Genomic DNA, 60,948 nt, shown 5'->3' with positions numbered 1-60,948 from the left:
TGGACCAACCAAACTGAATGGGCTGTTTTCTTAAAATAAGTTTTCAAAAACAGAGAGAAGAAAAGAAATTAAAACTATCCGCAACACCAGACTTTCCACACTTTCACTTCATTCGATTATGATTTGACGCGAAAGGTACTCATCATTGGGTTTGGTTTTGGGGAGACACTAATGGGTGTCTACAGAAGGAGATGCCTGTGAAGGGTTTAGGCAGTGGTGGGTCTTCTCGGGGAAAGAAGTGGGCTAGATCTGTCTGGAAGGAGGACTACAGCGATTGAGATCCTTGCTACTTGGCCTATCTAAGGGACAAATACCCTCATAACTTCCCCCTAGATCTCTAATCTTGCAGTGTAACTATTACTAAACCCAATTTGCATGATTATTGCTTAGATTTGAGTCCCCTTTAATGAGTTATGCTTGTGTTTCTATTAATGAGTATGATTATGTTGGCTAAAGTTGTTGCTGTTGGTTGTTCTGATTATGGTTGTTCTATGTTTTTACTTAATTATGGTTGTTCTGAGTCCCTTTTGCTGGTTGTTATGAATTGTTGTTGATGGGTTGGATCACTTGGATGTGTGTTGGCTGCTTGTTGATTTGAGTCTATAATCATGCAACTTGGAGGTGTTGTGATGTATGGATGATGACCATAACACTTGTGTTATAGGCCTTGTAATATTCTGGTTTGATGTGTGTTTGTGTTTATGACATCCCAAATGTAACACCCCAATAATTCTCTCTTTAAACCTGTGAGGACCCTGAACAATATTCAAGAGAATTACTAACGTGCTACCGCCACGTGTTCAAACGTTAAGGCTTTATCAGAAAATAGCTGCGGAAAAACTAACTCAGTTATAAATAAGTTTCAAAACCAATAACCAAAACCTAATTAAATCATACAACTTGGAAATCATTAAGACCCTTATTCAAAACCCAACAAAATTAGTAAATAAATAAAATCAGAGTTTAAATAAATTCAAACTTATGAAAAGAAATAAACTGCGAACAATAATCAATTCTCCACTCAAAATCCCATAACCCTGATGCAAATGCTGCATGTGTAAGAACCTGTGGTTAATCTGCTCCCCAATATTACAAGCGTAAAGATTGGATCGTTACAACGTCATTGAAAGGCGAAGGCCATGACCAAAAAAAGACGAGACACATAAAGCACGCAATCAGAAAAGTTGAGTACATCAAGCTGCAATAAAAGAAATCCCTGACATGCTACTAATAGTCAATCATCACGCATCATTAGTTTATAGACTCGACACATGACTCAACTATTTATATTACTAAGACTCCATTAATTAATAATAGGTAAATCATTATTTTTATTCATTGGATTACGTAATAGACAAGGTTGTCCAACCCATGCTCTATTTGGAACATCAATAAAAGAAAAACTCCATGCCTCCTTTCGGAAACATCAATAAACATCCAACGACCACAGGCGCGACTCCGTGACCGTAGTTAGTATGAGATCTCATCTAACTCCTAGTTTTTTAAAAAAATATTTGAAATAGGAGACTCGTAGATCAGACGGCCTCGAGAAAAGTGCACGGCTAATATCTTGTGTACCCCAACCCCTGATTGTCATTACTCCAGATGTGCACCAATCCATAGTTTTATTGCTCATCCATCTTGCACTTTACGTGATTTACAGGTTTAGACTTGGTGATGACTCATATGCATAACAATACAAACATTCTAAACACAATTCAATCAAACAAGGCAAATTTCCAATTTAAATTCTTGATTTATTAGTGACAAACAACATTTATTATTTAATCTTTTAACTACCTCGATGTATAAACACCTTGAGTGCATAAGACACCCCATAAACTTAACCTCGTCATATAAGACTTAAATTCTTACTTATCCTGTTTGCATAATCATGAATGAGTAATAAATTAATCATTACACCAATCACATACCTTTGCCTCTAAGCGCACCTTGCATAATTAGAGCATAAACAATACTTGCAATATAGAATAGTGCACGTCATACGAAAATTCACAATGTATAACCAAACAATTTAACCCAGTCATCCCTATACATGATACTAAGTTCTCGATCCGTCCTTAAACATGCACCTAAAAGTAAGGTTTCGTAACTCGTATGTACCTTGAATAAACGAATTGGTATGCCACTTAACTATCTAGAAATCACCTTCAATGAACTCCTCTTTTAAACCAAACAATAACATCTCAATCAATACCCAATCAATCAAATTTACAGCAATACTAACTTACTTTTAAAACCTTCAAAATCCAAATCAAATAACACTTTAAAACCTTCCCTTTAGTTAAAATTAAAGGTTTATATATAGTTCTTTAAATTTTCTTCATAAAAACCTTAAAATACACTCTTATACATTAAATTACAACAAGTTTAAAGTTTAATAAAAATCTTAAAAATATTTAAAAACCCCTAATAATCTCCCTTTTAATGGGTGATTAAACCCTCTTTATAAAACATCAAAAGTAGTACTTAGAAACTATTTTCAGCACTTAAAACTTCAATAAAAAAAACATATATTTATGCTTAATTAACTTTAAACATAATTAATTTAATTAATCAAACTCAAGGATAATATTTTACATATAAAAAAACTTCGTTAAAATCAAAAACTGCCCGAAAATCATATTTAGAGGCTGAATTTGGCCACGAGAGGGTGGTGCTCACTACCAAGAGTAGTGAATCTTTCTTAAAATGTTGTTTCTACATGGAAAACTGTACTTTTTTTTTATCAAAATCGGATGAGTTCAGAACCTGACCGGGATTAAAACGGGATTAATATTAACAAACGAAAATCTAAAAATTAAAACACGAATTTACATGTTCAAAATAATCTGGAATTAAGTTAAAATAATCAGTAGTTATAATCACCAAAATTTCAAAACATCATTACTATAAAAGCCCTAAATCAATTGCTCATAAAAATCCTAAAATCATGATTTTCAATAATTAAAAACCCTAGGTTATAAAATTTACAAAATCTAAAAATTATGAAATTTATAAAATCTGAAATTATCAAATTTAATCATCAAAATACAATTTGATACTTATTAAATTAATTTCAAACAATAAAATCAAAACCCATAAATCAATAATTATAATTATACAAATTTATAAAACAAAGGAGAAAATAAGACTAACTTTTTTGTGTGGGAAAATTTTGGGGATTAATAGGGTATTATAAGGGAGAATGTTGTAGGGTAAATAGAAAGATTGGGCCTCATAAAATTAATGGGCCAAATGATTGAATTGACTAAGCTTTAGTTGTATTGAAATAAATTATAGAATGCAGGTTTATAAAATGATTTGTACCAAAATAATTTTTGACCCTAATTAATAATTTGAATATTTTAAAATTAAATTACGGAAAAATACAAAACAATATTATAAATAAAATTAAATTTCATTTATAACATATTTAAAAATACGGGGATTACACCAAACTCCTCTAAACATATCAATTATTCATAGTTATTGTACAACAGCTTCAGAGAGTGCAAAATTTGCCTCCTCCAGAAGTCAAAAATCTTCAGAGAACAAAGAGGATTCGAAACAACCTGTATCTAGGAGGTTTGAAGAGCAAGTTTTGTCACTAATTTTATGTTGATGAGAGTTTTTTCATGAGTGCAAAATTTTTGGTTTTATGCTTGGTTCTATCCTTATCCCTCTGTTTTGTTATTTTGTTTGAAGCAAACTTGCTATCAAAAACACAATATTGTAAACCATTACTGAAATAAATAATGTCAATTACCAACCTTTTTATTTGCAAGATATTCTGAGTTGCATCATATATTTGCAATTTGTGATTTGTGTATATTAAAAGCTCATCAATAAATTTTTTCATTTGACTATTTTTTCATGGCAGGTTGTGTTGGAGAAATAGAAACAAACAGTAAACAGAGAGGTGGAGGTTGGGTTAGATTTACCAACCTTTATAATGTGTGCATCTCATCCTTATTATTTTTTTTTTTAAAATGTTAGTTGCATATCATGATTTTTATGCGAGCCTATTGTTTTTATACAAAATTAAAGCTAGACAACCAACTTTTTGCTATAATGTAAAATACTGATTACTTAATTGCATGTTATAATGAATATAATCTTTGTTTGCAGGTCCTCTTCAGTCTTCATTGAAAGATCTAGTGCAGTTTCTCAATAAAAAGCAACTTTGGGTTCTCAATTTGTTAGGGTATGAGCAATGTAAAATAGAACGAGAAATTAAAGGTAAAATATTAGATAAGCAATAAAAGGAGACACGATATTTAACGTGGGAAAAACCCTCTAAATAGAGGTAAAAAACCCACGACGACGAGCACCAAAAATTCCACTATAATAAAATGAGAGTACAAAGTTATCCTAATAATAGGGTATTGAGATACAACTCTTACAATTAAACTCTCAAAATAAAAGAAAAGAAAATAGTGGAATAAATTACAAGGAGGAGATTAAATAGGGAGATTAGTGTAAATGGAGGAGTAATTTTTTGAGTGGGTAAATTTGTATGGAGGTTGAATGTATATTGGTTGAATGCCTCAATATGAGCCAAACTCCAACTATTTATAGTTGGTTAGGTCGGTGAAAATGGATGCCCCAAGATGTATGAAAAATTCTCTAGATTTGCTTGCATGATAATATTGCTTCTAGAAAGTTGACCATTTTCTAGAATAATCAACATAATTGTAGAATATTTGACATACTCTAGAAGCAAGAAAATTTGTATTAGGCTTCTTCAAAACTTGGTCCATATGAAATTTTGGGCCACATCTAACATGATTGATGATTGTCAATGGGTGTATATAATCAAAACATCAGTTTGTTTGTTTAGCTGAGTAGAAAATGTTTGTAGTAGGCTGAGAAAAGAATTGTGTGGACAATTAGCTGACTATTGTTTGAGGTTAATCCGCTAAGGCTAGAGTTTGTAAATTGGATGCAAGATTACCTCACATATGTAAATTGGATTCAGTTCAATACAAATAGAAATAGTTCACTTTTGAAGTAGTTTAACAAGTATAGATTGGCTTGATTATTGCTTATACTCCTATTTTCATCTAACCCATTTCTTGAAATTTCACTTCAGAATCAAATTGGTAGTAAACAAACAATAACAAAATATTACTTGTTACTTAGTACTGTCCTCTTTTTCATTTTACAGTTTTGTCTAAATATCTAACTCAAGATTAATGTTCTCTATCATGTAGATTTTATGAAGAAGAATATGATTTTGATTAGGATTTATTAGCATCAAAGTATTTTGGGTTAATCACTAAACTCTTAATTCACTATTGTAGGCTTACCCGATATTTACATTTGGGATTAGATTTGGAATAACTTTCAGCCAAAATTAGTTGACTGCCAAGAGTATCTTAAATCTTTCTTTTTTAGTTGCACAAGACTCTGTATTACTAACCATGGTAATTTTGGCTAATTAAATATATAGTCTAAATGTGTTCATGAATCACAATCTTGGTGATGGTATCCGAATCCTATAGTGTACAAATGTGCCGATGAAATTAATATTGGGTTTTGCTTGGTTCCCTATCAATACTTAGGAAATACTTCCTCTGTTTTTATTTACTTGATCTGTTTCTTTTATCAAGTTTGCCAATGCAAAACTTTAATGATCAATAACTTTAATTCTCCATGGTTAAAAAATATAAAAGTTATATATTATGATAGTACTTATTGAGACGAATTCAAAATGATTCAACATAAATATGTTTTTCTTTACATATTATTCACAAAATAAGGTCAAAGGAGGGGTGGTGAATAGTGTAAAAGTCAAAGCGGATCAAGTAAAAAAGAACGGAGGAAGTATACACTTTAATAATCCTAATTTCAGCGATTTATGTATAATAATCCTAACTTGTTATAATTTTGGGGTGGATTTCTATCCTGCCAAATTCCTGGTGATTTTGTTTTAAGCCACATAATTGATCAAAAAATTAAACCAGCATGTCAAGTAGAGGAAACTTTGAACGAGGTTATGTAAACTGTTGGGGTAGGCATTGTTAGATTAGAAGGTCATTGGAGATAAGCATGAAGACTTATATGGTAGCTGTGAATCGTTAATGCGCGCATGGATTGTGAGTGATAACGAAGGGCAAGTAAGGGCACTGCTAAAACAGGAAGATGCAGAAGAAATACAGGAGAGCTAAACAGAAGGTGTCAAAGATGTGAAAATTAACAAGATTTATAAACAACCAAACTGCCATTGTAGCATAAATACCTTACACCAGATAATAATTAGGAAGCTTTAACATTGTCATAAATAAATAAGAAGCAACTGAGGAAGTAAAAAACAGGAATAATCTTTAACATTGACAGATGCAAATAGTACATTGAATTTGATAATCCTGATAGTTTCACAAAGTTGAAAATTCTTATACTAAAAATTACACAATTGGTAGCACTAAAAATTAGAGCTCTTAAATATCCTAACTTAAGAGAGCACACAAGACTAACAATTTGAAGAGCCTTCTCGGGTAGACAGTGTCTAATGTGCATATTTCTTTATAATCAAATCACAAAGTCTTCCCAATGAAAGTTTCCCTGTATAAGTCAACACTACCCTTTTATCTTCAATCTACATAATGGACATGTTCGTTTTCCTTGGAAAGCCCAACGAATCATGCATTTTTCGTGATACATATGAAAGCAAGGAAGTGTCGCCACATTGTTTGACATCCCAAACTTCTCTAAACATATCGAACAATTATTCATAGTTCTTGAATGGCCGTTATCAAACCTGACTCCACTATCCTGGAGAATAGATTTTATGTCACGAGAGCTGGTACGAATGCCATCAGAATACATGAGCAGGTAATCCACTTCCTCTTGGTGATCATGATCCTCATCTTTTAGGAAAACCTCAACTTTGAATTCCAGAGACTTGCGGGCAGATTGAGCAACAAGCCTGAGCAAAATCTCACAACTTTTCACCACAACATTCATGGTACAATCCCAAGCATCCATATCAACATCAAGCTCAGCAAACCAATTCATGATATCAAAATGCCAATCACTACTTTCTCTCTTCAACTTTAATGTCCCAGTAGTGCTCGTGCTCCCATAATAATTTAAGTAGATGGTGAAGAAATCATCGACTGGCCTCTGGCTATCACCAGGATCTTCATTGAATGCCCACGATTTAACTTTGATGCCTGGTTCCATTGCTGAACTTAAACGAGGATAATCCATTATATCAAATTCTGCACCAACAAAGTCTGAAATTACTCTCTAATTTAAAAATGATTTCTACAACTCTCACTTTCTTCTCATTCAGATCATACCATAATCGTGATATATACTACCTCCGTTACAGATTATGTGCAACGATTTGACATAAAGTAGAGAGGAAAAATGTGTACTGCAACCTCTAACGGAGGTAGTAGTATACAAGTATAAAACTATAGAGAAACAATTAAAGGGTTCTGCGATACATTAGCAACGTTCAATTATCAATCAAGGCTTAAAATATCACAAATTTTTTGGGAAATTTGATGCAATTATCAGCCAAGGCTCGAAAAATCACATGTATTTAGGGATGCTTCATTCAATTATCAATTATAGCTCGAAAAATCGTATATTATTTGGTTATTTGATTCAATGATCAATTAAGGATCGAAAAATCACATAAATATTAGGGGTAGACGACTCAATCATCAAATTAGGCTCATTGATTCAATTATCAAATTATGCTCGAAATTATGTGATTGAATTATCACATACGATTCAATTAAGGATATTTGATTAACTCGTGATATAAAGCTCGAAAAATCAAATAATTTTAGGGATATACGATTCAATTATAAAAATAAACTCATAATTTAAGTAAATTAAACCAAAAGTTAAGATTTTTAAACCCTAAACTAACAAATAATAAAATGAGACGAAGAATAAACCCTAAATTGTGAGTTGAAATTAGGATGAGAAAAGGAAACAACAACTAACCTCAGAACACAGAAGCTGCTTCGATGAGTGCCTCAATGGAGAACGTTGAGTGCGCCTCAACGGAGAACTTAAAACCCGATTTTTTTTTATTAATTTTTTTTCACGAGTCTTTTATGAGATAAATGTTTAAGGTGCCAATATTTTAATTAATATAATAACTCACACAAACTAAAACCTCTAAGTAAAACTTTTCTAATCCTGTAAAATATCAAATTACCATAATTAAATCAAATATAATAAAATCTTATCTTGCTTAAAAAAAAAAAGTAATAAAATCTTATCTTTCAAAAAAAAAATCTAATAAATCTTTCCATAATTTAAATCAAATTATCCACAAGTTATATTTTTTTTATAGTAGTTGATTTTTTCCCAAAAAAAATTGCTATAACATTGCTTTAAAGTTTTTATACTAGAAGATTCTACTATACAATTCGACAATTCGTATAAGAAAATTTGTCAAAAATAATACGGAGTACAACTATGACCTTTTAACTATTTGTTTAACGGTTTTTCTAATGTGTGCCCTTTAGTGCAACAAATTCACCAATAAATATTTTTATATACAATTTTTTACTTGACCACAAAAGATGTTAACGGTTTGCATAAAAAAAAAACAAATAAATAAAGATGTTAACTGTATTATTCTCTCTTACCATATATTTTTGTCCAAATTTTTAGAATAAAACCATTGACTTTTCACTAATCAATTATGATTTGATCTACATAATCTTAATTAAACTATTAGAACAAAGAAGGAAAAAAAAAAGAGAGAGAGAGAGAATCTTAACTACTTTTATTATGGAAGATATGCCAACAAATGACTCAGTACAAGTAGGGGTGTCCATTATTCGGACTCTAGTCCGAAATCCAATTCAATCCAGTCCAAATAAGCTATTCGAATTAAACTTTTTTTTATTTGGACTCAAAAATTTTGAAATTCGGATTTTCGGATTGGATTTAGACTCTAATTTTTTAAGTCTAAAAAGTCCAATTCAGTCCAAATAATTTGAATTTATAAATAAATATATAAAATAAATAGTAATAGTAATACTATAAACCTCAACCCATATAGCATTAGAAAGTCCAAACCCAATAGCCCAAATCCGCCAAATCCCCTAATTACAATTTAAAGTTTGTTTTGTTTATCGAAGTTAGGACTCTTTTGAATTTCTTAGGAAATTTTTTTTATTATTAATTCGGATTGGATTGGACTGGATTCGGAGAATGAGATTTTAATTTGGATTAAATTGGATTGGATTTTTGAAAACTTTGGATTTGGATTTGGATTATAAAATGAGAGTCTAAATATATTTCGGATTGGATTGGACTAGGCTTCAGTTCAATCTAAAGTCCGAACGGACACCCCTAAGTACAAGCGCTAATACATGAAAAGCTAAATGGCATTTCACAAGCACGGTGTTGTGCATACCATTGAAAAGCTAAATACTACTTCCGTTACATATTATTTGCAACGATTTGACATAAAGTAGAGAAGGAAAATGTCTAATCGTTGCACATAATATGTAACGGAGGTAGTATATTTCTTAAGACTTGTTTTTTTTTTTTTGGAAAAACAGGTGTTTATGTTAAAAAGGAAAGCAGCAAAAGCTAGTATTTGGTAGTTTGACTTCCTAGTTTGTAGCCTAGGATAATGCTATTAACCCTTTGTATATATATTCTGTGAAAAGCAATAACAAAGCTTAAGGAAAATATTCCATACATCTTTCAAGAACAATTCACAAAGACAAGTCTCTTTTTATGTTAAAATGGAAAGCAGCAAAAGTTAGTATTAATTTTGTTATAGTAGCCTCTAAGAGAACAATTCACAAAGACAGGTCTATGAAAGAGTGAGGGATAACTCAAGTGGTTAAAGCTTCCCTCCCGATTTTCAGAGATTCTGGGATCGATTCTCACCCCCGCCCTTGTGGCTCTCTAAACAACAAAGACAGGTCTCTTTTATGTTAAAAAGGTAAGCAACGGAAGTTAGTATTAAATTTGTTATGGCAGCCTCTAAGAGACCAATTATCTATAATACTCTCTTTGAACTATATTTATTTACTTATTTATTTATTATTATTATTATTATTATTATTATTATTATTATTATTATTATATTTTTTTAAGGGGTAGTTGTGCTAGTGGATCCGCCACTGTAAGTGTTGCGATTTTAGTGAAACGAAGAAAGTAAAGTGTAACAACGTTGCTCACTAAACTTGTGATTCTCAACATAGATGTACTATGGGGATGTCAATGAGTGTTACTCAAATTGGTAAGAAGGGGTTATTGTCCTTATTGAGCAATTTTTCTGTTCACATAATTATAAGCTTCAAGAATCAAAATATATATACACCATAAAATATGTTGAAACAATTTATTATGTACAAATAATGCATTCCTTATTCCTTAACCTACATTTAAAAATCGAAGTACTCTTTGTTTAACACCAAACTCAGGGTGCAAAACTGATGGTTAATGCCACCATAACCGAGATCATACTCACTGCCTTTAGCAAACTCGAGGACGATGATGATGGAGAAGGGCTCCCATTCTTCGGAGACTTAGTAATATCGATCATAATTTCGAACCTACATCCACGTTGTGAAGGATCAGTTGTAGTAGTCATTGCCATATTATTGAAATTACATGCACCAGCACTCTGGTTCTTGGTCTGATAGTACATGTTAAACACATAAGACGCGTTACTACGAGCATCCAAGTTACCACAAGAAGAGCCGTATGCAAGTGAAGTGCAGTCAGCAAATTGGCAAGCATAGCTAATGCTGCTGGCAATAGTTGAAGGAGAAGGACTCGCTTGAGGAGACATAACACACCACTTTTTAGGCAAATACTTGACCCCTTTTGCAGGAACAAGTGTTTTACCCCTTCCCATGTTCAATTGATACTTTAAACTGCCATCATAATTGAACATCCCCCAATGCCTCTCGAAGTTCCCTGGATCTACACTCTTTGCATCTTCGTCAATGAGGGAAAATATGTAAACATCTGGGGGTGTACGGCGTTTAGGAGTGCCCTTACCTTGGACAATCCTACTGACAAGACCTTGGTTAAACTTTCTAGCATTGGCTATGTTAGCATTAGGAGCACCATCAGTAGGCCATCCTACTTCCCCAATAATAATGGGCATGTTAGGGAAGCCGCTCTTCTCTAGGGCTGCTATAAGGGTGTCATAGTTGGCGTCAAAGACATTGGTGTAGGTAACAGGGCCATCGACTATAGGGTGTGATCCACCCTCGAAGAAGGCAAAATCCATGGGGAAATTGGGGTCACTGTTAAGGCTGAGAAATGGGTATATGTTAACCATTATAGGGGCAGCATTATTATTGAGGAATTTGACAATAGATATCATGAGGTCATGTATATCAGCTCGAAAGCTGCCTCCTGAAGGAAGAGTGGTATCAGATTGGTAGACATCAGCATTTAATGGGACTGTAGCCTTCACTTTGTGTGCTAAGCCGGCTTTGATAAGGGCAGCTTGGATGTTCTGCAGTGCTGGAAGTGTAGTGTGGGTGAATTGGTCCCCGTAATCTTTTAGAAATGGCTCGTTTCCAACAGCAACATATCTGACATTTTAAAGATGTTAATGTTCATCCAGATTTTGCAGTTCTATGGAAAAAAAAAACATATTTAGCTAAACAAATGCATGACATATATAGTGATTAAAACGATATATGCACGCGTTATTACCTTATATCAACCCCGCTGTTGGAGACATAAGTGGAGACATTCTGGTTCACCCAGTTGACAGCAGCCTGAACATTTCCAGCAAGGGATGCTAACATATTATTAGGAATTCCTACCATAACTTCAATACCTGAATTTCCAAGAGCTCTAAGCGGACCATGATTTGCTTCAAAGAGCTTTACTTTGTTAAACCCATTGTCCTTGAGCAGCTTCACTACTATTTCCGGGGGTAGAGGATGAGTCGAAATCGATCCCCAGTTGACACCCATACCCAGACCGCCTGCCACTAAACATGCACCAATTATAAAGAACAACAAACACCCGTGTGATTCGTGTGATCCCATTTTCTGTGATTTTGTTTTCTTGCATTGATTTGTGGTTGTGGTCGGCCTTGAAGCGATTATATGTAGGAGTTTGAGTAAATGTTAAAAGACAAACAAATGCTGGAATAATGGGAAAGAAAGGGAAAGAGAATTCATGAAGTTATGATAAGGAATTTGATACCAAAACCTTTGATTCGTAGCCTGAAAGAGGGAAAAAGGGGGAATCTAACAAGAAAAGAATCATGTAACATTTCTGTAAATTTTTCAAGCTTATACTTTTGCTTGACTTCTTTTGGAAACATAAACACCTTTTTTTATTACTTTTATGCTGGATTATTTTATCTGATACCATATCATTAACATTGCCAAAAAAAGAAGAAAAGGCGTCTTTTCTAAAGGGGAAACCAATTGTTCTTCTAATCTAGCAAACTTTCAGCAGCAGAAGTTGCATCACCCTGATTTTGTACCTGTAATGCTTTTCACCTTAAGTCTGAGTTATTCCTGTCCACTTTGACCACTGTACTGTTTCAAAAAGGCGAAACTCACTAATTTCGACAATTATTTGGTTAAAAATTTTATTAAGAGGGAAATAAGGAATAAACGGCAAATTCTAACCGTGTTGAGTGTACAAAACTTCACTCAACGCTGGGAATCTCTCAACTAGTTCATAATAATACAATAGGTTACAGATACAGCAGCAAGAGCATAGCCATCATTTGGTATGCAAAACTGAGACCTAGTCTCTTGCGAGGTGAGGAAATGAACACTGACCGTCATGCCAATCCTTCTCCCTCTATCTTTTTCTTCATTTTGTACTGCAAAGTGGCGGGGGCACAGTCTAACGGCGTCTCCCCTGCAAGATGTTAAATGGTAATTACAGATTGCTACTCTGAGTCAATAGTAACTATATATGTATTTGTTAAAAAAAGCAAAAAGATCGCGTTCAGGCTCTATTCTTTACTGCCCTTATAGATTTGATCTCAACACATGTTTTATGAGCAGGACAATAAACAAGTTACCTAGAACCTGTAAGGTGTATACAGATCATAGATGTAGCCATGTAGTCATGTAACCATTAAGGTGGAATGTGTGATATAGAAGACATCATTGCACCATGTAACTATTAGGGAAATTTCAAAAGCTTTTAAGTCCTGTACAATTTTCATTCTGGTTTAAGATATATTTGGACATCCCAAGCGGTGCTAATAGGCCTAGCTGGCTCATGAGCAAATTGTTATCGGCTTGAGATTTTCATGGGCTAAGCTCAACTTGTGGGGCTATAAAATATTTGCATTCTATGATTTCACATATACATAAAATTACTTGTAATTTATACTTAATTAATGTGGCACAGAATTTACAAGGACCATGCTTACCTAATTGCCCCCACAAAGCAAGAATGGCAAATTAATATGTGAAAGTGGTACATTTTGGCCTAATTTAACAATACGTGGTAGCAAATTGCATACCCGTACCCAATCTCATACTAGTGAACAACACTAACGGGATCTTACAAAGTTAGATGATCTACTTAAAAGAAGTATTAAAACATAAAAAAGACATTTACTTGGTTACAATTTCCAGGTTTTTTACAAAGTTAGGATTGGCTCACTATCACCCCTAGACACCTGCAACAACAACATACAAAAATCTAAAAATAACATGTATAATTACCTAGGGAGTTCTTGCAGTCCAATCTAGCACCATGATCCATAAGGCAAAAAACTATTTCAGTTTGATTGAAAACTGCAGCCTGTAAAAAAGATTGACACCATTTAATCAAAAAGGGGGGAAAAAGAAAAAACCTTACATAATTGTCAATTTTAACCACCAAACTGCATTCGTTTGGAAATTGAAAGTCATCTTCCAAAACAGATATTTACCAGGTGAAGCAACGACAATCCTTGCTTGTCACAATAATTTGAATCCACACCCTACAAGAAAGTAGATATATTAGTTTAAGATCATCGAATTCATCGCATCAAAGCAAGAGGGGAGCAAAATTTGCAAATACCTTTTTAAGAAGATCCTTGACTCCAGCAAGATCACCACTTTTAATTGCTTCTCTTAAGCCCTGAGAAGCAAAAAGAGCACAACTAAACTCAATCAAGCGCATAATTAATAAGGAAAAAAGTCAGCCTTGCTACAGGACAATCTACTCTATAATCTGCATACCTCCCCATTCACTTCATAATTTGCCTGAGGTTTCTCTGAACCACTAGCTGAAGGACCAACACTGACACTTGAACTGCAAGCAATATTAACATTAGGTGGTTACAAGAGAACTTCCAGAAATCAATCAAATTTGAATGGATAATGTTTAGACCATAAGAGTACAAAAAAAAAAAAAAATATAACAAGGTATTAAAAATTGTTTCTTCCTCTCAATCTCTCATACTATAGTTAATGATAAAAAAGCTAATAGAAGGTGTTGAATTTGGAGTGTTCCAAAATATGTATTACACAATTGTACAAATCTAAACAGCAATCATACAGTTTCAGAATTTAGTATGTATGAAGTAGATGTTAGGTGTCTTCTAGATCTAACGCACATTCTGAAATCAACTTATAAACTAAGTGTGAAGACAAGTGTGAACATACCCTTGTCTGCTATCTTGAGCAGAACGTCTTTGCCTTGAAATGCCATCTGTCTTCTTTGTTGTTGAAGATAAAGTTGCTGAAGAAGTGTATACAGTCTGCTTTTGAGCAAATGGAAAACACAGCAAAATAAAGATAACACGTACGTACTAATTGAACATTTATGTCAGAAATTCCTCGAGTTTCTGACACATGAAAGATGAAACAAATGACTAGATAGCAAGTATTAATAGATGTTTCTTAACCTGAACAGGAGCTGCTGGAGCAGGTGGAAGTGAAACCACGCAAATGCACAAAGGCATACCACATTTGCATTCTGAAATATTTGATACAGGTGGCTGCAGTGCAGATGATGAAGTTGTATGTCCTGAATCTTCATTTAAGTCTAAAGTTGAAATAGCTTCTGAGATTGAATGATTACTTTGTGTTGTAGGCCCTACACTGCCATCTGTAGATCTACACCAAAATAAAATCAATTTATTGCTCAGAAACTTGTACAACTTCACACAAATCAACAGAAAAAACAAGACAGATTACGAATGAAGGTCTCGACTGCTCTGAATAACGATTGAATCTCAAGCATAACGTAGAAATAGGACTGAGAGCCCAAAATTAAGACATGTTAGTGAACAAGCTTCATCTTTCTTTCAGTGACATGACAAAGCCTTCCATACTACATGTTGAGGATGAATCTCCCAAAAGTTATTCTAGAGTCACAAGATGCATTAATAATAAAAATTTCATTATCAGCTCAGCTTAAATTTTTCATCAATTACAAATAAAATTTTGTAAGGCTATTCTTTAGGAGGAAAATGAGTTAAGGTTACCTGACACAGAGTTCACGTCAAACACGACAAGGATACATGCAGGCCACTACACTAGAAATAGGCCCTGATGGGAGCATAAGAGAACACACATACATCGTTTAATAATCACCGGCCAAAGAAAATTATTCATTGAAACATAGTTTTTTTTTTTTTGGTATGTGAAAATACAAGGTAAATCTCTAACAACCATAACTTGTCTCTACCTTCTTCGACAGGAAATGGGAAATGGGAAATGGTTTGATAGCTTCATATTAAAAGCATCATCTAGTTCTCTAATTGCATTTTGGAAGTACTAGAACAAGTAATCAGAATATCAGACTGATCACTGACTAGTGAACACTTCCCTGTTACAAGATTATACACTCTATAAAGTCTAGTACAGCATGAGATTGATAGCTGAGGAAATATTCAAGAGTATCAACCATCATGTCCAATATTCAAGTGATTTTCTTTTAGGAGCAGGTGCAAGACTACAGGAGTTTTAATAAGAAGTGTTTCTATTACACCATCCACTCTTCCTCAACTTCTTATCAAGACATATTACCGTCATAGACACCTATCACATAATGGAGATACAAAAATTTCACTACCACGTACTCACATAGAATAGGAAAATTATGGTCCTAAAAAGAAGTAGACACCTGTGGAAAAACACTTACTTGGAGAAGTTGTTGAAACAATCAGAACAAACTCTAACATTGGTGTGAATGCCAAATTGTGGTAAAGGCTGAAGAAAAAGCAATTACTAACATATGAGATGTAGTTTGATCAACAAAGACCAACTTAATAAATATCAAAAGCTAAATAGGAGAATAAATCATATAAGATCCTTACCATTTGATCAGATGAATGCTCATTACATAGGGTCCTCCCACAACATCGGCAATGATGCTGCAAAAGAAAGAAAACATGAGAAGAGCAAAGCGAGAAAATAAAGATGTATACTTGAGAAAATTACTGGTCTTTGGTAGCACCATCAATTCCCTCTTCTAACTCTTATCCGTCACAACATTCTTAAACCTTAGCCATTATACCATCAATCTTACTACAATGCCTTAAAAAGTGGGATATACAGATTACATCGACTGTTTTTAATAATTGCATCAATCATTGTTATAGTCCTGAGTTCCTGACCCTTCTCGTCTTCGAATGAATTTGTTAGTGGGGACATGGGGTGAGTTGTGAAGCTAGTCGGTAAAGCAAGAGTTAAACATTTCCTTTTTCTTCTCTTTTCATATTTTGTAAGTACACGATCTAAAATTCAATTATCAGAAGAACTTTCCTTTTATTAATTTTAGTATTTCACAACTCAAGGGTTATAATGTTTAAAGTGGCTTATATTGTAGAGTTAAATATTAATGCTACCCCAAATGGAATTCTTGGATCCGCCATTGCTCAACTCCACTGAAAATGGGCAACCTTTCTAACAAAAATGAATGACAAACTAAAAAAATGCATACTCCACCACTGTTAAAAGACTTTAAACCCTTAATTTAATCCGTCCTGCATTCCACTGGAAAAGGCGGAAAACCCTTCGAGTCCGAATTTGTATCAATATACCAGAACTTAAACCTAACTCAACCATAATTGATCAAATCAGCACACAAAATCCCCATCAAACTAATTGATCATCGTTTGAACAAAACCGCAATAATTATAATCAAATCAAAGCTTAAACTTGCTATAAAAAAAACCCCAATCATCAAGCAGAAACTAACAGCACAACCTAAATCCTTAATCCAACAAAATTTCCAGCATCCCCTGATAAATTAGATCTGATCATCAATTAAAACATACCTTAAATTGCAAAATTCCAGATAATTCAACAATTGAGCTAACTAAATTACATAAAATTATCCTTCAAATTTATAATTACTTCAATAAATCAAACATTTAAAACAGAATTCAATGAAATCGATGGAAAAGACGAGAATTGATGAAATACCCGACGACGAAAAGCGTTGAAGCTGCATTTACAGACGTCACAGCGGTTAGCTTCCTGAAAAGGCGGCGGCTCCGGCGTCATAACTCCGTCACCGGCGAAGTGGATCGGAGCAAAGAAGGTGGTGAGATAATAATATTACTTCCCCCTCCGAGGAAGTATAAGTGAATTTATTCTATATTCTTCTTATAATTCTATCCACCTTTATTCGGATTCGGATTCGGATTTTAAAAATGGGCTCATTTCGGGTTTAATTTGGATTTTTTTTTTAATTGAAATCGGATGAGATTAGATTGGATTGGATTGGATTTGTCGAGTTTGGCAATTGAAATAAGAAATTGATAAAACATACAGAATTGGAACAATGCAAACTTTAACTATCTCAAATGTTTTTTATCGTATGAGATTATATTGGATTGGATTTGATTTGTCAAGTTTGGCAATTGAAATAAGAAATTGATAAAACATACAAAATTGGAACAATGCAAACTTTAACTATCTCAAATGTTTTTTTTTTTTTTTAAATCTTGGTGTTAGTTAATTTACTTCGTATATTTCCATAAAAAGAAAAAAAAAATATTACTCCGTTTATTAATTGAGTCACTCAATTTAATCAAAATTGCATTGAAAATATAAATTTGCGACCGAGTAGAAGATAATGGAGAGTGTGAGTGTGACCATAACTTATTGGCAATGAAGCTTAAAAATGTACACCGTATTATGATAGCACATTGCCAGATATGTTCCAAACGAAAATGAGAAAAGTGTTCCAAATAGTTTGAGAAGGGGGTATATACTATATTGTATATATATAACGGAGTACTGGATAAATCAACAGAAATAGACTAAACAAAGCATAGGCAACCTGAACCGCTGAACGACAAGTCATGAATAACCTGCATGTTGCAAGTACTACTCAAAGACAAACGTGAGGCAGTCTCAGATAAATTGTACACATGCATAACTACAAACATACATCTTCATCACAGATCTGACGACGACGCTTTACATAACCTAGACCCTGTTGCTTGCTCGCCCAATACAACTGCCTACCGAGCAAACAATGTGAAAATTGATCTAACATATCAACCAAGAGACCTCGACTAAAAATATACACTTTCCTACCAATGCATGCTATTTTATCATAGTATCCCGAATTCCTAATGAGTAAACATATTTTGGTAACCTGCTTCATACATTGGTTGGGCTAATGTCAACTTTTCCAACCCGTTTCTTTAAATGGGGTTGAAAATTTTCAAATCACTTAACATCAAGGCAACAAACTGAAACAATGTATCTTCCAGTTCTAATGATCAGAGTAAAATTATACGAAAACAAATTGCAAGACAGAATAATTTATTCACAGGAGGATGGAGGTTCCATCAAATACTCATAACGAGCAACGGACAATCTAAGTGGACCTCTATTTAGGAAGTCACTATAACATGATACTGGAAAACAAATCACCAGGCAGACTACATTGGAGCTTATAGTGCAGAGATTTCAGCAGATCATTACTGTATATCTCTTGCCTCTTCACAGTCAATTAGTTTACACGACGGTTGTTCAGCAACCGGGTTAAAAGTCAATACTGACAAATACCTAGTTATTTTCATCCTTTACAGCAAACACTAAATCACCAATAAACAACTTCAAGCACCTTATGCTTGCCTTGATCAACTCCAGCCCCATTACAACTGATGTTTTCGTTGCTGCTTTCTACTTGCTCTTCCTCTACTTCAAATTTCAATTCTTCCACAGCAGCAATGTCCAGTTCCTTCTTTTCATCCACATCACAATCAACATTTTCTTTGCAGCTTTCAACAAGTTCTCCCTCAATTTCATTATTTATCTCTTTCACAGCAGCAATATCTAACTCCTCCTTAACTTCAACCATAACATTCTCCACAGAACCAGCCACATCTACTTCCTTATTATTATCTTTATTTTCCTCAGCTGCACCTTTTGGTGCAGGCTTTTTAACTGAAGCAGCATCCTCAGCTTTATTGATATTCGCAACTTTTGACAAATGACGTTTGCCCTTCTTATGGGCATTCATCACTTTCATAGAGTAAGCTCCAACCTGACATGGTTCGCAAAAAAATTTGAACTTTTTATTCGACTCAGCACATGCAGGTGATTTTTGAGGTGTAGCTGCTTTCTTATTTTTCTTTTTCTCTATACAAGTCTCCTTTCCCTGCAAGAGGGTAAACTTATTGTCAGTTTCTGATACTGCTGGTGCATTTTCAACTTTTTCCAACTGAAAGCTTGGGCTTTCAGTTGCGCCAGGTACTTTGACAGGCTTGCCTGCACTAGCACTACCCATTTTTGGTAATGGGCTAGTACCAAAGCCTGTTCTCTGAGAGCATAATCCACTCTCTCGAGACTTGTGTTTTTTCCCTTGCAGATGATCATCCAATGCCCGCTTGCTTGTAGCAGTAACACGACAGAGAGCACAACTCCACTCATCTTTGCTTTTTGGCTTCTTTGACACGTCACATGTGTCCACAGTAGCTCCAATTGGTGGTGTTGTCGCTTTACGCTTCAACTCAGTTGTATTGGGCTTAGCCTGCAATTATGCTCAGAGAAAATACAAACAGAAAAGTAAATGGTGAAAGCCCAACAGCACTGCCATGGCAATGGCACATTGAAATTCCAGTTTGTTTCTAAAAGCATAAATAAGACCAATGAAAAGAAGGTTTCCAAGTAACAATAAGATAGATACAAGCAGCTGTTGCAATGCTCATAGTAACTCATTGGGAAAAAAAATCACCAAGGTACAACATAAAAAAACATGTTATTTGTTCACCCTACAAAGAAATAACACCAACACAGAAGTATAAGGATAGCAACAGGTAAACCACACACACCCATATCCACATGGTGGATTCTTTAATCCCTTCCCACTATAAGAGAAACTGACAAAGGGCAAGAAAAAAAGCATATAACAGTGTATGCCAACACTATTATAGGAGAGTGATTAGAATTACGTAGACTTATCACCAGGGTACCTGTATAACCAACTTATAGACAGCTATTTATAAAGTAGGGTAAAGATGACTTCAACATGATGACTTCAACACTATTATAGGAGAGTGATTAGAACTACGTAAACTTATCACCAGGGTAGCTGTATAAAGTAGGGTAAAGATGACTTCAATATGATGGCTAACTAGTTTGAAGGATAAAAGTAACTAGCAAGAGTAGGAATTTGTTTGTGTTTATGCATCTGGTAGGAGTACATAATGGGTAATCATCAGGATATTTGGCTTCAAGATGATGGCTGCAGATACATCCGAGCTGGTATGGGGGATAACAGGTAACTGCCAAGCGTAGGAGTTGGTTTCCTTGTATGCTGTATATCTGGTAGCAGATGGATATTTTATAGTTATGGTACCTAACAGTAAGGTGTGGATAGGAATATATAAACCAGGGTTGGGTCCGTATACAGTGTCTTCCTTTGCACTTGCCCATAGGCTGGTAGGTCCCAATTCATTCTACGAGTCTCCATACCAGCTCAAAGTTCAATGACATGTCCTAGGGTAACCTGAAGAAGTAGCATAAACTTACTAGATAATAAGAATAGATGTAAACATAAACTTACAGGATAATAAGAACAGATGTAGAGTGCAACTTTCAAAAGCGTCACCACCCATCAAACACAAAAATATGGCTAAATTCAATATCTAAAATTTTAAAAAATAACAAAAACAAATTTTTTCTAAAAATAAATAAATAAATAAAACATGAAAACCCTTGAATCCCAGTGAGAAGAATGTCAGGATTTTGAAGATATCAACTAAGACAGTCATCAAGCCTCACACTATAAAAATGAAAGTTTCCCGAATACATATGAACAGATAAAAGTTCTGGAGCATGCTAGTTACTGTTAACATCCACTGCTAATTATATAGCTTCTAAAGAGTAATGCAGACTCAAAAAAATTTGTAAGAAGGATCATCCGAACTAAACAATTTACATGGAAACATGGATTTATGACTCTAAGATGATAAGAATTTTTTATTATAGAACTAATTGACCACCTTAAGAGAGGTTTCTGACGGTCATCATTTTGACAATAATCGCTACCCCAGGTTTTCAAATCAGCCAAATAGGAACAGAGTCCTGCAGCATGCACAAGTCTATCTGTCACATCCACAATCACCCATTAAATGTATTGTTAAGCAATAAAAAAGTTAACAAAGTTGATCAAGCAAAAGAGAAAGAAAACCACATTGAATCAGTATCTAGAAACAGTCAAAAGAAATTCAGTATCTGTTCTCAAGAGTAACAAGAAATATTGCGATCCATAGATATTCAATGCAATGCAGCATTGCAGCCAACAAGTAAAACAAAGATTATTGTGAAAGAACTCAAGAATGTGAAGCATCAATTTGGTTTAGAGCTGTGATGCTAAAAAAAGGAGCTGGATTAAGAAAAATATTCAACATCCTCATCCTTAATGTGTCTGAGTAAAAAGTTCTACAATAAACTGGGCAAAATGGCCAATGAAAATAATTCGAAGTCATAGAGGAAGGAAGCAACCAAACAATATGAGGAACTGTCACGAAAAAGAAAGAGAATAGGTGTATTAATTAGAAAGCCTAAATAACTTATTAACATATGCGCCATTCATAATAATTTTTGGAATTTGGGTAAGAAGTTAGAGCAGACAGCAGAAATTTTTGAATGGCAAACTTGAAGATTGTATTTAGGGCTTTAGGCTACTTCTCATTGTCAACCTCTGCCCCCGCCCCACATATGCCAGACAGCCACGTGCCCAACAGAGGAGTGCTCTTACTCCAATTGAAGGAAATTTTTTTCCTGAGCCCCAAAAGGTAAATGATTTTTTGCAAAGCAAGTTCCATGAAGATCGCAATATTTGAAAGCTAATCAAGAGAACAAGACAAGAACATTTCTTGACATCTTTCAAAGAGTTCCTCCAATGTTGGTGTGGTTTGTTAGCTTCCCCTTTCATTTGAACAACTCTCCTAACTTACTATTACTAAACAACACACTTTAAATTGGGGTTCTTAATCGTCATTTTTGATAAATGATCAAAGCATTACAAACTAGTGTGCTCAGTAATAGAATGAGGTGCTAATAAAATAATGTTAGTAATTCTTCCATTTCTTTTGAGTGTTTTGACAACAGAGAGCTCATGCACTCATCAAAAGACCAAGCAGCATTACAAAAAACAAAGTTACGGGGGTAGAATGGGATCTCTACAGTCCAACATAACAGTCAATCATTATATCATATGGAGTACAAAACAACAGAAGCCCGTCATAAAACACACATGTACAGTAAGGTAAGGTACCAATAATGGACTTCAAATTTCTGCAAAAACTATAAAAATCCTACTTTAAAAAGCTGCAGCATACAGCTTATAAAAACATAATGAACAGGGGAATTGCTCACAACATACGAGTATAACACATAACTAGATCAATGTAAAGAGCATTACATTCATTTAACTACAAATGCATTCAAGTATTCAACCATTAACATAAAAGTAACATACACATTAACTACAAAAATAACAACAATTCAATTAACAAAACAATCAAATAATTCAAAACAACAAAGAAATTGGAATTACTGACCAAAAAGATAATTTTATCCTTATTATTGATCTCTGAAGCAGAACCCTTGATTTCCTTAATCTCCTTCAATCTCACACCAACAGAAACCCCATTTCCATCCACATTCCCAGCAATAACAGGATCCCTCTGAAACGGCAGCGTATTAGACCCTTGAAACCCGACTTCCCGGTGAGGCGAAACCCCGATTCGATGCTCAAAATTCGTCAACAAAGGAACCCTAGTTTCAAACCGCATTGACGATGATCTAAACCCAAATTCCCCCTCACCTCGCCTCAACGCCAATTCTCTCTCATACATCAACTCTCTCCTCACTTCATCCTCCAAAATCCTCCTCCTATAAACCTCCTCCGCAATAATTTCTGCTCTAATTCTCTCCTTCTCCAACTCCCTCTGAATAGATTCCCGCATTTCATTAGGGTTAGGGTTAGGGTTTCGACTATATTCCCGGCGAATTGGGTCTGGACTAGTAAACCCCGCTACAAAAAAAAAAATCCAAAAATCAACGAAAATATAATCAAGAATCAAACTTTATGACAAATAACAACATCCAATCAAAAAACAGATAAAATTAAAATTGGGAATTTACCTCGAATTGCTTGACGAGTAAAGTAAGAAATATTGCTGACATTCTGGGTGGAAAAATTTGGGGAAGAAGAGAAGTAACTTGAAGATCTTTCCTCCATTGAACGGAATTTGAAATCCATGATTAAGGGTTGATTAGAAACTAATAAATTTGGGGATTTTGATTCTAGGGTTTATGGAATTTTGAATTTTTTTGGGAGTATTAGCAGGGTTTATGAACAGCTTACCATGGTGGAAAGTGAGAGTGGAGTGAAGTAGAGTGAAGAGGAGAGAGAAAATAAAGGTGGAAATTTGCAAATAAATAAAGGAAAAATTGAATTGAAAAACGGTTTAAAGTGTGAAGAATAATTAATCTGAAGATTGACGGCATTTAAATTTGTTTTACGTTTTTGGCTAAACAAAGAGAAAGAAACAGTTTATTGAACTGAAGATTTGCCCTTTAAAAGAAAAAGATTGAAAAGTTGGGCTTTGTTTGGTACACTTTTTAAAAATTTGTTCCCGGTGTGTCTAGGGATGGCAACGGGTCGGACTCAGAGCGGATTATGCTAAATCCGACATCCGACTCCGACTCCAACTTCAATATCCGACCTCCAACTCCGACTCCGATCCGACCCAACTCCGAGTTTTTTTTATTATTCAATATACTTTGAGATGTTGGGCTATTTGGCCTTTACAACCCACACTCAATGCCACCATTAGGGGTGTACATAAACTGGCCCGGACCTGAAAACCGACCTGAACCGGACCTGTTGGGACCGGACCTGATCCGGATCTGCAGATTCAGGTCCGGTCCCGGTCCTTGAAATTCTAGGATTCCGGGTTTCAGGTCCGGTCCGGGTAAAACCCGGAAATTTCAGGTCCGGACCTGAAACCGGTAAAACTATTTTTTTTATCTAAATAGGTCCATAAACAGGTCCAAACAGGTCTATAACAGGTCTAAACAGGTCAAATCAGGCCTAAATAGGTCCAAAACAGGTCCAAACAGGTCCATAACAGGTCCAAACGGGTCTAAACAGGTCAGCACTTTCATCTTATTTTAAAAAAATCAAAAAAAAATAATAATCTGGTCTATTCAGGTCCAAACCCGGACCGGACCTGATTTTTCAGGTCTGGATCGGAACCGGACTTGTTGATTCAGGTCTAGTCTCCGATCCTTAAAAATCAAGGATTCAGGTCCCAGTCCATTCAGGTCAGGTCCGGTCCGGTTTTGAACCGGTGTACAGCCCTAGCCACCATAACCCACACAAAAATTCACTATCTATTGGAGTCGGAGTCGGATAATCCGTTAAAGTCGGAAATTTGTCGGAGTCGGATTTTTTTCTCGGAATTTTTGTAGGATCCGACTCCGACCCTCCTCCGACTCGGAGTCGGATTATTTTAACGGAGTCGAACTCGGATTACTTTTTTCTCGGACTCGGAGCGGATATTTTACCTCGGATCGGGGCAGAGTAGGGTCGGATCCGGACTAGATTGCCATCCCTAGTCAGTGTGTGTAGAGATGTCCTCGCTCTGCAGACAAACATGACATGACCCAACTTGTATAATCCAACCCGATTTTGAAGTTAGCGTATGTTTTAAATGACTCCAATCAAAGTTAGGGTATGTTCTCTTACGTTGAAATTCAGTTCAGTTCAGTTCAGTTCAGCTCCTAATTTCCTTCTCTTATAAAATATTATTCATTTCAGTTCAGTTCATTTCAACTCAGTTCATTTCAGTTCAGTCAATGAGAACATGCCCTTAATTACTACTTCCTCAGCTTGTTTAGGTGGGTCCACTTGACGGAAAATTAGTCGAATTCAGGCAATAGCTGGTGAATTCTAACTTTATTTTTGTAATGGGTGGTTATTTTAAATATTCGAAAACAGGGTGGTTATTTCAAAATAGAGTAATTTGAGGGTGGTTATTTAAAAAAAAAATCCTTATTTTTACTGATTATTAATTATAATTCTTTTTTAAAGTTACTGTTTTTTACTAAACTTATTTTTTTTAATTATTATTTATTTAAAGTGAAGTGAACAAGACCAAGTAGAGTAAATTTCATTTGCATTTAGATTATATAGATGAAGCTCGTGCAATAATGCATGGTTTGTTTGAATTTTTTAATTAATGTGCTAAAATTTGGTTATATATTTAGATAAAATTCCTAATATCAAAAGATAATATTGTATAATTAATTAATTTTAATTTAAAAATCACATACGCTAATTTTGCTTACGTGGCAGTTGAATTATTTAATTATAATTTAAATGCTAAAATCTCATTCGTCGATTTTGCTTACGTGGTATTTGAATTAGTTAATTATAAAATATTTTAATAATCTCTTATTTAATTGACTACCACTAAAATTTATATTCCTACATGACTCACTATTAGGTGGGCCCACTTGACGGAAAATTAGTCGAACTCGGGCAATGGACAATGGGTGGTGAATTCTAACTTTATTTTTTTTAATGGGTGGTTATTTTAAATATTCAAAATAGGATGATTTGAGGGTGGTTATTTAAAAAAAATCCTTATTTTTACTGATTATTAATTACATTTCTTTTTTTAAAGTTACTGTTTTTTTACTAAAACCTTTTTCCTTAGGTTTTTTATTATTATTATTATTTTTTTTATACTTGTAACACGTAATTTGCAAAAGTGATTAGAAAGGTATACTAAGTTATAAATTTTCAATTGTTACAACTCAACACTTTTTTCTTATCGGTGATAAAAATAATTTATATTAAAATATCGTTAACAAAATCTAATACTTCCTCTGTTTTTTTTAATAGTTGCAACACTTTTCTTTTCACGCTTGTCAATGCATGTTTTCAATCATTTATATTTTTAATTACCAATATGTAAAAATTATAAACATTTGATATTAAAATTGTGTAAATCAATACGAATCTAACAAGATCCCACATGACTATATTTTTACTTAATTATAAATCGTTAAATCTAGTCAAAGTGAAACATATAAATAGTGTAAAAGTCAAATTGTTACACTTTAAAAAAAAAAAACAAAGAAAGTATTTTCGTTAAAGGATTGGATTACAGATAAATATAAATGGAGACAATATCTTTTAATCTAGAGAAGAGATGACACAAAGATCTAAAAAATACAAGGGTAAAATCGGGAGAATGAGCTATATGACAAATATATTTGAGGATATATTGGTTATTTTGTGATTTAAATAGATGTTGGGAAAAAAATAAATGGTTCATTTTTTTTGGGACTAAAATTAGATTAAATGGGTTACAAAGTTGAGGCGGGTAATTTAAATATTTAATAGAGGTCGGCCAGGTATAAACTAAAGCTAATAATAACCAGCAAAATTGAAAGCAATGAACAGTCAAAAACTTAAATTAGTAGATAATCAATTATCTCCGTAGTGGTAGCCTGGTAGGTCTGTCACTCTTACAAAAAATATTGTTTTTTTTTTTTATCTTGACTATTCATTACATTGTGCATCTATATTAATGCCACTTGTCATGTGTTTTATGAATCTCAATTTCTCATCATTTATTATATGTTTAAATATCTGCCTCTTTATTTTATTATAAAGTCTACTATTTTCTCATCAATCATAATATCACCACAAAAAAAGATAAGTTTATTGGATCAAAAAAATGGCAGAAAGTAATCGGTGTCATATTGCCTTTGAGATTCTCTTGGCTATCCTTTTGCCTCCTCTTGGCGTTTGCCTTAGAACTGGCTGTTGCAGTGTATGTCTTTTTTTCCCTCTCTATCTTTCTTTTCGGTTGATTTTCTTATTATCGGTGTTGCGAGAGTAATAAAGGTTTAATGGTATTGACGAAATTTAATCTAATCTCATTTGGTTGTTTTTTTTTTTTTTTGATTTGATTTGTTGTCTATGAATCTAGGTTGAGTAGGATCTACTTTTATCCTATGATAAGATATCTAACTTTGAATTTTAGTTTGATTTTGATTATTTGTAGATATTACATAAAATTATTACGAGTAGGATATTTTGTGAGAAATCACTTGACACAAATATACTTTATTTTATGGGTATTTTTAATTTGTTGTTACAATAAAATATATATAATCATAGATCTTAACCACCCATTTAAGCTTTTGGTCGAATTAACTCTTTAACAGCTACATGTCAATTTACCACACGGCTTGTTTGTTTAATTGATGATCATCGGCTTAAGCTATTGATAATCTATAATATAATTAGTCACAGGTTTAAATCTCAATTACCCTTGTCGAATTTAACATGATGTGGGCGTGATAGAGTATAATCCAATTGTGGGCTCTAATATAACCTTCAATTTTTAATACACTTTTTTTTTTTTGAAACACGTATTTGTAGATTTTTTTTTTTTTTTTTTTAGGGAATACGTTACCAGGATTTTTATTCCAGAACACGTATTTGTAGATTGTTATGCATAAATATTGAATTGTTACCCCTTAGTAATTTTGGTCTCCATAACATATTTAGTGACTTAATTTTGCAGTGTGAGTTCTTGATATGTTTATTGTTGACACTGTTGGGATACATTCCCGGGATCATCTATGCCATCTATGTGATCGCGGTGCAGCCGCAGCCCATCTCTTCAGAAGGCCCGTACCACGCACTTCCTCAGTAGATGAACTCGGTTTTGCAGCATTGTAGAAGATATTGTTGATTTTGGTTGTATTGTCTATGTTCCATCTTTGAATCGTAATTTTTGTTTACGTTTGAATCTTGATCTGTAATCTGTTGTACCAAAAGGTCAAAAAAAAAATAAAAAAATCTGTAATCTGTTGTACCAAAAGTGCAAGAGTTTTCGACATGTTGGGAGTAGTAGTTGTAAGTCTCATTTTAGGTGAAATATGTTTGATTTTTGCCTTGAATTGATGCAACCATTGTTATATATTGTGTATGATGGATAAGAGATTCAAATTGAAATAACTTGACATAATCATAAATCCTACAGATATGTTCTCGATCTAAATATATTTTAACATAAAATAAACCTAAATATATTATTCCTTTAATGATATCTACAGAAAATATATCACACATATCTCTAACAAATTTCCTTCTATTTGTAATTGGTAATGCATTTGCGAATGTTTGGAGCCGGATAAAAGAAAACCCAAATTGGTGTGAGTTATGGAGTAAAATCGAATTAATTGCCTACCAATAATCACCAAGAGTTCTCCAAGCTAAGGATTAAAAATGGAGAGCTAAAATGACGACTTTGAATACACATTGGGAGGACGAAAAAAAAATGGTTGAGCTAATACGAAAAAATTAATTTATGGAAATTTTACGTGCAGAGCATGAAATTATGTGTATGTTACTCGTATTTATTTACATGGTTTCATGTATATGTCGGGATATATGAATTCCAAGATTGTTGGTGGAATGATAAGAACTACGAAGTATTTGATAAGTATTCCTAATATTGGAATAGTGTCCTTACATGGAAGTATGTGAAACAAATAAACAATTGTAAATGTTATGGATTAAAAGCATATTTTATAGGAAAAATTAGAAATAATAATTCCAACTTTCATCAATTTTGCTAGAATAATTCTAACTTTGGATTATTCTGGAATAATCCGAACTTTATGGGTCATTCTTTTTCTTCAATCCCAAATACCGACTACACGTGTCAAAAATTAATTGGTAGCCGGTATTTGGGATTGAAGAAAAAGAATACCCCAAAAGTTCGGATTATTCTAGAATAAATGAAAGTTGGGATTATTCTACAAAAATTGAGGAAAGTTGGGATTATTTTTTCTAATTTTTCCTATTTTATATATAATGATTGTAATCATTTATAATCATGAACTTCTAATCATCTATCGGATTGAAGGGTGTGTTCCTCGTTCTCAGTTTGTGTTTTTTGAGGGTTTTAATTCATTTCCGACTTTCCTTTGTTTTGAACTTTTGATGAGTGTAGCATGCTCACAGAATGATAAGCTCTTGCTTATACAACATGCTATGCGGTTTTTACTATATTTTCTTGTCAGGTTTTATTATTGTTTTTTTTTTTTTTTTTCCTATGGTATGATTGATGAACTATTTACGAGGATATGCAACTAGGTTTTGGTTTTCTTTTGACTTATTCGACTACATTTGAGTTCCTAAACTTAAGTACAGGACATAAAACCATACTCATTAAAATGGAAAGTACGATTGGTGAGGTGATCACACCCTAGGGGCTAGGGATGGTCACCTTGGTAAGGGGACTTTGCACTTAAGATATTGTACTATCACTACTATGCTAAGTTTAACAATCATGGTTCAAATGTAGATAGCTCAAAACAAATTAAATGCGGGTGGTCATTATAAGAAGTCTATTACTCTGTAGTAAGCAATAGGCCTTGGCAAGGGGACTTTGCACTTAAGACATTGTGCTATGCCTATTTTAACAACCATGTTCCGGGCGTAGATACCTCAAAACGATTTAAATAGGGTGGTCATTATAAGAAGTCTATTCCTCCGTAGTTAGCAAGAGGCACATACAAAGTTACACCATCGCAATGTAGTTGGATTGAGATTTGAGACAACCCTCACTGTAGGGGCAAAGTCTAGGGGGCGGGTGGAGGCCCAGCCCCCATGGGCCAGCTTTGAGAACCATAAGTCCATAAGTTTTACTATTGGGCCCTACAATGTTTAGAACATATAAAAATGTTGTTACTTGAAGATTGTAAAGTAGCTGGATTAGGTTCCGTATCATGCACAGTAATTTAACTATTAAAAACACTATTAGTATATTTTATAATAAATAGTAGATGTCATCTTGAAAAAAAATTAGAGGAAAAAACGATTTCAGGAAGTGACACAAGTCATTTATAGAGTCTGTTTCTTCCTAGTGTATGGTTTAATATTACGTTATAGATGAAAATTTGCTTATGGTATTAAAATTAAAAAAAAATATGGAGAGCGAAAAAGCGAGAGAAAACCTAGGGCTTTCGAGCGAGGAAAATGATCTTTTGCAAAGATCAAATAAAAAATTCAAAAGACAACTGGAAAATTCTAGTGATGAGAACGCAATGGATGTTGAAATGTTGGGTACGAATAAAAACCATAATCCTGGGGGGCAAAAGCAGGGGCCATATTTACGGGCTATGCAAGGTATGGCGAGTACGGTCAATCCCCTGTTCAAGAATCAGGATATAGGAGAAGAGGATGTATCTGATGATGATATCCCTGATGAGACAGAAGAGGATGATGAAAAATGCCGATATTAGGGTATGAAGTGCTTATCCGAAGGTTAAGGCTAAAATGGAATTTGAAAGGAGATATTGCATTGACAGATGTCGGGTGTGCATATTATATTGTGCGTTTCAATAATTTAGATGATTATGATCATGTCATGACTCAAAGGCCTTGGATTATTGGCGAGTTATTTGTCTATTCGTAAATGGGTGCCAAACTTTATCCCGGATGAGGAACCTATTAAGAAATTGACAGCGTGGGTGAGAATTCCAAATCTCTCAGTTGAATATTTTGATAAGGCTTTCTTGCAGAAGATTGGGGATAAGAAATTTGGCATTCGAAATGCTGAGGTTTCTGATGAGTGTTCTGCTACTCAGAATGGTGTTGAAACAACTCAGGTACAGAGGCCAGAAATGCAGGATACCTATGGAGCATGGATGATTGTCCAGCGTTCAACAAAGAGTACCAGTGCAGAAGGAGGCTGGTAACAATTCGAACAGTAAGAAAGCTGGTAACAATTCGAACAGTAAGGAAAGTCCAATATTGGAGCAGAGTGAGCAACAAGAATTACCAAAAGAGGCCACAGTTAATTTGGGGGAAGATCAAGATATGGCAATTGAGATAAATTCTCAAAGTAGTTTGTCTATTGGTGAGGGGGACCAGAATAGTATGCATCAATCAACTATTGATCTTGGCAATATTTCCCAAGTGGAAAAGGAAAATAATGGCAATACTGATTTGGTTATGGGAAATAGAATGTTTTCTAAGGACAAAATATCTGTTCAAGGTGGAAAGTTTAAAGATATGAGACAGAGAATTCCGCTCTCAGCAAAAAATTCTGAGTTCTTGCCTGGTCCTGCTAGGGTAATTAAGAAGAATTATGGTAATTCTGCTTCTAAATTTTCTGGACCCTATTCAAAGCCCAGCTTGAGTGTAGGGAAGGAAAACCTCTTCGAAATTGCATCCTCTACTCCTTCAGCTTTGCGTAATCAGTGTGAGACAGAGAGCGTTTCAAAGAGTTATTTGAGAGAAAATTACCATGAATTGGGTGGATATTCCGACTCTGGCCCTTGGTTGATCGCAGGAGATTTTAATGAGACTTCAAGCATGAGTGAGCGTAATGGTGGAGTTAGAGGGTCAGAGATGGTGCGTAGATGCAAGGCGTTTGCGGATTGGATTGAAGGTAATGCTCTTATTAATTTGGGGTCTTCCGGCCCAGCCCACACGTGGTTCCGTGGTAACTCTGTCGATACATTTAAGTCAGCAAGATTGGATCGGGCCCTGGCTAATGATGACTGGAGAATTCGGTTTTATGAAGGGGCTGTTCGGACTCTTCCAAAATTGAGAAGTGATCACTTGCCTATACTTATCAGCACGAATGGGTTTGCTCATATCCTATCTTCGTTAAAACCATTTAGGTTCCAAGCAGCGTGGATGAATCATGCCAAATTTGATGAGTTTATTCATTCTAAGTGGGATAACAGTGTTCCCATAATTCCGTTTCTTCGCACTTTTGCTGATTTTTTGTCCTCATGGAATAAGGAAATCTTCCATAATATCTTTAAGAAAAAATCAGAACTTTGGGCTCGATTAGAGGGAATTCAGAAAAGATTGGCTGAAATTGAGGAAGGAGATGGATGAAATTTTAGACCAAGAAGAAATTTTGTGGTTCTAGAAATCAAGAGTTGATATGCTGCGAGACGGGGACCGAAATACAACTTTTTCACCTTTCCACTATAATCAGAAGGAGGCAGAATCGGATTGATACTTTGCAGGATGAAGATGGTTCTTGGGTTACTTGTTCTTCGACTATCAAGAATATGGTGGTCAAGTATTGGAGCAGCCTGTTTACAAAGGAACCGAGCCCCTTTACTGGAGAAAAATTGTTGTTTGATCAGTTTCCGTTGATTAGTCAGGATGAGTGGGATTTAATTTCGCGGCCTTTTACTGGGTGTGAAGTTAAGCGAGCTCTTTTTGGGATGAAACCGTTCAAAGCCCCGGGCCCCGATGGTTTTCAGCCACTTTTTTTTCCAGAATTATTGGAATTTGGTGGCTCCGAGTGTTATTCAGCTAGTGAAGGATGTGCTCGATGGAAAGGCCTTTCCGGAAGGATTAAATGATGCATTTATAGTGCTTATCCCTAAGATGGAGTCTCCTCAAAAACCGAATCACTTTAGGCCCATTGGGTTGTGTAACATTGTGTATAAGATTGTTACTAAGGTGATTGTTAATCGGTTGAAGCCTTTGTTACCATCTCTCATCTCCCCTACTCAGTGTAGCTTTGTGCCGAAGCATCAAATCATGGACAATATTATTATTGTCCAAGAAATGTTACACACCATGAGAAGGAAACAAGGAAAGCAAGGTATAATGGCGGTGAAAATAGACTTTGAGAAGGCCTATGATAGGCTTTGTTGGTCGTTCATTCGGGAATCTTTGATGGAACTTCGATTGCCTCAATCAATGGTGGATATTGTGATGCAATGTATCACTTCGGCTAAATTGCAGATTCTATGGAATGGTGAGCCAACTGATAGTTTTACCCCGAGTAGGGGAATTAGGCAAGGAGACCCCTTGTCTCCTTACCTTTATGTGATTTGTATGGAAAGGTTGGCACAATTAATTGAGCATGAAGTGAAGTTTGGGGGTTGGAAGGCTGTTAGGGCGTGTAGGAAGGGACCGATATCTCTCACCTTGCTTTCGCGGATGACTTCATTTTATTTTGTGATGCCTCGGTAGATCAAGCAATTTGTATGAAGAGTTGCTTGGATAGATTTTGTAGGGCTTTTGGTAGCAAAGTAAGTCTGGACAAATCATGTGTTTTCTTTTCGAATAATACTGATGGTGATGTTTGAAGAGTTATTAGTGATACTTTGGGCATGGCTAGCACTGATGACTTAGGTAAGTATCTTGGTGTTCCCACAATTAATGGTAGGACCAAGAAGCAGGATTACCAATACCTAATTGAAAAAGTCAACTCAAAGCTTACAAGTTGGAAAATGAAGACGCTGTCTCTAGCAGGCCGTAATACATTGGCGCAGGCTTGTTTATCTGCTATCCCATACTTCACTATGCAGACTACGAAGTTACCTAAGGCAGTGTGTGATGAGATAGACAAGAAAACAAGAAGGTTCTTGTGGGGAGGTGATGAGCAAAATCGAAAAGTCCACCTGGTTGCTTGGGAAACAGTTACTAAACCAAAGAGTGATGGTGGATTGGGACTCCGATCAATGCGTCAAGCTAATGCGGCTTTTTTGGCTAAATTGGGTTGGAGGGTACTCACAGAGCCTAACTCTCTATGGGCTCGAGTATTACGCAACAAGTACTGTGATGGGAGATGTGATTTGGAAATGTTTAAGACTAGAGGGGATGCTTCAAATGCTTGGAAAGGAATAGAGGAAAATATTGATATCCTTAAGAAGGGTGTTTAGTGTGGCAATGGGCAAAGGGGATAGAATTGCTTTTTGGACGCATCGATGGGCTACTTCTGTACCCTTATATGAGCTAGCTGATCCTAAACCCCCTTTGGCTACTATTGACAATCCAGTTAGGGAGTATTGGGACTTCGATTCTGGGTGGAGATATGAGTTATTTGCGGATTTCTTGAGTGCAGATGTGCTGGAGATTATTGCTTCTCATGAAGTTTTAAATGATGAAGATGCAATTGATGAGTTGTTTTGGAATGGTAACCCAGCTGGGGGTTTTACTATTTCTTCAGCAATCAAGATTATTCGAAATCAAGTGGACACTCCCCCTCAAGAAAGCCAAGGATGGAAAGCAATATGGAAGGCCCGTGTTCCACAAAGAATTCGAATGTTCTTCTGGCTAGTAGCAAGGGATAGACTTATGACGAATTCGATGAGATTTGTGCGTAAGATGACAAATGATCCAAGATGTGGAGTGTGTCGTGCGAATGATGAGATCATTGACCACATTCTCCGTGGATGCCCAGCTGCCAGGTTTGTTTGGAGTAAACTAGGATGGGATGATAATAGAGTGTATAACTCTATGTCTTGTACTGAATGGATTATGCACAATGTTCAAAAGGATAACTCTCTGGAAGGTGAAGCTTGTAAGGTAGTATTTATGGTTGCTTGTTGGTGGTTATGGCGTTGGAGAAACGAGAGGGTGTTTGCTACTTCCCCGAGTATACCACCTGATCAGGCAACATATATTATGGCAAGGGTGTTGGATATTAATCAAGCCATGGAAAATCCTATTATGTACAATCCTGGAGGTTCGGGTAGACGAGTAGAGAAATATATCAGATGGGAGCCTCCAAGAGTGGGATGGGTATGCTTAAACACGGATGGTGCGTCTAAAGGTAACCCGGGCAAAGCAGGTGCTGGAGGAATCATTCGAGGCTATACTGGAGAACTTTTTGAGCTGTTTGCTACTAATTGTGGCATATGTTCGAACAATAAAGTTGAGCTTCTGGGTGTGCTTCGAGGGCTGGCAGTGGCATGGAACGCTGGGCATAGACTTGTTCAAGTCTCTTTGGATTCGGAGTATGTAGTTCGTATGTTAGTTGAGCCTTGCCCAACTAACTCTCCCTTCATTCACATTATTCGTCGGTGTAAGGCTATCATTGCGCGGGATGGTTGGAAGGTGACTATTAGTCATTGCTATAGAGAAGCTAATCGGGCGGCTGATTGATTAGCGAACTATGGAGTCAACTTGGCACAACGGATGGTCATTTTTGAGGCGGTCCCGGAGGACCTTCAGCCCATTTTATTGGAGGACTTGAGTGGTGTGGCAAGAGCTAGATTGGTTCCGGTGGAAAGAACTTAGTTTGCTTTTGTTTCGTGTTTTGTTTTGTTTTTCTTTTTCTTGCTTTTATTTGTTTGTTTTGTTCGGGTTAGTCCCTCTTTTGCACCAAAAAAAAAACAAACATTATAGATGAAATAGTATAGATATTCAATAATAATTTGTACAATAAAAGATACGAAAATATTTGATTCACAATATGTTTTTTTAGGCAAGTAAATCACATTTTAATAATTTGATGAAGGTATATAAGTATATTTTAAAATAAAAAGTAAAAAAAATAAAGGATTTCGGAGGGAAAAAACAGCACTAGGAAGTGACACATGTCATTTCCGGTGTCTGTTTTAGTATTATGTTATTGATTGATGGTTGCCATGATAGTAATGACTCGTGGGTACAAAAAATTGTTTGTAGGATCAAATGACTTTAGTGAACTTTTTTTTTTTTTAATAAACCTTCAATGTTGAATAGTGATGCCTTAGCTTAACTTTTCTACAATTATTGAACTAAGCTATTCAATGACAAAAGCCAATCTACATCCTTGTCAAAAAAAAAAAAAAACTATACAATTTATTTGTATCACTGTATTAGTAGCTTATTATTATTATTATTATTATTATTATTATTATTATTATTATTATTATTATTATTATTATTATTATTATTATTGTTGTTGTTGTTGTTGTTATTATCAGATGTATCTCGACTTCCCATTAATATTTTGTATGTTGTATGACCAATGTTATTAAAATCGCGATTCAGATTGTAGAATCGTACGATTCTACGATCCTAATCCACCTAAACGATGTAAATCGCTGGTAGAATCGTTATGTTGTAGATATCGCTGGATTTTTTTTTTATTATGCATGGGTCTAGGGAAAACAGCTTTACGAGTCAACAACATTATTTTTTTTTTCATAATTTAACAACAACTGCCGTATACTCTCATGGTTAAGAATGTGTACCAATAATCCGGCTTTATAGTTTATAGTGTATTGTTTGAGTTATGCGCATGCGAAATTACTTGAAAAACTATTTTATGTTTGTATGTCAATATTATGTTATTAACAATATATATTATTATCATTCTCATTGCTATAAAATTATGTAGTAATTTGTTACATTTTGAAGCCTAATTTTACATTTTGGTAGAATCGTACGATTCTACGATTCGATTTTACCGATTCGATTCTACCCCACTCACCGATTCAAAGTAGAATCCCGATTCTGATAACTTTGCGACTGAGTAACTCCAGAATAAATAACTCTTGACCGAGTGAGTAACTCCAAAATAAATAACTGTTGACCAACTGAGTAACCCTTAAAAAAGTAACCATGAATAAGTAACCGTGGCAAAAACGTGTTAAGCGACTGAGTAATCCCAAAATAGATAACCCTTAACCAACTAAATCATCAATTAACTAACCTATACTAAAAGTGAATCTAAATTGACAAATTGTCACCATGTTATTAACTATTTTACCGCCCATTTTATATTGCACTTGTTATTTATGAATTCCCCTTGGTTGCTTCTGTGAGGTTTTGTCCTGATATGCTGCTTTCTCGTGTGTTTTTTTTCAGAGATTGCAGAAGAGAAGAAGAGAAGAGTAAGACAGAAGTGGGTTTGGGGCTCAAGAAGTAGTTTGGCAAGAAGTAGATTGCTGCTGTAACTTTCTACACTCACCCTTCCTCGTCATTTCTAAAAAATTGACAAGGAAAATTTACTATCAACATTCAATAGTCTTAGCATTCTTAGTTTATAGTTTCTGCTTCTCTACTGTGAAATACAATAATATTTGTATACTGGCAAAACTGCATTGATTTTGTAAAAAGTATAATTGACAAATCTGTACAAGAGGCTATCTGGCAGCAATACTGCACCAAAGAATCAGGAAACTACAATCTGAATTATAAGAAAATGGCTAAAGCATAATCCTGTTCAATATAGTCGGTATCAAGATTATGAGGATGCATGGGCTTCGTCGATTGACCATGATTCAACTTTGATGCCTAGTTTTATTACTCAACTTAAATATTTATGCCTCGTCATAAGAAATTCTGCACCAACAGATTCTCAAATTAGGAACGAATTCTAAAACTCACACTTCCATCTCATTCATACAAATATTCGTGATATATATAAACATTATAGAGATTCAACCAAACCAGCCGCCTAGCAAATTACCTATTAGCTTCATAATTCAATACTAACATTAACGGGTTCTGCAATACATTACTAACCAAATTTGATTCAATTATCAAATAAGCTCCAAAAATCAAGGGACATTTGATTCAATTATCAATTCAGGCTCCAAAAATCACATATTTTAAGGGTTTTTTTTTTTTTTTTTCGTCCAAATTTCAATATTAAAAAGGCAACATCTAGGAAAATTAGGAAACTAAATCTGACCATATCAGAGTATATGAAAAATATATCCTATTATGAAGATTTATTGCTTCCACAAAAATGTGCTGTTTGATCATCAGAATTTGAATTAAACCTGAAATGGTGTTTGCAACATCAAAATGTGCAGTAAGAAGGTTTTTCAGAAGGTACTTTAATACACGAGCTCTGCAGGGTGTTCCAAAAGGTGCACCCATTGTTTTCTAAGATTAGTAGACAGCATAAATCTTGTTATTACATGTAAAGGTTAGTTAGACAGCACAAGCTTTACACAAATATTTACAGAAGATTGATTCAGGTAAAGTATTTACAGATGCAACAGGTTCGATATCAAGTTCCAGCCCATCCATGTTTTCTTATCACAAGGTGACTTGAAATTAAGTTCAAACATCTCCCTTTTAAGTTGCTCACCGGATTCACAAAACCCAACAAGCTTTGCTACAATATCTGCACTTTCTTGCACGTGCTGCAAGCTGTGAGGGTCGGTCCATAATTTGTTGACTAACTGCAGCCTCCGTCTTTGTTTCCCTTCTGGTGGAATATCCCACTTTCTGTAGAGAGCTTCCCTTTCTTCTGGTGTTAATCTAGAACTAACCCTCTTTGCCAGGTTTTCCCTCTCTTGTTTAAGGGCCTTAATGCTGCAAGTAGTTCACATACACATTATGGGTTATTATGGAAACCGTTTAAGCAGCTTATATAAACAATAGTAAATAACTGACAAATTGAGACAGTACCTGGACGAAACATAGGAGGCTGGTTCATCACTTAAGAGAGCAGGGCTAGCATTTCCAAGATCTGACAAATGCTGTTCTAACCATGTTAATCTTCGCAGCTCAACTTCCATGTATATCTGATCAGCAGGATCACCTCTAAATAACAGGAAAAACTGGGTGCGGTGCACCAGCGAGACATGGCACAGATGCCATAACATTACTATCTGCTTTCTTTGTTCCTCAAACATTGACAGCCAAGAAAAAGGAGATTGGTCAGGTTCACCATGTGAACTGGTTGTTGCTTCACCAGCCTCCAGATCCAGCACCTAGTTATCAACAAACGGATAACAAAAGATATGTGAGAATTTAAGGACAAATATTACAAGAGATTTAACATATTCATAAGCCTAGAAGCTGCATATTAAACATTCTTTAGATAGAGCGGTGTAATATCACTGTAAACGAGTGTCCTTTTAAAGGTATGAATTACTCAGACAATAAGAATACCTCTGACTTCCTATCTAGGACCATAAAACAACAAATATGTAGCCAATATACTAAGCTAAAGGGCATACATGATATGAAGTGGATAGCCCACAGCAAGCAAGCAGAACATTATCATTCTTGAGATCACATAAGTATCCATCCATACAACAAGGGTCAATAAAAGAATTAAAATCCATGAAGCAGTTGAATAGATCAATCAGAATTCTTACCTGACAAACCAGAAGCTGTTTTTGATACTGAAGCTTAGCAACTCTTTCCTTCAACTCAGTAACATATGACCTGATGTTACGCGCAGTCTCTTCAAGTGTATTATTGAACATTTTCTTCATTTTCTTCACATTAACTGAGTTTGATTTCTGCCTTGCAGGAGTATTCTCCCTAGAGGAATGAGAATAACCAACTTGGTCACCTTTAAGAGGGGTGCTTTTGCAGGAATTCGGCAGACTATCATTAGTTGGCAAAGCACTTTGGCTATCTGACATAGTGTTACCTATCTCATCCATTACTCTCCGAGAAGAAGAAAGAGGAGAACATGGAGCCCTTATAAAGTTTGACATGTTTGGACTGTTGGTTAGGTTAAATGGGATACCCTTTTTCCTTTTAGATTGTGTCTTTGTATCTGGGGTATCCTCATTATTTCCCAAAGTAAATACCAACCTGTCCACAGAGTTCTGAACATTCTCAAGCTTCTTTTCTAAAGATTCAATTGTCTGCCCCTGCGAGTTCAACCGGATGATTTCCTCTTTCAGGTCAGCTTTGTCCTTTACCATGATGTCTTCGGATATGGAATTAATAATTTGCATGTTTTTGATCTCAGAAAGTAGCTTTGCAACATTTTCAGCAGCATCTTGTGTCCCCAGTCTGTTACACGCAACTTCTTTTTGAAGTATGTCAAGAGCTTTATTTGCTTCATCACCTAGTCGTCTTTGCAGAACTTCAAGCTTCCGGATTTCTTGCACTAAGAGAGAAGGATCAGTAGAAGTAACTGATTGCCTAAGCATTGACTGCCTTCCAGCCTGGTATCTTTCCTGGGTTTCAGATGCAAATTTGCTCGCAATCGTGTCTAATGGATAAGCGAGACACTTTCTCACTTGATTAGATGGGCTGGAGTTACTTGATTCCTAAAATAGGAAAGAGGGGTGAGCAAAGAGAAGAATATTGCAACTGAAAAACACTGGAAACGGAGTGTCAAAATTCTTGGTTTACCTTCTTTTCCTTGCGTGTTCTTTCCAGTTCAAGTTGAGACTGTGCAAGATCTCTTTGTCGCTTAAGCTCTCCCATTTTCCTCTCCAACTATACATGATAACAAGGCTTTAGTCAGTCATTATAATTAAAGAGCAATCTCATTCTCTCTTACTCTTGCATTTTTTAGAGGTAGGGATCAGATAAGGTTGGGTTTGTGTTTCAAACTTCTGCTTAAAAAAGCAGCAGAGCAAACCTTTATTTTCAAGATTTTCAACACAGAAAAAAGGCTGAAATGGTTCTGTTTGAGCAAACATAATCCCAGTGTGTAAAGTTGTTCACGAGCTAAGAAACATACCTTCTGGATTTTTACGTTTTTCTCAATCAGAAGTGCCTTTAAAGCTGCTGATGAAGATGAAGGTTCTGGACTTTTGAGCTCAGCTTCCAATCTAGAAACTTCCTGTTGTAAATGCTTAACCAACTGCTGGTCCGTAACAACCTGATCGGAGAATATTGCTTGTTTATCAGATAAAGACATTCAGATCATAAAGCATAGAGTACCATGAAATCTATGCATCGTATCAATTGCACAATAGACATGATATTATACTGTCAAAAGATTGTCTGTAAAGACTATCTTACCACATTCACCCTAGTAGTGTTTGTAACCTCCTTTGCACTTGTTGCAAATAACAGTGTATTGCGTGATTGTTCTACATGACTCAATGCAGGACTTAAGGTACATATTATTGCAGTTCGTGCGTTTCCTCCAAGTGAAGACTGCAATATTCGGGTAAGCTTTGATTCTCTGTATGGTATATGACCTGTCCTTTTTCCACTGCTGAAATGGATGCAAGAGAGCAAAACAAATCAGCATCTAAAAATCAATTCTTCAATAAAAGTTTTAAGATGAATTTGTTTAATGTGATAGACTACAGTCTGATTGCCAGCAACCACAAATACTAACCCCAATTTTCGGATAACTTGGGTGAGTGTCAACAAGCTGCGGTTTATATGACTTCCTTCCCTCAACCTTAAACCAGCACTTTTAGTTTGAGAGGCACGTTCACTACCAGCGAGGTCGACAAGATTCTGAAATTTTTAATTTTTTGCAATAAGTATCTTTCAACTCCAACAACCAAGACCAGAAGAGAGTAGGAGGCATGTACCAGGCTTGCTATGAAAGACTTCAGACGGCCTGCATTTTCCTTGAGGCGGCTCTCAATGGTCTAAATTAAAAAATATATGTAGACAATGGCAAACATCTTAATCAAATCAACAACTATCATATCCTAAAAGTATGAATGTATGATACATATTTTAGATTCAAGCTAGAAATTCAGCTTTGTTGATTTGTTAGGAATGAAGTGCAATAAAGCAGGCGCAATACCAGTCTCACTATCTGATGTGATCTTGAACTTTTATCATTCAAGGCTGTCTCCCCTACTTGCCTTTGAGCTGCAAAATTAGAGCAAAACATATGCTGGAGCAATTAAACTCCAATACTTTTGTTCAAATAAGCAAGAAATATTATACCTTAATCTAAGACCTGTTTGGTAAGCCTCAGAAGCTAACAACCAATTTTATTTTTTATTATTTTATTATAAATTATAATATCTTAAGAGAAAAAGAAACACTTGTAAAGCATAAATTACATCAATATGCATCCAGCAAACAACAATAAATCAAAGGGTGGCTCAAATAATCTCATAAATGACACGAAATAGTGCCTAAAATCTCCGATCAGATTCCTAGTATATAATTGATCATGTACACATTCTTTAAGGATTATCCAGAGATGGAATTTTAAGAAAGCTACCTTCACAGATGCCAATTAAATGCTTCAAATGCTGACTATCCTTTACAACTTCTTCAACTTGCTTTTCAACAATGGTTCCTTTCTGTAACAGAGAGATTACTATATTACACAAATGCAAGAAACAAATCTAAAACATATCAAAATACAGAGTGTGTGGCAACAAGTACCTCGGGATCATCCAAAAGTCTAAGTGGACCAGAACTACGATTCAAAAGATCAACTACAGTCTCATTGTAGATCTCCAAAGCAGACATTTTCACAGAGAAATTTCTTTCAGGATGCTGCAAGAATAGTATAAAGTATCAAAACCAGCCTTCAAAACCAGATTACAGTAACACATACTACAAGCACTGCTGTAATATCATCAATTGCAGTCATTTTAATTTTCAGCATAAATATACCACATAACCACTACCAATGATATAATAGGAAGTCAGGAACAGTCATAAGTAGTTAAAGCTTACATTTTGCATATACTGATATATGTCCTCAATTGCATATTCAGTGATTCCTCTCATAGTAAATGTTTTACCACTACTAGTCTGCCCATATGCGAAAATTGTTGCTGCAAGAACAAAAATTCTCACTAAATCAACAAACAACATCTACTAAACTTAATCAGAATAAAGATATCATTATAAATCAAGCATATAATCACCATTAATCCCAGTAAGAGCTGATAAGGCCACATCCTTTGCCCCTCCTTCATAAACCCTCGCGGTAACACAAGTTGAACTGAATACTTTATCTGTTACACAATGCAGTCATGTCAAATTAAGCTTCACATTTTATGAAATCATGCATCATACCCTTGAAAAAAACCTAAGAAATTACCAAAAGTAAAGGAGGAACAAGGCCTCTCATCATTGGGATTCTTGAACACTACTGTCTCCTCATCCGGGCACTCCAATGCAATCAAATCATACATTGCTTGTTCCCTCGAGCTCAGCGGCCTAACTCGAACCATTACCATTATCTTCTCCTCTCGAACTTTCGTTCCCCCGGGAGTACATGATGATGTGGTTGTTAGGATCTTGGACAATGGTGTCTTGGGTTCTCCCATTTTCAACACCCAATTTCAAAATCCACTGCTCAAATAGTTCAGGCATTTTATCAAACACTTAGATGGCAATTCCAAGAATTGGGTTTAACTGAAATTAAACAGGACTCTTGCATATACAACTGGGTAAAAAATCAATCTAACTTCAGATTTCGATTACTGCTAAATTACTAATTTTGGGTGTTTCTAATTTAAGAACTACACTCATTTCAAGAAATCATCAAAAACCCAAAAAATCAAACATAAATTAGACAACAAAATCCAAGAAAAAAGGAAACCCAGATTACAAGTGTTGAATTAACAAAATAAATTACTATAATTGGATCAAAAATTCCAACAAAACCCAGAATTTATAAAACGAAATGTGAACAGAATATTGAAACTTACCCAATTTGATAGAGATTTCGTTGCTAAATTCTTGAATCTCCTGCCTCAATTATTGAAAAATATGGACCAAAATTACGAAGAAATATGGAAAGTTGAGTATTAGAGGAGATGAATAGTAAAATGAAAACAAAAACAAAAAATTTCAGGGAGTGAAGATTGAGGAGGAAGAAAAATGTAACGGCTAGTTACGCTGTTCAGGTACTTTAATGTTTTGGCGGTATTTGCGGGTACCTGAAAATAATATAACCCACTTTCAAATTTTATTTATTTTTTGCCATTACTACTTTTTTTTTTTTTTTTTTTTTTTTTTTTTTTTTTTTTTTAAGGAAAATTGTATAAGGTTTTAATTAATATTCTTGGTCCAAGGGAGTGACCGGAGCGGAGCCACGGAAGGCATTAATGTAGACGAGAGTTAATACTAGTACAGTATAAAGTTTTGGACGTTATTATTCATTCAAGAATTTGCTTTAGTTTATCATTAAAAGGTATTTATTCGTAATATTTTTTTTTTTTGAAATTTGAATTAGAATCCGACCGTTGCGTAAGTTTGTGTTAAAAGAAAATTTCATGTAAATAAGTGAAAATGGCAACAAAATTTAGAAGTTAATTACTTCAATTAGATTTCAAGTTGACTAAATTTTTTAAAATTTAGTGTGTTGGAGTGTATCTATCAAAATTCACCACTTGCAATCTTCGTTACCATGCATGTCTAATTTTCAATATAATTAAACACTCCTAAAGTGATGACATCATCTATTTTTTACTAATTGTTTTAAATGTCTTTGTATCATTCTTGAAAAAGCTCCATTGATATATAATCACGAAAGTTTTAATTGTTCATTAAGATAAAAAAAATCTATCAAATCTACAACTAATGCTACACTAACAAACACTTAGCTCCACAAATTTAAGGTTGGTTACATGAAAAAAAAAAAATCACCTCATGTGGTTATATAATTACAAATACTTGAATTTATTTATCTTCATTTACCAGCAGAGGAAATGTTTTTTGTTTTGTTTTTATTTTTTTTAAAGGTAAGATCTGATGAAAGATCCTACTGAATTGGTTGCATTTCTCACACTCTTATAAGTTAAGTCAATCTAACTTCTCGGGTCAACGTGTAAGAGTAAAGAGAAGGGAGGTAAAGGAATCCCTCTACTTACAAGCCAATTATATATATATTTTTTTTAACAAAGCCAATTAATTAAGGACTCTGTACAAGGGAGACAATTGTCCCCACCTTTTTTTTAATAAATAATTCAATTTTATACAATATTAACGAAAAAAAGTCACTTTTATTGAGAAAAATGTGTTCCTACAAGGTTTATTTTATTATTTATTTATTTATTTATTTTATGAAGTAATGATTGTACACTAAAAAATATATATATATGAAGTGTAAGACCCCGACCCCGAACAAATTAGGGATGGGCCTATTGTCACAAAATGCGCATTAAGGACCAACAACTGGCCCTACAGACCAACACTAGTCCTTCCATCGCATTTTATCTTCACTCATGCGCAACCCGAGAAAACTTCCTAAGAGGTCACCCATTCCAAGACTATCCTAGCCAAGCACACTTAGGGTGTGTTCTATTTACCTGATTTTTACTTATATGAACTTATCTGAACTAATCTAAACATATTAACCTTATTGGAACTTATTTTAGCTATAAATTAAACTTGGGTAGTCCTGGTTAACCCTTATCACAACTTATCTAAATTTATCAGAACTTATAACTTATTTTTCCTGAACTTACTTATTTATCCTTATCTGAACTTATCAACCCCGAAATAAGTGGAAATAAGGTGAACAGAACATGGTATTAATTGTGGAGTATCTTAGCATATTAGCTCCCTGAAAAGAAGATGTATCGTGTTTATATGAGAAGTATATCAAATCCTTTTAAAGCAATCATGAATATTACATGAAAACTCAAAGATATAATTGTGATTTTAAGTTGTACTCCATAAAATAATGAGTTGATCGTGAGCTATTTCAATAGAGTTGAAATATATACACTTTAGTGCACCTTGAACTATCTAAAGATAATTTTGCTCATTTGATACTTTTTTTTTTCTTTTTGCTCGTTTAAAATATTTAGATGAGAAAAAATATATCAAATGAGTAAAAACAAATCACCCTTAAATCCACTTACCTCTCTGTATACATCCGAGAGTATATAATAAGTAATGATGGTGAGCTATATCAAATATTCAAATGAATATCTTTATTAATATTCTTAATTCCCTGTCATTTTGGGCATTTTTAAAGTAATAGATAAGTCTTTTCTTTTCTTTTCTCTAATATTGTATATTTGTATCATATGTTTACAATTATTTTCTTCTTTTATTTAAAAATTATAGTGACACTAATGCATTTCACATTAAAAATAATGGCATTGGCGTGCAACACGTGGACTACGCCTACCTAATGAATAAACTAAAAACCCACTAATAGACTTTATTAATAGATGGTGATATCCGACTCAAAGAACAACATTTTATTTTATAAATGTTGCTTAGTCATTATCAATGCGTAACTAAAGTGTATTACCAAGGATGGCAAAGTGACCAAATTCATTTATCATGATAAACGCGTTATGAATTTTAATTACAATTGACACCATTCATTAGATTTTTTCCTCAACGAACTAGTAGTATGAACTGTTATATTGAGTTACTATTGACTACGTTACAAGCAAATAGCTCATGGATGAATATCTTATAGAATTTTAATTGATGGAACTCAACCTAATCGAAGGACTAGACATGGATGAATATCTTAGCTCTTGAAGTGTATTCGAAGGATAGGTGTACATGCATTATCGATCTATCGTTGTAGGCTCCTTTCAATTTGACAAATATTAAACAATAAGTTTTGTATAAGGTGGATTTTTGTAAATTTCACAAAAAGATGGTCAACTGAGGATAACTTAAACAATTTTTACTGTAACTTTAAGTCTTCTTTTGACCCACTAAAGGGTAACTTTTAATTTGTAATTAATAATGAGTTGATCATTGTATTCTAATGTGTATTATACATGTTATTAGTTATAAAGGCTAATATGATTAATGTAATACATTATTGATGTATTTTAAGAATAAAATGCATGTTAAAATATTGTAACTTTTATAGTATATAAGGATAATAAGTTTAACTCGTATTACAATAGTTAATAAAAGTCTATTTTACTTAAAAAAAAATTGTGCAAAAATAAAAAAGGTTTAAATGGTTCCAAAATATTTTTTAAAAAAATAAATAAAAAAAAAATCACTTGGTAAGATTTAACTCGTATAAAATCAGAGGTGTAGGCCAGGTTTAGATCTTACCTCAATTATTTGATCAATTAATTCATACATATATAAAAACAAGAACAAGCATCTACCAATTATTCAATCATGCAATTAAATATATTATCTTTTTAGATTTTACATGAAACTATTCACGCATAAACTCAACCTTTTAAAGGTAGGGCTACTTTTAACGTTATGTTATTACATACATTATTGCATTGATGTGTTACCAGTTGAAGTTCGAAAATTGATTGACTATTATTTTTATTATTATCCCAATAATATAAAATCTCCCTTTAAAATATTTGCAATGGTTATTATTATTATTATTATTTTTATTTAGACTCTATATATATCTAATTGTTGCAAATATTTTACAACGGAGGTATGTAATAGAACTGTTATAAAAAAGTGTGCAATTAGATAGCATAACATGTATCCCATGAACATTTATAATTTAGCAATGGAAACTCTACTACAATACCCTCTCTTCATAATTTTTATTTCTACCTTATTTTTCACCTACGTCATAAAATCCATGCAAAAACCAACATCAAAATTACCTCCATGCCCTCCAAAACTACCCTTTATAGGCAACCTCCACTTACTCTCTTCCAAAAATACCCTCCCCCACCGCCGCCTCGCGGAGTTGTCTAAGAAGTACGGCCGAGTCATGATGCTACAACTCGGCCAAGTACCGACAATTATAGTCACATCCGCCGACATGGCTAGGGAGGTTATGAAGACTCATGACGCGGTGTTTTGTAACCGGCCAGAGCTCATGGTAGGTAAGGAGGTGTTCTATGATTGTAAAGACATAGGGTTGGCACCCTACGGCGAGTATTGGCGCCAAGTGAGGAAGATTTCGACGCTCGAGTTGTTCACCGTGAAACGAGTCGAGTCGTTTAGGTTCATAAGGGAGGAGGAGACCTTGAATATGTTGAAGGCAATTCGGAAGGAGGTTGGTGGTTGTGCTGTTAACCTTAGCAACAAGTTCTTTGTCCTTGCTTGCGATGTTATGTGTAGGTATGTGAATTATTTAGTTTCGCACTTTTATTCCTTTCTATCATGAAAATTTTATAATAGTCATTTAAATAATATTTATTTGACTACTATAATTTTTAAAATTGAACTGCTATGTTTTAATGATTTTTGAATTGTTTTTAAACAGTATAATGACTATAATCAATTAAAATTCATATTTCTTAATTTAGGAATTCATTTTAAATTATTTCTAAGTTTTTGAATTAATTATTTTAATTTTTGATATTTTTTTTTCAAATTAAGTTATGAAATTTAGTTTTAATTAATACGGAAGTATAAAATTAAAAAAAAATTTAAATTAAATTTTTTTTCAGAAAATAATTAATATTAATATTTAAAGATGATTCAAAAATCATTAAATCTGAACTATTCATTTTGTAAAAATTATGTAAAATGATCCTCCACATACATGATACATCAATGTGTTTTGACTTTTTATTACACAAACCTCACTTAATTTGTTTTCAATTAAAGTCTTACATACATACATCCATTTGCGACACTAAATTATCACCATTCACCAATATTTTCTTACACTTGCAAATTTGCAATAATACTACTTAGATTGATTATACGAAAATGATATACTTTGTTGCACATAATAATAAACTGAGGTAGTACTTCGTATCTGCAAAGGTAATGGCAAATTTAACAAACAGATCTTAATCTATGTTACGACGATTTTGGATTTCAGAGCAACTTTTGGAACTAAAGGTAACGAGCAAGCAGCATTAAGAGCATATACAGCAGGAGTAACAGAAACTTGCACAGGATTTTGCCCAGCAGACGTCTACCCTTCGATTAATTTTCTTAAAACAATTAGCAGGGGTAAATTTCAGAAGTTTACTAAGGAATCTGATAGAATTTTAGATCCCATAATTTCTGATCATCAATTTAAGAAGAAACAGGGCAAACATGAAGAAGATTTGGTTGATGTTCTTTTGAAATATCACACGGACAACGTTGATGATCCCGACGATTTTTCCATGTCAACTGATAACATTAAGGGAGTTATCGTGGTAAGTCCATCGTTTATTTTCTAAGCCTAAATTAACTAGATTACTGCTGCTTGTTTGTCATCGTTTTTTGTATTTTTTGGAAGAAAATAAAAAAACAACATAGGTGTTACGTTTTTAGGTTAGTTAGTTTTCAATAAAGTTGACGTGATTTAAATAAGTTTGACCAATTCGAGTATAAAAATGAAATTAGCTCTGTTGTATACAGAGATTAAAAAGGCGGATGTGTGTGTTTATAGGAGCTTTTAGGAGGTGGAAGTGAGAATTCATCGGCAACACTAGAATGGACAATGTCTGAGTTGCTAAAGAACCCGAGAGCAATGGAGAAGGCACAAGCTGAGGTACGACGAGTGTATGAAGAGATCGGAGTAGTTGATGAGACGAAGCTCCATGAGCTCAAGTACTTGAAACATGTTGTAAGGGAAGCTTTAAGACTTCATCCTCCCGTACCTCTTTTGGTACCTAGAGAATCCATGGAGAGATGTCAAATTTATTCCTATGATATACCTGCCAAAACTCGTGTTGTGATCAATGCATGGGCTATTGGAAGGGATCCTGAATATTGGACCGATCCTGAAAAATTTAGTCCTGAAAGATTTGAAGATTGTTTGGTTGATTATAAAGGAAACAATTTCGAGTTAATTCCTTTTGGTGCCGGAAGGAGAAGGTGTCCCGGTATGACACTAGGGGTAGCTAACGTCGAGCTAGCATTAGCCGCGTTGCTCTACCATTTTGATTGGAAGTTACCTAATGGAGCTCAACCTGAAGACCTAGAGATGGATGAATCTTATGGCTTGACAATGAGAAGGAAAAACAATTTGTTTGCAATTCCTATCCCTTTTCATTAGTTGGTTTATCGTTACGTACAAGATGATGTTGGACTGTTTTTTTAGTAATTACATTTTATATTTTGTGTATCATTATGTCATTTAAGACATAAAGCTTAATCTAGCATTAAATATATATTATCATACTTTGTATGAAAAATGTAAAATATTCTAGATTAAGCTTTTTTTTTTTTCAACTCCTTTGGCCTTTGGGTTAAACATGTGATATAGTATCATGTTTTGTAGTGTAGAGTCATACATGTATATGCTTAAGCTCATGTCTTTATAAAATAAAAAAAGCCATTCGTGTACTTCCCACCATATCCATAAGCAAGAGCTGAGTACAATTTCTTATGGAATCTTGCATATCACATACGTAGGGCATGTTCTCATAGACTGAACTGAACTGAACTGAAATAAATATTTTATAAGAGAAGGAAATTAGGACTTAGAAGCTAAACTGAACTGAAAATAAACGTATGAAACAGGCCCGTAGTATGTATATATATCTCCCACAAGTTTGTAACAAAATTACCATCCATCATATTTCATAAAACCAGAACCATTAAACTTTCGCATATTCGCCCAAATTTTATCAAATTATGGATTGACGGACTAGTAAACAAAATAAAAATTAAAAAAGCTCGTCCAAAGAGTAGATTTAGAGAAGCTAGCCTAGAATCAAACTCGTCTTTCCTCACACAAAAAAAAAAAAAAAAAAAAAAATGTCCATGTATATCACTATTGGATTAAAGAGAGTAAAAACCTTTTATGGTTTGCTCCATAAAGAGAGTAAAAACCTTTTATGGTTTAAGATCACAAGATGAAGAATGATGATGAACAATCAAGGACGATGATTAATATTTGATTTCCTAAATTTTGATTATATAATTTAATTTTCTGGATGATTTTAAAAAAATATAAATGGATTTTCAAATACTATAATTATGTATTCTGTACAAAAAAAAAAAAAAAAAAAAAATACATGCGTTTCCAATTATACATATATGTATAGTATATCTTGGTTTTAAAAAAATAAAGGAATAATTGGCTAATCATAATATGCCACGTCAGCATATTATGGTGTCCTTTTTTGAAGAATGACACAGCAGAATAATCCTTGAATATATGGTCAAGATTAACGGTGTGTTTGGATAGAAGGAAATGGAAGGAAAAGAAGGGGAGGGAATTGGAGAGATGTGATATACTTCATTTGAATAACAAATGAGAAAGTAATAAGGGAATTGAAGGGGAGAGAAATAGAGGGATTAAATTATAGGAAAATGATCCCTTCAACAACGGAGAGATTTAGAAGGAAAACTCATCATTCTTCTCTCCCCTTCCTTTCCTTTCCCTCCCCTCCTCTTCTCCTCCTTCCCCTTCTTTTCCTTCCTCTAATGTTATCCAAACACATTGTAAGGGAATGAAGTGCCATCCTGGTTCTTGAAGTAGGAATTTTTTGACTTAAACCTCAATTCCAAAAACTCATGTTCTTTCATATGAGTGAGGCACCGCTTAACTGACTAAAATTTGCTTTATTTCTCTATGTGCGGAGTTTTAGGAGAAATTAAAGAAAGTAATAAATATGCATGAAGGTAGTGCAATTTGAAGAAAGAGAATACAAAATTAATGAAATATGATTTATGTCGGGTCCACTAGTTTAGAGAAACAAATTATATATTGTAAAAACTTTTTATGAAAGAAAGTGGAGCAAGTATTTAAAAATGGCCGAAGATAAAAAGTGGAGCAAGTATTTAAAAATTGAGGGTGTATAATATTGTTACATGTTGATTATAAGATTTGTGTGTACATGTAATAAAAAAGTAACTTTTTTTATAATATTTATTTGTTATTGATTGTTATCTAATGACTTCATCACTTTTGATTTATACTCATCTCAACAATGGTTTAAACACTTCTGTATTGGTCTGATTCAGTTTTGGTATAAAGACTATAAAAAGTTAAATAAACCAAGTAGTTTGAGACAGAGAAAGTGCTAGACGTAATTTAAGAACTTGTTCATACTTAGGTCAGGTCTACTCTATTTATTTACTTAATTTTCATTTATCTAAACATATTTTATCTAATATATATATTTATCTGAACTTATTAAAGTTGATTTTAATTAGTTGTAATTTATGCTTGGTAACTCTTATCAAGACTATTTTTTGTAAAGGAAAATTTGTAATTATTACTCCCAACTTTCGTCCATTTACTTTCATAAATCCCAACTATCGATTATTATTGAATAATCTCAACTTTGGGGCATTTTCTTTTATCAGGTCAAATGGCCGGTGACCTGTTTAAAAGGTAATTTTTTTTTTTAATTTTTTTCTTACATGCCACATGTCGCAATTTCATTAGTTAATTTTCTTTAAAAAAAACAAAAAAAGTTAAAAACCAAACCCACCGCACCATAGCCCCACCACCTCCTTCCTTAACACCACCGGAAACCACCATCTCCTTCCCCAACCCTACTGAAAACCACCGCAACCTCACCCCCCCGTCGCCGACAACAACCCCCAAGCCACCATTTTCACCCCTCGTCGCCGAAAACAACCCCCAAGCACTGCAACTCCTCCTAGACGCATCTCCACCCTTCATCCCGATCTCCCTCATCCACTCACGAAAACCACCAATCTCCCTCCTCCACTCGTGAAAACCCTAACAACATGGTGGGGAAGGGGCGTATGGTGGTTTTCATGAGTGAGGAGGGAAGTAAGGGTTTTGGGGGTCGAGGTTCGAGGCGGACGGTGGTTTCAAGGGCCGCAGTTGCGCGGCTGGTGATGTTGGGGGTCAGGATTTGCGCGGCTGTTGGTTTTGGGGGTCGAGGTTCGTGGCGGACGGTGGTTTCAAGGGCCGCAGTTGCGCGGCTGGTGATGTTGGGGGACAGGATTCGCGCGGCTGTTGGTTTTGGGGGTCGAGGTTCGCGCTGCTGGTGGTGATGGGGGCCAGGATTCGTCCTGCTGGTGGTAATGGGGGTCGGGATTCATCCTGCTGGTGGTAATGGGGGTCGGGATTCGCGCTCTTGGTGGTAATGGGGGTCGAGGTTCGCGTGAACCAGTTTTTTTAGGGGTCGTGGTGGTGCGACCGGTGGTTTTAGGGGTCGGGGTTCGCCGATCTGTTGGTTTTGGTGGCCCAAAGGCGGTGGTCGACGAGGTTAGGGGTGGGGGTATATGTTTCACGGTGGTAAAAAGGGTGGCCGAGATGTCAGGGTGGGGGTTAGGGTATGGTGGTCCGGTGAACGGAAGGAAGAGGTTGTTGGGGTTTTTGTTTTTTTTTTTTCAATTTTTGTAATTTTATTTTTTTTTATTTTTTTGACCAATCAGGGCTTGACACGTGTCAAATTACCTGTTACAATAGGTCATTGAATTTTATTGACCGGTCATGACCTGATAAAAGAAAATGCCCCCCAAAGTTGGGATTATTCAATAATAATGATAGTTGTGATTAATGAAAGTAAATGGGCGAAAGTTGGGATTAATAATTACAAATTTTCCTTTTCTAAATTGAGCTTATTACACTTGAAATAAGTTAAAATAAGGTGAACCGAACACGCCCATTATATTTCAAACAAATTTACTGTGTAAAAGTAGTTCAAAAAATTGATAAGAATGTTTCATAAATTTATGGTCCAATACATCAGGATAGCCTTCAATTGATAGGAATGTTGTCATCCATTCGAACAAGTGTATTATTCCGGTAGAGGGTTCGGAGCTATTGAAATGCTATTTATTCACTAAGTTCAAGTGACCGAAATACCTAGGTGGAGGCCGCTTCCGATCAGTAATATTAATGCATAATTAATATTACAGCTCAATCTTGAGTGAACCTTTCGGGTCACACCCAAGCAACTAACAATCCAACACGACGAATAAATTCGGAAGGAATTAATGAGTCGCTCGAGTAATAAATATTTAAACGCCGGAAATTGAGCTAGGAGCGTCAAAAGCGAGTGTCGCAAGTTGAGTCGAATTAATAAAAGACAAGACGGTAAAATCAAACTAATTAATCGACAATTGCCAAAATACCCCTAGCATCGGGATGCCTCGAGCAAACCGAGTGCTAGGGGAAAAATTTTCTAAGAGTACATGGCTAGCATGCACCAAGCCACGCACATAGCAGCAGCAGCCCGCATATGCATGTGTGGCTTGCTGCGCATATGAGCGGGGCAAGTGTGCTAGGCCATTGCTACTGGCGCGCCAAGCACAACGCACCAAACAGCAGCCAGCTGGTAAGATGGGCTGCATATAAAAACCTCTCCATTACCCTTGAAACCTCCCAATCGCTCCTCGCCCAACCCCAAAACCCTAGTGGTCAGGGTTTTTGAGGGTAGAGGAGGAACGATTTGGAGGTTTTAGGGGTAGATGACGAATTTTTCTAGGATTTCGTGGGAAGGAAAGGGGCTTCGAGTAGGGGCGGAGGAGTTGGTCGTCGGCAAGGGGATGGGATGCCCGACAAGGGGAGGGGGTGGCAGTGATGTGTTTCACCCTTCAAGGCAGCGTTGATGGGGAAATGGGAGGTGGCTGGGGAAGGAGTGCTGGTTGGGCCCCACTAACGGAAATAGTTACGGTGTAAGACATTAGGTAGTTATTTTTAACAAACTCTGATTTAGGTGATAGTAAAGTTAGAAAAAAAAAAAAAAACTTGTATAGCAAATATGAAGCGAGGTGTTTTCCTTGGTAGCAAATATCAAAATTTCGTTGTATTATTGTACATTTGTAGTTGTGAGTATTATTTATTTATTGATCAAGGTCAATATATACATTTTATCTCACCTTTTGTTCCTTCTTCTACAACAGTGATATGATAACATATCACATGTGTCATTTGTCACTCTTCTCTCATGCTAAGGGAGTAAGGGCTTTATTAACCTGTAACGACATAAACTTTTACTAGAATTGTAAATACTTACCAACCAAGAGCAAGTTTAGCCCCAAGTCTTAAGACTTGGGGTGACATCATCATTTTACGTCTTAAGACTTATGCTTAAGACTTTTCTCATTTTTCTTCAAATATTTCAAGCAAGTCTCAAATTGAATCTTGAAATTTCAAAACTCAACTTAAGACTTGAGATTGGGACCCATTTCTCCCACCTCTCTTTATTTTTATTATCCCTTTTTTTTCCTTACACTTTTCTACATATAATATGTCAAATATTTAAGTCTTAGGGCTAAAGTGATAAATTTTTGTAAGTCTTTTTACACTTTACATTTTTTTCCAATAAAATTAAACTAAATTATTGTTAACAATAATATTTTTTTTAAAAAAGTTGTGCTTTAATATATGTATATAGAAGAAAATACAGTATAAAGTATTAAATGAATCTTAAGTTGGGTCTTGAATTTTCAAGACTCCATTCAAGACTTTGCTAAGACTTTGCTTCATAAATGCATAAATTTTGTGAAGTCTTGTCTTGAGACAATTTAAAAGTGATTTGCTGATGTCATGTATAGTCTTAAGACCTAGGGCTAATCTTGAGTTTGTCTATTCAAAAATAAAATAAAGGTTGTAAGTTTGTAACCGCATTACGTATTTGACATTACTTTCTTAACATACATTGTGAATAATGACAAAATTTTCAATTTTCTTGTGCATATATTGTACGAGCTTTTTGGTGCCGGAAGCGAGACATCATCAACAGAAATGGAATGGGCAATGTCTGAATTGCTTAAAAACCCAAAAGCAATGAAGAAGGCACAAGATGAGGTACGATGAGTATATCAAGGGAAAGTTGTAGTAAATGAGAAGAAGCTACGTACAGTACACAAGCTCACGTACTTGAAACAAGTGATCAAAGAACCTTACGCCTCCATCCCCCGCTTCCTCTCTTGGTTCCTGGAGAATCCGTCAAAAGATGTCAATGCAAATCCAATCTTATGACATAACTATTAGATCTCGCGTAATTAGTAATGCATGGGCTATAAGAAGAGATCCTAAATCTTGGTCAGAGCCTGAAAGATTTAATCCCGAAAGATTTGACAATTGTTCATCAGATTACAACGTAGATGATTTCGAGTTACTTCTATTTGGTGCAGGCCGAAGAGAGTGCCTGGGTTTGGCACTTGGTATAGCTAAATAGCTAATGTTGATCGAGCTACCATTAGCAATGTTACTCTATCATTTTGATTGGAAAATACCTATATCTTCTAGTGTTCAAATCATGAAAATTTAGATATGGATGAATATTCTGGACTCACAATGCAGAGAAAAAGTGAATTGCATATAGTTACTAGGATTTTTTACCAAAATGGCTAATTCAATAAAATAATTTACCAAAACGGCTATTTATAAATTTTAATTCCAAAATAGCTAAACTATTAACTTAGAAATCAATTATTTATTTATTTTTTTTCCTTTGAACTGATTTGATTTATTTCTTTAAGAAAAAAATTGGGGTTTTTTGGATTCTTTTAAATTGAAAAATTTAGAAGCCATATACTGACATATGTAAATGGCCGCTCATAAAAAAATTCTAATTTCAAGATAAAAAAAAAAAAAAAAAAAAACTTCGGTCTTAATCGTTTCACAAAAAATTGGAAATTCAAGTAGTATTTCTCTATTCACACAACTGCAAATTTATACGATGATAAGGGAATTTAAGATGATGTTCATCTTTTTTTGTCTGTTAATTGTATATCTCTTAATGTCGGCTAATTTTGAATATTGTTGAGTTTAATGTGTATAATAAAAAAAAACTTTCATATATTTATGTGAGATAACAAATACGAAGAAATATATTTTGTTGTAAGTGCACAAGATACTTTAATTGTTCCAGCCCAATAGTAATAATAATAATAATAAACAAAAACAAAACCCAACCAACTGAACCTAACAGGTTAAAACATAGAAAATTAATAATTTCCTTTCAAGTCACCAACTTAGCTAGTTTCGTAATTAAACTTATAATCTTCGATATATGCTCCTTATATCACAAAATATAATTTCACAACACGTTATCAGCACCAAATCTCTAAATCATTAATTAATTAAGATTATATTTCAATCACAATTATCATACTGGAAAACCCGATTAGAATCCCCAAATTTCAACCTGTTCCGTCATCCAACACCGCGGCAACACCATCATCGAAGTTGAAGCAATCCTGATTTCAAACCCGAAAACAACGCCCTTTTATATTTTGTGAAATTAATAGTGTGTCTATCAATGGCAGGGCACTCCAAAATGGGCGATCCTATTAACAACGATATGGTTGCAGGCATTCAACGGAACAAACTTCGATTTCTCGGCATATTCGTTGAAGATGAAGGTGATACTCGGAATCTCGTAGATGTAGCTTAAATACTTGGTGGTTGCGTTGGAATTAGGGAAAGCAATTTGGGTTAGGTTTTAAAAGGCTTGTTCCTCGTGGCCTTCAAATCCAGAGGTAAACATTAGTATGTTTGTCTTGTTATAAAATAGCTAGAGAGAAATATAAGAGAGATTGATAAAGAATATATCAGTGTATCTCTATTCTATATAATGGGGTTATATATATATATACAAACAATATAACTAGTGTTTGCTTAGATAATAATAAACTCTAGTTCTAGAACATTCCAAAATGATAAAGAAGGATAATGGATATCCATACAATATTTCATAAACTCCTTCTTGGATGTCCATTATCGAAGATTGTGCTTCGTTAAAACTTTATTAGGAAAAACCCTGTGGGATAAAAACCTAATGAAGGAAAAAGAGTACAACATTCTTCGTAATACGCTCGAGATGCTGCCTCATTAAAAACCTGGAAAACCCAACGTGAGACAAAACCATGGTCAAGGGAAAAAGAGTGCAGCGCGTATTTTCTCCCCCCGATGAATACATAACTTGAGATCTTCTAGTGCCGCAACAATGAATTCAATATGTTTAGATATCTTCTCATATATAGTAAGTAAAATATCATACGTTGATCTTCGAATCTCCTAAGCTGAAGTTGCATCTTCAATTCTTCAAGTCTTCACGTGAACATGTGAAGTGTCTTCATTTCACCATACATGTGTTTATCTCTAATATCATTATTTCAAATCTCTGTTTAATAGTTGATTTATAAATTAAACTTATGCGATTATGACTTCTTCTGGAAGTTGTTAATAATAGAAATCGATGATCATTATTTGATCAAACATTTATTAATAATCATTTGATCACAAAACTTGACATTATTAATGTCATTCTTCAATCTCATATGAATTATAACATATGTAATTATATACATTGATCATGGTTCTTCTGGATCATAAGAAAACAGTCTCACGTATAAGTATCCCGTTTCTTTAGAAGTATCGTAATTAACTACACGATAATTTTTCTGCGAATACAAATAGTAAATCTTACTAACTCTTATATGCTCAAACTTCAGATTGAGATGCATGTCACTGATGTATTTACATAGACTTTTCAAGAGTTTGATAGTAATTGCATTATTCTAGAGATAAAATTTGTAGGGCTAGATATATAAATACGTCGTATATAAGTTCTTCAAGAACTCTTCTTATATGATTCATAACGTGCAATTAAATAGTTGTCATCAATAATTTCATTACAATTGTAAGCCAATTGGAATACAAATATCTCTTTCTAATTTTCATCAAAATTGTAAATATGTCTTACTATACTTTGAATGAACATTCACATACACCACATTGTAAGAAATTAATCCATGCAATATGAGATATATAAAACATGATAACATATTAAACAAATTATACAATGAGTAATGCATCTAATTTTCTACATATGCAATAAACCATTAACCTATGACTCACATGCACATGAATATAAGACTCAAAATGATGCAAGACACTGTACAGTGTGGATTTAAAAATCCATATTTCATTGGACTTCGGGTCCATGATAAACTTATGATCATATCATTATGTCAACATCAAAATGTACATATATTTTAGATCCCTTACTTATTAGTCCATTTCATTATGCATATGCATATTATTCATCAGTTCCATTATGTACCGGTATCATAAAATTCCTTTAACTTACATTCCGCATGCTATTTTACTATGATATCTGAATACATTTCTCATTGGTACCATCATAATTTTTTCTAACATCATAGGCCATCTATTATAATAATTCAGATATCTATACCACTTTTAGGGTATTTCATACTCTATGATATTTATATACTATTACACTATTAGTGTCAACTGCACTATTTTGCCAAATATCATATCTATTAAACATATCTTTATTTTGGAACCGATCATATACAACCTACACTTCAGGTGTAGTGATTCAAGTACAATTGACAAGATTTTATCTCAATGTATACACATAATTAATATGACCAAAATGTATCTTTAACGTTATGCAACATGAGTCATAACTGAATACAAATCAAATCATAAATGTGCAACATATCTTGATAATGTATATACAAAAGTTGGCATATATATAACTTTTCAAACTACCATTATAGGGATCATATATACTCTTTATTTATTTATTTATTTCGATTTTCCCAACTTTTGCTATTTCTTCTCCCCCTAAATTGGTAATATATCTCTTTTTATAGGGGCGTCTAATTCTATACCAACTTAGTATATAAATTTGCATTAAAATTCATTTCTTTGGGAGGATCACAATCAAAATTTATCTCTTCTGGAGAACAGTTTCGATGAAGAATCATTTATTCATTAACTATATATTTCATGTGTATTTATTATTAAATTTTCAATAATATTTTCTCTTTTGGAGATCAATGTTAATGGGGAGACATATGTTGTGCAGTTGTACGTTTTTCTTTCTTCTCCAATTTAATATGTGTTGACATATAATAGCCCCAATCAAAAGAATTGTTATACACGCATAAATCACTTGCTCGTAATTCTAGTTGGTGATGATCTTCTGGATCTTTAAAGACTTAAATAATATATTTGGTGAGCTTCTAATCACTTGATAGTTGACAATAATATATAATTTATTTTGGTGAACTTCTAGTCAGCCATTACTCCTTTATATAAAAAAAATCAAAACATATTACATCTTGAAATATTCATCAATACAAATTATTATAACTCACAATCCAAATATAACTCAATATCAATATTACGTCTTGCCATTCAATTCATTTTATATATTTAACATTGAGAAATCGTCAGCACATTATCAAATGAAACTTCAGGTTTTCATAAGGGTAATTATTAAACCCGGATGGCCTAATTTAATTATCACATCCAATCACCTCTCTAAATTTTAACTATGGTCAGTTTTCAACACTAGTGATCACTTTATTAAACTATCTATATGTATGGCCATGAATGTCATGTGATTTTAGAATACCAACATGATGTTAATCTTGTTGGATATTTCATACTTTTCTGGAGTCTTTTATATAATCATGAAACATATGAACTTTACTAAAAGTGATTTCTTCTACAAATGTAATGATATTTACCACTTTCTCAGATTTGTCATTGTCAATAGTGGCTCCTTTCCTTTTCAAAGATAGTTAATTATCTTTAGAACCTATTGATTTATTACGCTTCAGGCATGCTATATGTCCATCAATAATTGATGTTGTACTCTCAGGACATCAATTTTAAATTAGAGCATTTACAACTAGTATATGATAAATGTCATTTGTTTATATCCATCTTCAGGATGGTATCATTTCAAAATATTTAATGAACATGTGGTCACTTCTATTAAATAAAGCGTTGATATTTAAGTTATTGTATGTATCAAACTGACTATCAATATATTTTATTATTTATATGCAAGGGTTACATACAATCTCCCCCATAATCCTTGCATATGGGGGTATGGAATGAATCAATCCAACAACCTTTAAAATCCTTGCAACTTTTAAGCCATAAATTCTTTTGTCAATTCTTTTGGCAATGTTATGTATAGTAACGTGTTCCTTTTAGCAAAAACATGCTTATATAAAATTATACTTATAGAACACTTATCATGTTCCTCATGCCCAATTACATTCATCTTAAAAAAAACAAAACCTCTTATATTTATGGGCATAATAAAACGTTGATTATGTATAGTTTCTCACAATGTCATGTTTAATTACTTGAACTCATAACACACTTTTTGCTATATATTTAATTAATTAAGGAACTTCAAGTCCATTTGTACGAGAATATTTACCAATCCATCTACATTTTTCAGAAAGAGAAGGTAAAAATAAGACATTACATAATCAGTTCGAGCTTTAATAAAAACATACCTT

The 60,948-nt window shown here is 34.2% G+C and overlaps 7 protein-coding genes across 8 annotated transcripts; 2 read left to right on the top strand and 5 right to left on the bottom strand.

Annotated features, from left to right (window-relative positions):
- Window positions 1-6,302: 6,302 nt before the first annotated feature.
- Window positions 6,303-8,111, bottom strand: LOC110715920 (E3 ubiquitin ligase BIG BROTHER-related-like). Its single transcript, XM_021894539.1, has 2 exons — window positions 7,969-8,111; window positions 6,303-7,226 (listed from the first exon to the last, which is right to left on the bottom strand). The coding sequence occupies exon 2, from the start codon at window positions 7,213-7,215 to the stop codon at window positions 6,583-6,585; it is 633 nt and encodes a 210-aa protein (XP_021750231.1). The 5' UTR covers window positions 7,216-7,226; window positions 7,969-8,111; the 3' UTR covers window positions 6,303-6,582.
- A 2,177-nt stretch (window positions 8,112-10,288) lies between these two features.
- Window positions 10,289-12,418, bottom strand: LOC110715744 (glucan endo-1,3-beta-glucosidase 5-like). Its single transcript, XM_021894352.1, has 2 exons — window positions 11,674-12,418; window positions 10,289-11,549 (listed from the first exon to the last, which is right to left on the bottom strand). Exons 1-2 carry the CDS (start codon window positions 12,012-12,014, stop codon window positions 10,418-10,420), a joined length of 1,473 nt encoding a protein of 490 aa, XP_021750044.1. The 5' UTR covers window positions 12,015-12,418; the 3' UTR covers window positions 10,289-10,417.
- Window positions 12,419-12,543: 125 nt separating this feature from the next.
- LOC110715745 (vacuolar protein sorting-associated protein 27-like) lies at window positions 12,544-17,529 on the bottom strand. Its single transcript, XM_021894353.1, has 10 exons — window positions 17,364-17,529; window positions 16,253-16,309; window positions 16,078-16,145; window positions 14,837-15,047; window positions 14,595-14,689; window positions 14,169-14,241; window positions 14,008-14,067; window positions 13,877-13,927; window positions 13,668-13,746; window positions 12,544-12,846 (listed from the first exon to the last, which is right to left on the bottom strand). Exons 1-10 carry the CDS (start codon window positions 17,442-17,444, stop codon window positions 12,767-12,769), a joined length of 855 nt encoding a protein of 284 aa, XP_021750045.1. The 5' UTR covers window positions 17,445-17,529; the 3' UTR covers window positions 12,544-12,766.
- Window positions 17,530-18,670: 1,141 nt separating this feature from the next.
- LOC110715724 (zinc finger protein 407-like) lies at window positions 18,671-23,967 on the bottom strand. The gene is made up of 3 exons (XM_021894329.1): window positions 23,553-23,967; window positions 22,967-23,442; window positions 18,671-19,929 (listed from the first exon to the last, which is right to left on the bottom strand). Exons 1-3 carry the CDS (start codon window positions 23,668-23,670, stop codon window positions 18,997-18,999), a joined length of 1,527 nt encoding a protein of 508 aa, XP_021750021.1. The 5' UTR covers window positions 23,671-23,967; the 3' UTR covers window positions 18,671-18,996.
- A 3,121-nt stretch (window positions 23,968-27,088) lies between these two features.
- On the top strand, window positions 27,089-28,417 carry LOC110715926 (hydrophobic protein RCI2A-like). Its single transcript, XM_021894544.1, has 2 exons — window positions 27,089-27,259; window positions 28,019-28,417. Exons 1-2 carry the CDS (start codon window positions 27,164-27,166, stop codon window positions 28,148-28,150), a joined length of 228 nt encoding a protein of 75 aa, XP_021750236.1. The 5' UTR covers window positions 27,089-27,163; the 3' UTR covers window positions 28,151-28,417.
- Window positions 28,418-38,026: 9,609 nt separating this feature from the next.
- Window positions 38,027-44,640, bottom strand: LOC110715728 (kinesin-like protein KIN-7B). Of its 2 annotated transcripts, none has more exons than XM_021894334.1 (15): window positions 43,557-44,640; window positions 42,944-43,197; window positions 42,768-42,857; window positions 42,574-42,674; window positions 42,277-42,390; window positions 42,110-42,191; window positions 41,681-41,748; window positions 41,460-41,519; window positions 41,258-41,382; window positions 40,933-41,131; window positions 40,649-40,789; window positions 40,315-40,401; window positions 39,318-40,229; window positions 38,623-38,927; window positions 38,027-38,526 (listed from the first exon to the last, which is right to left on the bottom strand). In XM_021894334.1, exons 2-15 carry the CDS (start codon window positions 43,170-43,172, stop codon window positions 38,196-38,198), a joined length of 2,844 nt encoding a protein of 947 aa, XP_021750026.1. In that variant the 5' UTR covers window positions 43,173-43,197; window positions 43,557-44,640; the 3' UTR covers window positions 38,027-38,195. The 2 variants fall into 2 exon arrangements, with proteins under 2 accessions (XP_021750026.1, XP_021750027.1); XM_021894335.1 differs by having other exon boundaries at window positions 40,933-41,128.
- A 2,561-nt stretch (window positions 44,641-47,201) lies between these two features.
- On the top strand, window positions 47,202-50,052 carry LOC110715729 (cytochrome P450 71D10-like). The gene is made up of 3 exons (XM_021894336.1): window positions 47,202-47,880; window positions 48,593-48,917; window positions 49,154-50,052. The coding sequence occupies exons 1-3, from the start codon at window positions 47,288-47,290 to the stop codon at window positions 49,760-49,762; spliced, it is 1,527 nt and encodes a 508-aa protein (XP_021750028.1). The 5' UTR covers window positions 47,202-47,287; the 3' UTR covers window positions 49,763-50,052.
- The last annotated feature ends 10,896 nt before the right edge of the window (window positions 50,053-60,948 follow it).

The sequence above is a fragment of the Chenopodium quinoa genome, unplaced genomic scaffold, assembly GCF_001683475.1.
Source record: "Chenopodium quinoa cultivar QQ74 unplaced genomic scaffold, ASM168347v1, whole genome shotgun sequence".
In the NCBI taxonomy this organism is placed as follows: Eukaryota; Viridiplantae; Streptophyta; class Magnoliopsida; order Caryophyllales; family Amaranthaceae; genus Chenopodium; species Chenopodium quinoa.
This window is presented reverse-complemented; position numbering and strand designations above follow the sequence as displayed.

What these genes read in the sequence shown, in the direction of transcription:
- LOC110715920 (XM_021894539.1), bottom strand. Translation starts at nt 7,215, where the DNA reads ATGGATTATCCTCGTTTAAGTTCAGCAATGGAACCAGGCATCAAAGTT.
- LOC110715744 (XM_021894352.1), bottom strand. Translation starts at nt 12,014, where the DNA reads ATGGGATCACACGAATCACACGGGTGTTTGTTGTTCTTTATAATTGGT. An exon ending in AACAGCGGGGTTGATATAAG is followed by an intron (nt 11,550 to 11,673) that starts GTAATAACGCGT and finishes TTAAAATGTCAG; the next exon opens with ATATGTTGCTGTTGGAAACG.
- LOC110715745 (XM_021894353.1), bottom strand. Translation starts at nt 17,444, where the DNA reads ATGACGCCGGAGCCGCCGCCTTTTCAGGAAGCTAACCGCTGTGACGTC. An exon ending in TCAACGCTTTTCGTCGTCGG is followed by an intron (nt 16,310 to 17,363) that starts GTATTTCATCAA and finishes TTTCTTTTGCAG; the next exon opens with CATCATTGCCGATGTTGTGG. An exon ending in GATTGTCGTTGCTTCACCTG is followed by an intron (nt 13,747 to 13,876) that starts GTAAATATCTGT and finishes TCTTTTTTACAG; the next exon opens with GCTGCAGTTTTCAATCAAAC.
- LOC110715724 (XM_021894329.1), bottom strand. Translation starts at nt 23,670, where the DNA reads ATGGATTTCAAATTCCGTTCAATGGAGGAAAGATCTTCAAGTTACTTC. An exon ending in TACTCGTCAAGCAATTCGAG is followed by an intron (nt 23,443 to 23,552) that starts GTAAATTCCCAA and finishes TTTTTTTTGTAG; the next exon opens with CGGGGTTTACTAGTCCAGAC. An exon ending in AGGATAAAATTATCTTTTTG is followed by an intron (nt 19,930 to 22,966) that starts GTCAGTAATTCC and finishes GCATAATTGCAG; the next exon opens with GCTAAGCCCAATACAACTGA.
- LOC110715926 (XM_021894544.1), top strand. Translation starts at nt 27,164, where the DNA reads ATGGCAGAAAGTAATCGGTGTCATATTGCCTTTGAGATTCTCTTGGCT. An exon ending in TTAGAACTGGCTGTTGCAGT is followed by an intron (nt 27,260 to 28,018) that starts GTATGTCTTTTT and finishes TTAATTTTGCAG; the next exon opens with TGTGAGTTCTTGATATGTTT.
- LOC110715728 (XM_021894334.1), bottom strand. Translation starts at nt 43,172, where the DNA reads ATGGGAGAACCCAAGACACCATTGTCCAAGATCCTAACAACCACATCA. An exon ending in TTTAATTGGCATCTGTGAAG is followed by an intron (nt 41,749 to 42,109) that starts GTAGCTTTCTTA and finishes CTAATTTTGCAG; the next exon opens with CTCAAAGGCAAGTAGGGGAG. An exon ending in ACACTACTAGGGTGAATGTG is followed by an intron (nt 40,790 to 40,932) that starts GTAAGATAGTCT and finishes TTCTCCGATCAG; the next exon opens with GTTGTTACGGACCAGCAGTT.
- LOC110715729 (XM_021894336.1), top strand. Translation starts at nt 47,288, where the DNA reads ATGTATCCCATGAACATTTATAATTTAGCAATGGAAACTCTACTACAA. An exon ending in GCTTGCGATGTTATGTGTAG is followed by an intron (nt 47,881 to 48,592) that starts GTATGTGAATTA and finishes TTTGGATTTCAG; the next exon opens with AGCAACTTTTGGAACTAAAG. An exon ending in ACATTAAGGGAGTTATCGTG is followed by an intron (nt 48,918 to 49,153) that starts GTAAGTCCATCG and finishes GTGTGTTTATAG; the next exon opens with GAGCTTTTAGGAGGTGGAAG.